This window comes from Quercus suber, unplaced genomic scaffold (assembly GCF_002906115.3).
Source record: "Quercus suber isolate HL8 unplaced genomic scaffold, Cork oak 2.0 scaffold_447, whole genome shotgun sequence".
In the NCBI taxonomy this organism is placed as follows: Eukaryota; Viridiplantae; Streptophyta; class Magnoliopsida; order Fagales; family Fagaceae; genus Quercus; species Quercus suber.
This window is the reverse complement of record NW_027069898.1, coordinates 184500-256588: the sequence shown is the minus strand read 5'-3', so window position 1 is coordinate 256588 and position 72089 is coordinate 184500. Positions and strand designations below refer to the sequence as shown.

The 72089-nt window shown below is 35.9% G+C and overlaps 1 protein-coding gene and 1 pseudogene across 1 annotated transcript; one reads left to right on the top strand and one right to left on the bottom strand.

Moving 5' to 3' along the window:
• The first annotated feature begins 19249 nt into the window (after positions 1–19249).
• Positions 19250–25685, top strand: LOC112015409 (E3 ubiquitin ligase BIG BROTHER-related). The gene is made up of 7 exons (XM_024047816.2): positions 19250–19732; positions 19921–20278; positions 20392–20441; positions 22897–22938; positions 23034–23158; positions 24066–24174; positions 25435–25685. The coding sequence occupies exons 1-7, from the start codon at positions 19472–19474 to the stop codon at positions 25480–25482; spliced, it is 993 nt and encodes a 330-aa protein (XP_023903584.1). The 5' UTR covers positions 19250–19471; the 3' UTR covers positions 25483–25685.
• An 11860-nt stretch (positions 25686–37545) lies between these two features.
• On the bottom strand, positions 37546–40926 carry LOC112015405 (putative pentatricopeptide repeat-containing protein At5g08310, mitochondrial; annotated as a pseudogene).
• Between the last annotated feature and the right edge of the window lie 31163 nt (positions 40927–72089).

Sequence of the window (72089 nt, the reverse complement as noted above, 5' to 3'; positions counted from 1 at the left end):
CTTATTAATAAATTATATCCCAAGACTTTATTGTACATGCAACCCCTTCATAAAATATTCGTAGTAACACAAAGTCATGAATGAAGACTGCCACTTTGTGAATTACTACATCTTAATCCTTGAGTATCCGGTTTAATCCTTTTAAGTTATTCATCATATATTTATGAAATCCAATTTCATAAATGTAAACTTTAGTCTTACTAAAGTGGTTAGGCCTAACTTTCTGAATAACAAAACCATTAAACTTATCTCAAGGGAATATTTTGTATCTCCGTTAAGAGACTATGAATTCCATCTTGAGAATACATGTTCCATCAACACTAAATGTGGCTGCCCAACATACTGAGGTTTTGACCATTACTTTAGATCTCACTCCTGATATATCAAAGCAACCTACACTTCATAATCAGGTCTATTATTCTCCCAGGATTAAGAGTTCATGCAAATGAAAGTCGTGAGATTTATTATTCAATTGACAGTCATCTATATATATATATATATATAAAACCGAAGCTTTTGAAGCTCCCACAGTTTTCCACATCAGCAATACTTAAATAAATAATAATTTTTTTTTTAAAGATTTCAGCCAATACTTAAATAAATAATAAATCTTTTATTTGTCCACCAAATACAAATTGCAAGCCGTAGGTAGGTTTCAGCCAATACTTAAATAAATAATAATAAATCTTTTATTTTTTCCACCAAATACAAATTACAAACCGTAGGTTTCAGCCACAGCTATCTCAAACCTATCTCTTAAACGCAAACTCAACCCTAGCAAAACCCTCAATCCAACTCTCTCTATTTCAAGCTCACTCCCATCTCCTTCTTCTTCTTTAACTCTCTCATTCAATGCAGCTCCCTCCTTTTCTCAGCCACAACTCCTCTGGCTGATGTCAATTTTGATTCATGGTTATTTTGTTCTTGAGTTTTTATCATCTGGGCATTGATTATTTTTTGGCCCCCTTTCTGGGCACTTGATTTTCAAGATTGAATTGAAGAATTTGGATCGTTTTCCGTTTCTGGTGTTGGACGAATTTGGATCCTTTTCTGTTTCTGATGTTGGACGATTTTTTAGGTATGAAGAATTTCAATCTGATCTTTTTCAAGTTTCAATTTTATTTGATTGATATGGGTTAAAATTCATATTGAGATTGGTTTAAATGGAACAGAGCCTCAAAGTTATGTTTTAATTATATGTCTTCAATTAGGTTTTCTATCGATTTAGGGATTTCAAATTCTACAGGTTTTGTAAGAAAATATTGTAAATATCGATGGGTTTCATAGTGGAGATAGTATCAATTTAATGGTTTTTTTTTTTTTTTGAAAGGCCTAAGAGTCGGCCTGATGATTAATTTATTTTGGCTGAAAAATTAATTCATATTGTTGTAGATTGTGGTTTCAAAATTTTCAATGATATGTATGGGCTGTGTGTTGCAGATATGGGCTGCTGCTGGGGTTTGTTTAATTAATTTATTTTGGGTTACTGCTGGGGTTTTTTTCAGTTTCGGGTTGCTGGATTATCGATTTAGGGATTTTAAATTCTACAGGTTTTGTAAGAAAATATTGTAAATATCGATGGGTTTCATAGTGGAGATAGTATCAATTTAATGGTTTTTTTTATTTTCTGTTTTTTTGAAAGGCCTAAGAGTCGGCCTAATGATTAATTTATTTTGGCTGAAAAATTAATTCATATTGTTGTAGATTGTGGTTTCAGTGTTTCAGAATTTTCAGTGATATGTATGGGCTATGTGTTGTAGATATGGGCTGCTGCTGGGGTTTGTTTAATTAATTTATTTTGGGTTACTGCTGAGGTTTGTTTCAGTTTCAGTTGCTGGAGTTTTTAATATTGTTTTTTATCTGAATTTGTTTTAATTTAGGCTTATGTTTGGATTTATAAAAAATTTAGGCTTATGTTTGGGCATGTGATTTTTTGGAAGAAAAATTCTTTTTGTTAACAGAGAATGTTCATAATATATGATTGTTTAAGGTCCTCAGATATTGTCAAGAACTATTTTTTTCTTTTTTGTTTCTCTAAAACTACACAGAAAATTAAAACATGCATTTCTCTTTACAAGAACAGTCCTATGGATAGTGAGATTGACATGTCTTTCCATTTGATTTTTGAATTTGATTGTGATTATCAATTTTTCATATACTTACTGATATATTTATTGTTTCTATGTCTTATTGTGGTACAAATCGAATACTTTAGTGGGGTTTTTCAAACTTGGGCTTCCTCCCAGTTAAGTGATGGTATTATGATTTCTTTTGATTACATTTTTGTTTATGGTATCTTAATTTCTAATGTTTTTTCCACTCTGCAATTTTTATTTCATGTTAAATTATGCTTGATATGACTTTTGATTTTAGTTCTAATATCACATTAGCTACTAAGCATGTGAATCTGTTTCCAACTTCTAAAGCTTAGAATGACCTGTTTTTGATGTTGTCTTCCAAATTTTCACATTTGTTTGCTGCCTCCTAAAGATTGCAATCTCTATAGTTCTGTACCTCTACAATCATAATGCACCTAAGCATGTGAATCAATTTCCGACTATTAAAGATTGCATAGCCAGTACCTCTTTTCTTTGAGAAATTGAACATTTTGGTACTACACAGAGATAGATATACATTGATCCATGATTATGTTTAGAAATATATTATGTTACTTTCTTTTTTGCGTGCTTGGAGTTGCAAAGGATGTAGGAGTTAATTCTCTCGTTGTCGTTTTTGCGAGTAGGTATTAACTTGATTTAGGTGGTCATTTATTGCACTATTATTGATCTTCGTTATTCTGTTTTTTACAAATTATTTTAATTAAAAAACTAAAACAAAATACTTATTTTGCAAGTTCTACATTCATTTTTGGATAAAAAGCTGCATACTTAACTGCATCAGCTCAAGGTTTGTTAACAATTTTTGTAAAAATTCTTTAAAAAAAAGTTCCTGTTGCATAAAAGTTATATATAAATAGTCAATATAAAACCATTTAGTAGATCATTTACTGCTTTGCTACTAATACATGTATTGCACTATTTGTTTGATGTAGATAGTTTTGTTTATGGAATCTATATTTGTTCATTATTCTGTTTACTTGCTAAATAAAAGAAAAAAGAGAAACAAAAAAAAAAATGACTCTTTTGTTTTAGACTATTTTCATTTTAAGATAATATACTCGATTTTTTTGTTCTTATTACAGAATCTGAATCTAAATTCCCAAATTTTTGAATGTTTACATAAATTTATGATCTTTTTCACTCATTTTTATTGTGTCCATGCTTTAATTTAAAAGATATTGCATTAAATGATGTCGTTGGGTTATTTTGGCATTTTAAAAGGTGCAGGAGTGGTGGAGAAAGTAGAAGTAGTGATGTAGATAAGGGAATATAAGTAAGAAGAATTAGTTAAAGTCCTTGAAAACTTTGAAAATAGGTATTATATATTTCTATTCTTTTTGTTTGTTTATCTAATTCTTTGACTGGATTGAAAAGAATTAGATTCCCATAGGTGTATAAAATTATTTAACCCTGACAAACTTTAGTAGTTTTGGAAATCCTTAAACATTTTTGGCAGTTATAAATAAATAGTTAAGTTCTTTCTCAATCTAACATTTTAATCTATTTAGATTTTTATAATTTTGGGTGTGTTATTGATGGTTGATATACGTGCCAATTTGTTTGGTCTGTTATCCGCTCATCCTGTAGTTCCCTTGATATCCTTACTCCAGGAGGTACAAAACAACGCAAGAAAGCTTGGCGAGCTAAAACTTTTAGAGTTACTTCCTTTAAAATCGAGTCTAAAATGTTAACAATTTATGATAGGTTTGTTAATTTTGCTTCGTTCTTGATATTTGGTTCTTCATTTTGTGAATTTAATTATTTTTATTTTACTTCATTCATCTCTTTTCAAATATTACGATTATTTGTTGGTGATATTTCGGCATTATGGTGTTTTTAAAATAAGGCTGCTTTTGAATCAATTTGTATCTATGCTAATGGTGTATATATTGGGAATTTTAATAATAAAGGCATGCAAGATTTTGATAAAATCATGAATCTTAACTTTTGTTGAAGGCTGCAAAAGTAGGAAATGAAAATTCTAGAATTTTGCTTTTGTCTGCACAGTTTTGCAAGGCAGGAATCTTATGATGGGGGAGCTTTAGTTGTAGAGCATAGAGAAGAATGAAGCAATCCAAGATAGACTCTTTGTGATACAGTGTAGAGTCAACAACAATATGCTTGCACCTGTTTTCTCATATTTAAAATGATAACTTAAACAAGTCTTATGGAGAAAATTATTTTTATTGATAAAATATAGATAGTGAAGCTACCCCCGGCAATTTAGTAAGATTTTGTTGTTGATTTACAAAACTCTTTGAATATTATGATCATTTGTTATAAGTGCATGTCATATATTTTACTTTCTATTAGTGTTTCTTTTAAATGTGATATGTAATCTTATGATTTGAAATTTTACCTTTTTTGTTGTGAAGGCAATAACTAGTGATAGAACATCATATTTTTTTTTCATCTACTCAAATTGTAAATCACAACAACAAAAAGTATGTAAGCTTCTGCCTAGAATGAACATGAAATTTGTATATTCCTTTTTGTGTGAGTTACTCCTTAAAATCCAAAGCGAAAATGTTCATTTAAGTTGACTAAATTTCTCTCAACCCGACAAAAAATGCATTTAATATTTAGCATTTCTAAGAGCTTTCCCGTGCATCGCACGGGTTAGCGACTAGTTAGGAGAATAATAAATCTCACAGCGGTCCAGTTCAATATGTTTTAACTCTTAAAACATATCAACATATCAACTAGAAGTCACCACTTCCATGATCAAGACAAATCATCTTAGTTGATATGTTATAGTCTTCGCAGATGAAACGTCCAATTTCATCACCAACTACGAACTAAATTCTGAGTTTACAAAGAACTTGTGATTTATATCTTCTGTGAAGATTTACATAAATCACATACTATGCATCTCATGGACTATATGATAATATCCAAATATTCATGTTACCAGTATTTCAGATAATAATAAAACAATTTTATTAATTACAATATTAAGTCATACATAGGTCATACATAATGTCATACATAATATCATACATAGCATCATACAATAAGATTCTAGGGCACTAATCCCAACAATCTCCCACTTGCCCTAAAGACTATTATGCATTAATCTAACTCTCATTCCCTCCAAATGCGACTCGAAGGTCCTTTGAGGCAAGGCTTTGGTAAAGGGATCTGCTAGATTATTTGCACTTTCAATCTTTGCTACCACCACATCTCCACGAGCAATAATATTTCTAATGATGTGAGACTTTCTCTCAATGTGCTTCTTGTGATTCCTTGGATCTTTTGATTGTGCAACTACACCACTATTGTCACAAAACAATGTGATGGGAGCTTGTTCCATTCTTATTACACCAAGGTCAAAAAGGAATTTCTTGAGCCATACAGCTTCCTTTGCTGCTTCACAAGTAGCAACATATTCTGCTTCCATAGTGGAGTCTGCAATACAAGATTGCTGGACACTCCTCCAAGTTATGGCTCCACCTCCCAAGATAAAAACACATCCTGATGTGGACTTTCTGAAATCTAGATCCGATTGAAAAATTTGAATCTGTATAGCCAATGGGAATCAAATCCTCACAATGGTAAACAAGCATATAATTTCTCATTCTCCGTAGATACTTGAGATATATGTTTTACAGTTTGCCAATGTTTTGGTCCTGGATTTGATTGATATCAACTGACCATGCCAACTAAATAACAAATATCTGGTCTAGTACAAAGCATGACATACATAAGACTTCCTACTGCAGAAGCATAAGGAACTTGTCTCATCATATCTACTTCCTCTTGAGTCTTAGGCCTTTGGTTATCAGACAGAGGAACTCCATGTCTGAAAGGAAGTAATCCTTTCTTGGAGTTTTGCATGCTAAACCGTTCTAGAACCTTATCTATATACCTAGCTTAAGATACGCCTAACATCTTATTCTTACGATCTCGCCAAAACTTAATCCGTAGAATAAAATTAGCCTCACCCAAGTCCTTCATATCAAATTGGCTTGACAACCAAACCTTTACAGATGACATTACCCCTACATCATTTCCAATGAGTAGAATATCATCAACATAAAGCACTAGGAACATTACTACTTTATCTTGATGTCTTTTGCACACACATGATTCATTAAGATTTTGTTAAAAAAAAAAAATGATTTGATTGTTTGATCAAATCTGATGTTCCATGACCTAGATACTTGCTTAAGTCCATAAATGGACCTTTTCAACTTGCATATCATATGCTCTTAGTTCTCTGCTATGAAACCTTCTGGTTGCATCATATAAATTTCCTCTTCAAGATTGCCATTAAGAAATGCAGTCTTGACATCCATTTGCTAAATCTCATAATCATAATGAGTAGCAATAGATAAGAGAATTCTGATAGATTTAAGCATCGCTACTGGTGAAAAGGTTTCTTCATAATCAATACATTCTTTTTGAGTATACCTTTTCGCCACTAGCCTTACTTTAAAGGTTTCAACCTTTCCATCTATCCCTCTCTTCCTCTTGTAAACCCATTTGCAACCAACAAGTTTAATGCCGTTAGGTGCCTTTACAAGATCCCAAACATGATTGGAATACATGGAATCTAACTCAGGTTTCATAGCTTTGACCCAATGATGTGCGTCTACATCATTCATTGCCTCTTCATAAGTGTAGGGATCCGATTTAGTCTCTTCAAAGATAGCTTCATAAGTTTCTCCCAAACCTATGAATCTTATAAGAGGCCGAACAATTCTCCCACTACAACGAGGCACCTGTGTACTAGATATCTCATAAGTAGTATCTTGTGGTGTATCTAATACAGCCACATCATCCCTAGTTTCAACTATTGGTTGTTCTTTTACAGGTTCATTCATTTCAGCCAACACAACTCTACTTCTAGGAGTAAAATTATTCATATAGTCATTTTCCAAGAATTTAGCATTTGTACTAACAAAAACTTTATTATCCTTACAACTATAGAATAAATAACCCCTAGTTTCTTTTGGATAACCTACAAGTAAACATACTTCTGATTTTGGTTCCAATTTATCAGACTTCCCTTTTAACACATGTGCTAGGCAACCCCAAATGTGGAGATATTTCATACTAGGCTTATGCCCACTCCACAATTTCATGGGTGTTTTGGGAACAGATTTTGATGGAACTAAATTCAAAAGATGTATTGCTGTATTTATGGCATAACCCCAAAAAGATATCGATAAAATTGAGTAACTCATCATGGACCTAACCATTTCTAAAAGAGTCCTATTCCTTCTTTCTGCTACACCATTCTGTTGGAGAGTTCCAAGTGCAGTCAATTGAGATAGAATCTCATTTTGTGTTAAGTAATCCTTAAAATCCCCAAGAAGGTATTCGCCACCACGATCAGATCGAATGGCTTTTATGCATTTACCTATTGATTCTCGACTTCAGCCCTAAACTCTTTGAATTTTTCAAAGGCTTCGGACTTTTGTCTCATTAGGTATACATAACCATATCTTGAATAATCATCAGTAAAAGTGATGAAGTACTCATAACCTCCTTTTGCTTGAGTTGACATAGGACCACATACATCCAAATGAACTAATTCAAGCAACTCTTGGGCTCTTCTACCTTTTGCATTAAAATGTCATTTGGTCATTTTGCCTTCCAAACAAGATTCACAAACTGGAAATTCATCAAAGTCCATGGGCTCCAAGAGTCCATCTTTGATTAGTTTTTGAATTCTGTTTGAATTAATATGACTCAAACACAAGTGCCAAAGATATGCATCATTAGTAGAAGGAAACTTTCTCTTTAATGATTTTACATAAGAGTCATTATCTAATTCAGAATTATATAATTCATACTTATCAAGAGTTAAAATATAAAGATCATCCACAATATTGCCAAAACAGATAAACACTTTACCCTTCTTTATTACAACATTGTCTTTAAGGATAACATAATATCCATGTTTACCTAAGTAAGTTGCAGAATTAAATTCCTACAAACATTAGGTACATATAGACAGTCTTCCAATATTAAAACTCTAGACTCAAAACATAAATTATAAACACCAACAGCTACAACCGAAATCCTGCTCCCATCAGCCAAAGTAAGAAACAATTCCCCTTCCTTAAGCTTTCTGGTCTCCTGGAACCCCTGCAAAGAATTGCAGATATGATTAGTACAACCTGAATCCACACACTAGGAATCTGTGGGATTCTGCACTAAACATATTTCAAGGAGAAATGAACTTTTCATACCTTTATTCTTGGCAGCTTTGAAAATTGGACAATTCCTCTTCTAATGTCCTTTCTCACCACAATGGAAATATTTTCCTTTGAGCTTCTTTCTTTTGTCAGCAACCCCTAAGGCAATTTGTTTACCCTCTTGCTTAGTGAAGTCCTTCTTCTTCTTCTTCTTACCCTTGCCTTTCGACTTAGGTTAAGAAGTAGAAGCTTCACTCACATTGGCTTCAACATTAGAAGTACCAAGGATGCCTTCCGCCACTACCAATTCATTCATTAATTTAGACAAAGAATAAATCTTTTTGTTCATATTATAATTAAGTCTGAATTCCTTGAATGATTCTGGTAGTGACTGGAGTATCATATCCACTTGGGATTCTCCATCAATGTTGGCACCTGAAACCTCTAATGTATTCAGATTAGAGATCATTGTAAGACAATGCTCCCTAACTAAACTACCTTCAACCATTTTGGTATTATAAATTTGCCTCATGGTTTCTTGCCTTGTAGAACGGCCTTGCTCACCAAATATCTCCTTTAGACTTAGTATTATGTCCGAAACTAGTTCTACATCTTGCATTTGATGCTGTAGAACATTTGAGATAGATGCTAGGATGAAGCACTTGGCCATTTCATTAGATTTCTGCCAATGATCATATCGTTGTTTTTCCTTATGAGGAGCATCTAATGAAGGAAAGCTAGGACATAGTTTAATAAGCACATATTTATGCTCTTCAGCTGTAAGAACTATGTCCAAATTTCTTCTCCAGTCAACATAATTGGATCCAGTCAGTTTGTTTTGATTAAGAATAGTAACAAGTGGGCTAAATGATGCCATGTTCAAATCTAAAATTAATAAACATGAATATAATAAGTAAACTGGACATTATCAATTTAGCATATAATCATATTGTATGGAACCTTAACAAAACCATAATATAATATATGCAACGACAACCCAATCCCACAATTAATATTTCCCGGAAGCGAGGTCATACCAATCACTATGATCAGGTGAGAATTATTCTCATTATTAATGCTATCATGGTAATTCTTACTAAACAAAAATAATTTGCCGTATTTCCTTTAGCCTCTAAGTAATAATGACATAGCTCCGAAGGGAGGTTAACATTATACTTAGTCTAGTGTACACCATTATCTAGAATCAATGTGAGTCACTAAGTAGCTCCACGGAAGCGTGGTCATTCTTAATGTAAAAACACATATCATCCATCATTAAGAAGTTTAATCTGTAGTTCCATGAATTAAACACCCTCCAACGGGAGCAAGGCATATACGCCAAGGCAAAGTATTTAATCACACTACTATAAACCGACAATGGAGGCTATGAGATCCAACCCTTGTATCTCTCTCCCACTCGATGTTTTAAAATAAAGGTTTTTAAATTATAAAACATGCATAATCTAATTACACATTGCCTTGCACTCTATACAAAAGAAAACATTAGAAAAAATTCAAAATTCCCTTCAGTGGCATTTTTGCGAGTATCTCGCGACTAAGCTCTTCTCGCAAAAATGAAATAGTGAAAACACAAAATTTAGACAGAAACTTTCGCTACTGTCTCGCGACTAAGATCTTCCTGCGAAATTGAGTTCAGGCAAAATAGTGAAAACTCAAAAAATCAGACAGAAACTTTCGCTACTGTCTCGCGACTGTTTCGCGAGTAAAGCTTACCTGCAAAACGTTTTGTGCTTCAGAAACATTTCTCGCGAGTAACTTCGTGGGAAGCTAACCTGCGAAAAACCCATGTTTTTCAGTTTTTGAAGGAAAAATCTGAACAGTTTTCTACAGTTTTCTATGAACAAACTATCACCATATGAACATGATTGATGGAGTTTGAAATCAAAACTAAAATTCATTGATGTTATAGCCTTAAAGTTCAATTTAACATACTTAAATTCAAATTTAAACAACAACATAACATCAATATCAGTTTTCAACAAATCATAGTTTCAACAAACATGCAGAAAATTAAATACAAATATAATCTTCTAACATTATGAAACTATTATCTCTAATTCCAAAACTCATAAAACATGCTAAACAGATTGGAAATTGAAGACTGCGCTCTGATACCATTTGATGGAAACAAGAGTCTATGCAGTAAAGAAATTAAATTAACGGATCTACTTTATTCACAATTGTCAACATGTGTCATATAAGTTTCAGAATTAGAGAGTAAGATTGTGTACCTTGAAGCAGTGAAATTCAAAATGGAAAATTCAGAAGTTCTTGAGAAGACTTTCAATCTTCACTCAAATTCCACTAACTCTCAAGATGTGTGGTCTCTCAATCAGATATATGAGTTTGTTCTAAAGAGAATTGAAGAGTGTCCAACACTCACATACATCCAAATTATTGTCTTATTATTATTCTTATTAAAATCTGTATGTTTCTCTCTATATATCTGATTATCTAATTGGGCTAGCCTTTTGGGCCTTCCCAATTAGGCTTTAGTATGTGGCTTGGAGTGGGACCAAAAGGAAACAAATAAGACTCTAGCTCCAATAAGCCTTGGGCTTTTCTGTCAACTCTTGACAAGTCCAAAGTTACCATTAATTATATTTAATACCACTATATAAATATAATTGCACTCTAGGCCTTATTAATAAATTATATCCCAAGACTTTATTGTACATGCAACCCCTTCATAAAATATTCGTAGTAACACAAAGTCATGAATGAAGATTGCCACTTTGTGAATTACTGCATCTTAATTCTCAAGTATCCGGTTTAATCCTTTTAAGTTATTCATCATATATTTATGAAATCCAATTTCATAAATATATACTTTAGTCTTACTAAAGTGGTTAGGCCTAACTCTCTGAATAACAAAACCATTAAACTTATCTCAAGGGAATATTTTGTATCTCCATTAAGAGACTATGAATTCCATCTTGAGAATATATGTTCCATCAATATTAAATGTAGCTGCCCAACATACTGAAGTTTTGACCGTTACTTTAGATCTCACTCCTGATATATCAAAGCAACCTACGCTTCATGATCAGGTCCATTATTCTCTCAAGATTAAGAGTTCATGCAAATGAAAGTCATGAGATTTATTATTCAATTGACAGTCATTAGGAGAATAATAAATCTCACAGCGGTCCAGTTCAATATGTTTTAACTCTTAAAACATATCAACATATCAACTAGAAGTCACCACTTCCATGATCAAGACAAATCATTTTAGTTGATATGTTATAGTCTTCGCAGATGAAATGCCCAATTTCATCACCAACTACTGAGTTTACAAAGAACTTATGATTTATATCTTCTGTGAAGATTCACATAAATCACATACTATGCATTTCATGGACTATATGATAATGTCCAAATATTCATGTTACCATTATTTCAGATAATAATAAAACAACTTTATTAATTACAATATTAAGTCATACATCATGTCATACATAATGTCATATATAATATCATACATAACATCATACAATAGGATTCTAGGGCAATCCCAATACCTGAAGTGCATGGACGACCAGTTCTATCAAGGAGGTCCATTCTTGCCTTCTTAACATGGACGACTCTCATGGACGAGCTTGGAGTTGGCTTAATTCTTAATTCACCATCAACTACCAATAGATGTGTTGTATGTGGATCCCTAAACCTTAGCACCTTAATATATTGTTATTTTCTCTCAATTTAAATTAACTTTACTAAACCATCAAAAATCTCTTCAATTAAACTTTATTATTTTAGTTTTATTTTGTTATGGTTTATTAATCAATTCCTTTTTCCCAGTGGATTTGACCTCAGACTTACTGAGTTATTATTTCGCGACAATCTTGCACTTTGGAGCATTACTTAAGTCGCAGCAGTGGGCCACCCTAAAGCTTATTAGTCCGACCTCTGTGGGTATCACTGCATCGTTTCCATATACTAACTTGAAAGGAATTTCTCCTACCGGAGTCCTTACTATTGTCATGTATGCCTAAAGGACTCTAGGTAGTTTGTCAAGCCATATCCCATATGACCCCTAAAACTAAGTCTTGATTATTTTAAGCAATGATTGGTTTGCAACTTCTACCTGCTCATTTGCCTGGGGATGGGAAGGTGAGGAGTAGTGATTCCTAATTCTAAGTTGTTCACAAAATTCTCTAAAGGGTGTGTTGTCAAAATGTCATCAATTGTTTAAGACGAGCACCCTAGGAATTCCAAAGTGGCAAATGATGTTCTTCCAAACAAAGCTTCTAACATTTTGTTCAATGATCTTTGCTAAAGGCTTTGCTTCCACCCATTTAGTGAAATAATCAATTCCTACCACTAAAAATTTCATTTGCCTAGTTCCCTTTGGAAAATGACGAAGGATGTCAAGTCCCCATTAGGCAAAGGGCCAAGGGGTTGTCATCGGGGTAAGATACTCCAATGGCCATCTAGGTATGTTACTAAAGCACTGACATTTGTCACAAGCCTTGGCATCTGCTTGCATTGATGGCCAATAGTAACCTGTGCAAACTATCTTGTAGACAAGGGACATTGCTCCTGAATGATTTCCACATACTCCTTCATGTAGGTCTCTTATGACATAGTAAGACTCGTCTAGAGTCAAGCATCTCAAGTAAGGTTGAGAAAAACCCCTTTTATACAATACCTCGTCCATGAGGACGAATTTCGCTGCTCTAACCCTTAGCTTCCTTGCTTCTTCTTTATCTTCAGAGAGAAGTCCATCTTTGAGATAGGACATGATTGGTGTAGTTTAGTTAGCTTCTCTATCTATCTAATGCACCTTGGGAACGTCTACAGTGGCTATTTTAGATAGACTATCTACTTCTGTGTTTTCTTCCCTTAGAATCTGATGGAACTTTATTGTTGTAAAGCCTTTGATGCAATTCTTGACTTTGCTCAAATATCTTTAATCTTTCTTCCTTTGCTTCACACATTCCATTCATCTGACCTATGGTTAGTTGTGAATCTCCTTGAACAACCACTGATTTGGCTCCTAATGACTTAGCCAAATCTAGGCCCTTAATAAGAGCTTCATACTCAACTTTATTGTTGGTTGTCAAGAACTGTAGACGAGCGACATACTCTAAACGATCCCCTTCAAGTGATTGCAATATTACTCCAACTCCTCTTACATGTTGAGTGGACAAACCATCCACATGGATGATTCATTCTTTTGCCCCCTGGTCTCTAGTCTACTAGTCATGGGCTAGAGTGAACTCTACAATGAAATCTACAAGTGCTTGGGCTTTTATTACTTCTTTTGGTTGATACCTTACGTCAAACTCACTAACTTCAACTACCCACTAGATCAGTCATCCAGCTGCTTCTAGCTTATTCATGGCCTTCTTGAATGGATAATCTGTCAGGATGTTAATGATATGAGCTTGGAAGTATGACCTAAGCTTCCTTACTGCTATCACCAACAAAAAGGAAAACTTCTCTATAAGGGTATCATCCTTCAACTCCTCTTAACGTCTTGCTGGTGTAGTAGACAGGCTTCTGTGCCTTTCCTTCTTCTTTAACTAAGGCTGAACTCACTACATAAGGAGAAACAGCAAAATAGTGGTGTAGTTCAGCACTTGGCTTGGACAAGCTCAACAAAGGAGTTCTTGTGAGACACGTCTTGAGTTCTTCGAATGCTTGCTAACACTCGTTCATCCATTCGAATGCTTTCCTTAACACCTTAAAGAATGGCAAACATTTGTTAGTAGCCTTTGAGACAAATCTGTTGAGAGCTGCTACTTGTCCATTGAGACTTTGCTCTTTTTTGACATTTTTTGGTGGCTCCATGCTTAGTATCGCTCAGATCTTATCAGGGTTTGCTGCAATTCCCCTCTATGAGACCATGCAACCGAGGAACTTTCCGAATGAAACTCCGAATGCACATTTGCTTGGGTTCAACTTCATGTTGTATCGTCTAAACATGTCAAAAGTCTCATGGAGTTCATCCAGGTGCTGTGTCTACTTCAACATTTCAACTAATTTGTGGATGAAACATGTGATTAACCAGCCTCTGATAAGTAGCCCTTGCATTTTTCAAACCAAAAGACATTACTTTGTAGCAAAACAAACCTTGGCTTGTAATGAAGGATGTTTTCTCTTGGTCTACCTCGTCCATCTTGATCTGGTTGTACCTTGAGAGTACATCCATGAAGCTTAGCAATTGGTGCCTAGCTGTTGAATCTACCAACTAAGTTAACGCGTGGGAGGGGATAACTATCCTTTGGGTATGCTTTGTTCAAATCTGTGAGTCCACACACATCCTCCATCTGCTTAATCATTTTTTACCATCACTACATTTGCTAGCCAATCAGGATAGTAGACTTCACGGACGAACTTCGTTGTTACCAACTTCTAGACTTCTTCTTTTATGGCATTATCTCATTCTAGGGCGAACACTCATCTCTTTTGACGGATGGGCTTATAGGACGAGGACATATATAAATAGTGAGTAATCACACTTGGGTTTATCCCAAACATGTCTTCACGGTTTCAAGCAAACACATCCTTACTTTTTTTTAAGGAATTAGATGAGATCTTGCTTCATCTTCTCCCCATGCTTGTTTCGATTCTAGTAAACTTCTTCGGGTCGCATTAGTCCAAGGGAATCTCTTCCAATACTTTAATTGGCTTGGCAACTATTTTTCTTTCTTCAATATTCATCGTTTGCGTCTGCTCGTCCATTGCTAACATAGCCAAGTAACATTCTCTAGTTGCCAATTAGTCTTTTGTACTTCTCCTATGCCATATTCCGTTGGAAATTTAATGAACAAGTGATAAGTAAATGTTGCAACTCTCCAACTATTCAAAGTTGGTCGTCCTATGATGGCATTGTATGAGGATAAGCAATCTACAATAAGGAAGTTCACTTCCTTATTGATCTGTCATGGGTAAGAACTGACCACGACTAGTAGGGAAATGGTGCCCACTGGTAGAACCTTCATTCCTCCAAACCTAATCCAAGGCACATTCACTAGCTGAAGTAATTTCTTGCTAATCCTCATCTACTGAAAGGCCGGATAGTAGAGGATATCTACAGAACTCCCATTATCTACTAACACTCTTCTTGTTGCATAATTTGCAATCTTCAAAGTAATAACGATCGCACCATCATAAGGATGATGTAATCTCCTCGCATCTTCATCTGTAAAAGTGATAGCTGGCTCATTTGCCTTGGACGTTCTTGGCGGTTAGCCAGTGAGTTGAACATTTTGAACCACCCATAAGTAAGTCTTTTTGGCTTTAGATGAACTTCTAGTTGATGTTCCTACCCACAATAACCATTATTTCTCTAAGTGGTTGTCACACTGGTTCTTCTGCTTTGCCCTTTAATGGTAGCCTTTCATCCTTGTGATCTCATCCAAGGAAATTCTTCAACTTTCCCTACTTGATAAGAACTTCAATTTTCTGTTTTAAGTCATAACACTTGTCCGTGTCGTGTCCATGATCTCGATGAAAACGATAGTACTTGCTCTTATTTCGCTTATTGCAATCCCTCTTCATCTTCTCTTGCCACTTCAAGGATAGGTCACCCTTAATCTGCATCAACACTTCGTCAAGTGGGGTTTTCAAGGGTATATAGCTCGGGTACCGTCCTAAGAATGATCCTACTTTCTTGCCATCTCTATCTCTCTTTTCTCCCATCTTGACTTTCTTTGGATGAGGGCTTTACTTTGGATGACATGCATACTCAACATTTGCTCGTTCAGCCTTTTTCTTTTGCTTAGCAATGATCACGTCTTCTGCATTCATGAAACTTTGGGCTGAATGAATCAGCTCGGCCATTGTCTATAGCTCTTGGTCATACATCTTGTGAATGAACAAATCTGAAGTGATTCCATTATGGAAGGTTGCCAACAAGATTTTGTCGTCCATCTCATCTACTAATAAGGCTTCTCTGTTAAAATGACTGATGAAATATCGCAGACTCTTGTTCTCCCCTTGCTCTATGTTCAGCAAACTGGACGAAGAGCATTTATGCCTTTGACCTCTGATGAAGTTGTTGATGAACAACTTACTTAACTCCTGGAAGGAAGTTATAGTATTTGGTGATACTTTACCGAACCATACCTGAGCTGGGCCTTTAAGTGTGGTAGGAAAAGCTTTGCACATTATCTCGTCTAGAACTCCTTGGAGATGCATAATTGTCTTGAATGTGGCAATGTGATCACATGGATCCCACATTCCATCATATGAGTCGAAGGTAGGCATTTTGAACTTGGATGGCAAGGGGTGACTGGTGATGGACGTGGTGAAGGGAGAGTTAGTTATGTGGACGAGATCATCCACATGGTTCATCCTTTTCATGGAGTCCCTCATCTCTTCCATGGCCTTCTTCATCTAATCTATCTCCTTCTCCAAATGTGGCACCCTACGTGTGACGATGCCTCTTAACTGATCTCTACCTTCAACATTATTCTCTACTTCTCTAGCCTCTGAGTTCTGCCCAAGGCCTTCAATATGATGCTGATGAAATTACTTATTTTTTTTTCACTTCTCGAGTTAACTCTTGGTTTTAGTGTGTTAAGTCTACCATGGCAACTGCCATCGATTGCAACTGTTGCTAGACGGATGCTAGTAGCGGAGCAAATGCTAGTGATGGTGCACGGTTGGGATGATTGGAAACGTTTCCATTCTCTTGGTGCTCTGGACTTATGGCCATTGAACTAGTCCGTACCATGCAACCTTTTGTCTTAGAAAACAAAGTGGTTAACACTTAGAAACTTCCCACAAACAGCACCAATTGATGATGCAAGTAAATTAGTAGGTTGAATGCTTAGGACTTTATTGACGATTAGGTGACCTGAGAAGGAAGAAAGTAACTATCGAAGGTGTTCGGGGTGAACTAGCTAAGGACTCTCCGACGGTTAAGTCAGTTTTCTCTTTAGAACATGAGGATATTGAGTGAATGAATAGTAAAAACGTACCTTGGTTGGTTGAGGCTCGGTCCTTTTATAGAGAGTTCAAAGTGGGTTTACTTGTTGGGTGCCACTAGCATCATGAGAGATGTATGAATTTAGTAGGGAGATTGAAGCGAACTTCAAGGAATTCACCCCACATTCCAAGATGTGTGTTAGTGGTCTAACCATTTGAGATTGTAGAAAACACACAAAAATTTACTAAATGTTTGTTGGTCGTTCATATTTGAATATGGTATGGACGACCATACCTTCTTTGGATGACCAGATCCTTACTGGACGACTGACGACCTGCTCGTAAGTCCACGTTTTTATATTTGTTGTGCATATTACTTCTTTCTCCTTTCTGGAGGTTATTTTGGACGTTTTTGGTTATGGATGACCAAAATGGACGAAGAACTAATTTTTTGATTTACCATCACATATGGTCACCCCACATCACATACAAACACACTCATTATCCATTTCATACTCATTTAAAATTTTCATTAAATCTAATATAAGTTTTAATAAACAAAAATATCTACCCATTACAAAAATATCAAACTAAACCATAAAAAAGACTCATGATCCATTACATACCCATGATAAAAACCTAACAATACTAAATATCTTAAATAATTTTTACTTTTTATAAAAACCTAGCAAATGTTTAACTTACACTAACAACTAAATAAATATACACAATATTTAGAATAATATCTTAAAAACCTCACTCGATAAATAAATGAAATTGTTAGAAGTTCTAAAGTGCAAATATATGAAACTCTTACCTAAAATGTGGATTCTGTGAGAGAGTGAGATTATGAGTTGTGAGAGACTGAGAGTGAGGGTGGGAATACAAGAGTGAAAAGTGTGAGAGTACAAGTGAAATAGGGACCACAAGAGTTCAAAAGGAGCTGGGGTCTGAAAAGTGTGTGAAATAGGGACCACCGAAAACCACGTGGTCCCTATTATACTCAAAATGTTAGTTTCTTAAATAGTTTGTTAACAAAATTGTTTGGAGCATGGCGTTATTTTCCAATTTTTTTCCCAAAAAAGAAAAAGAAAAAAGAAAGAATGTTATATCACATGAAAGAGTAAAACATATTGACATAGTTGTCAGTATCATATAATACACAATACATATCATACGATACGCAATACATATCGTATGATACGTATTGTATTGTGTACAAAAAGTTTCGTATCGTAAGGGCGTATCGTAAGTGCTCATGAATCGTCCGATATATAGGTACGTATCGTATGAATCGTATCATATCAATAAATCGTATGTATTGTACGCTATATAGACATGTGGGTTTAAAATGAGTTTTTTTGTTAAAATTTGTGATTTTATTTGATTTAAACAAGTTGTTAGACTTTGTTAACACAAAATTTTTGGGAAACTTAATTGAGTCTAATGAAATAGCAAGTCCATAAGTTTTTTCCTCCCTTCTCTTTCTCCAAAAAAATTTAGACTATACTCATAACACTTACTTTCATATGTGCAAATTTATTTTCTATACTATTAATAATGTATTAAATGAAAATATAACTATTTTTTATTTTGTTATTATTATTTTGAGTCTAAAAAGCTAGAATTTCAAGAAAAAATATAAAGAAAAAATTATTAGAATAAAAAAAACCAAAAAAAAAGTAAATGTTGATAATAATAAAGAAAATGTCTATGAAAAAATAATTTTACAATATGCTAAACATGATGATAACATTAACTTAGATAAAGTTAATTCGTCAAGATGATGAAAATATATTATTATTTTGGTTTATATATCATATATTACTTTTAAATTTAATTAATTTAAATTTGCATGTTATAAATATAAGATAATTTGATTTATTTAATTAATTTTATTAAATTTTATTATATAAATAATAATTAAATTGGTCATTAAATAAATATATTTTAAATTTGTAATAAATATATTTTTTTTTATGTACGTATATTTATAATTATTTTATAATTTCATTAAGTATTTGCGTACGATTCAGGAAAATAAAAAATTGACTCAATGTACGGTTTGACAACTATGGATATTGATATTACGCTCTTTCTCTTTCCCTTTGTCTTTCTCTTTCTATCGGCGCCTCCTCAGACAGATAGATTCTTGAATAATCCCTTAATATTCCATCCATTCCAAAAGATATCACTCACTCCTTTTCGTTATTTAGATCTCTCCTCCAAATTCCAATTCCTGTTTGTTTTCTTTTTGAATTCTCTCTTTGTGTATTTGCTTTCTATCTATCTATCTATCTATCTATGGAGGAGAATAAGGATTCCCTAGACAAATTAAATAATACCCAACAAGAACAAGAACAAGAACACAACCCTAATTCTTCTATCAATCTTGTTGTTGTTGTTGAGGAACAACAACAAGAAGAAAGAAATGGATCCGACGTGGACCAACCCCCTCAGTCGCCTCGTCAGCCCTCATCATCAACAACAACAACAAGAACTCCCTTTACTAATCTCAGTCAGGTCGATGCTGATCTCGCTCTTGCTCGTACCCTTCAGGAACAGGTCTCTCCCTCAATTGGGTTTTATTTTTTATTTTTCTTATACATATAAATGTTATTTCTGATGCTATTTGAATTTTGGACCCAACTTCTTGTACTATAAATGACTGCTAGTAGAGTAGAGTACAGTAGAGTAGTTATCTGTTCTGTTGTGGTTGTGGTTGAATTGGCCTTGATTGGTTTGTGGAGTAGGAAAGGGCATACATGATGCTCCGAATCAACAATGAAGGTAGTGATTATGGAAGTTGGGAGGCTGGAAGCTTTGTCCTTGATGATGATGATGACGACGAGGACGATGAGGATGAAGATTTTAATGATCCACATGATGAGACTGACGATGAGAGAATTGATGGTGCTGATGACGATGATGAAGATGCTTTTGATGTCCATGCTCATGGCAACAACGACTTAGCTGGAGAAGAAAATAACCCCGGTATTCAATTCGACCCTGCTGTCTTCTCTAGCGATGAGGCCTATGCAAGGGCCCTACAGGACGCTGAAGACAGAGATATGGCTGCTAGATTGTTGGCTCTTGCTGGGATAAATGATTGTGGGTGTTCCTTCCTCCTGTCTTACCTATTTTACTACTCTCTTGTCTTGTTATATTTTGCTCCTTTCACAATGACTACTAGAACTTCTAAGAACTGTTTGTTTGTGTTGTAGTGGAAGCTGATGAGGACCAGGACATAGAGGATCATGGTGCCAACTCTCAGGTATCTATCTCTATCACTGTGGAAGCTGAAACCATGGCTTTGATTCCGCATGCTCACCACATCTCAGCACTTTTAATCTAACCTATCTACATTTAAAAATTTTGCCTAGTATAGTGTAATGGTGGATCCTTTTTATTTTGTTCTTGGAATCATCATCTCTCAATCCATTGTAATTGGGTGGTTGGGGGGAGTAGATAGAAGTTATTAATAATGTAAGATAGGATACGAAATCTAATGCTTTAATCCAATGTCCTATTTCCTCATAATAGATTATTAGAGGTTGACAGAATCTACTCAATTATATGTATTGAAATGTATACAGGGTTAGCTTTTGCTAACATTTCAGAACTATTCTATAATAGGAATGTTGAGAACAAGGAAAAGAGGCGCTTTATGGAGTTGGAGTTATTTAAACAATAAAAAAAAAATGCTTTGCAGTTGAATAGAATTCCATATATATCATGGTGTTGAGGTACATGACTGAGATGGTTCAAGTCCTCACAATCAATAAATTGATACAACCCGTGGGTCAAGTGAATAATCAAAACATACGTGAGGTTTTAATATCAAGATTTGTAGCCCTCATCATCTTCTTCTCCATCATGAGGAGCATGTTGTGAACTAAAACTTGAACCTGGTGCTTGCCCTAGTGGCTCCATTCTTGATCTCAAGTTAAATCTTTCTTTGTCAACTCCAAAAGCTCAAGCAACACTACCTCATGTCAAAATATCATCATCGAACACAAGATCATCTTCAACAATTTCATCTATTTCATCTTCTTCTACTCTTCTAGTCAACCGCTCAATGCTATCATCTATTAGGTGTATGGTAGTACACCACACTATTAGTTTTTAAATATTAAATCAATGGCTTATATCAAACATATTTAGATCTAATGGCCAAAAATCAAATCAGGATTCTTTTCTTAAAAAATTACAAAAAGCTCAAAAAAGTGCACTTTGCGCTTAATAAAAAAGCTCAAAAAAGTGTGCCTAAAGTGCGCTTTTGTGAGGGCGCCTCACCTTAGAGGGAAAATGCCCCAAGGGCTGTGTGCTCTGCACTTTGCACTTAAGCGCGGTTTTAACAACACTGGGGTGAGAGCATGAGTTCAAGGCCAATTGACAAGATGTGCAATTACTAATTTCTAATAATAAAAAAATTGTTGGAACAGTTTTGGGTTTTAAATCTTTAGTTGCAGATATGTTTACTGAGTACATATTGAGAATGAGGTCTCAAACACGTTTTTGAAGAGTTGACCATTTGGATATGACTTGTGAGTATGGGTGTGCCTGCCTGAATGTTTGTCATCATGTTTTTCCTTGTATTTTTCTGAATTTTTATGTCGTGTGAGTGCAGGCCTACAAGCCTCTATGTTAATAATTATGGTTTCTCTAGTATTTCCTTGATTATTTTAAGGATGAGCTTGTAGTGACAATTGTAGCAGGTCCTACTGGCCATGAGAAACTTGAAGTTTCTGTTATGGCAATTAGCTGATGTATTTTTGCAGAATTTAGAGGTTAATGTAAAATTTTCTGCTAGGATTTGTTTTCCTGTTAATAATTTGTCTCCTAGGTTGGAAATAGATGGTTTATGGTTACAAAGATTTCTTCTGTATTTTCCTGAAGAAAATTCTTCTGTAACATAAACTAATTGATTCATATATTGCCTTCAGATTTTCATTTTCCCTTTGATATTTTTGGTAACTTTTTCAAGTTAGATGCTATTTACAAGCTTCTGGTGTGATTTCCCCCCATAAAAACAGCAAACAAAAAAGAAGGATTTTTTTCACTGTGTCAGTTCATATAGACTTAATTAAGCAAGTTATTTCATTTATTATCAGATCCTATTCAATTTGGAATTTATTATTTTTCTACACTACATAGAAAAATGGCATTTTCACCAAGGGTTGTGTTAATGTGATCTAATCAGGGTTCTAAGTCTCAGCTGGTAATACTGTTAGTTCTTGAATACTACATTACGTAGGAGTAGCTCTTATACACTCCTTGCTAATCGTGAATCATGGTTATTGTCACTCATTGTCATCTGAATCAATATTTTCATAAGATACTTTTGTGAGATGTGTGATGATTGTATGAAAAGCTTCTTCTTTGTTCTTGTGATTAGTCTAAACAGTTAGATTGCAACAGTGGATGTATTATGGAGTCCCTTTTTGGTTTCATTATTTACTGCTTGATCATCCCCATAGTATATCAAAGTTAAATTTTTTTACTTCCTGGTTTTGTGTGGCATCTAGCTTATGTTGGGTTCCACATCTTAGAAATGAGACTGGTTTTAAAGCTTGCCTTTTATAAAGCATAAGAGTACATTTGTATTATTTTATTCTTCCTTCTCTTCTTCTTGCTATCACTACTAGTGTGTTGGTCTTTTTTATTTATTTTTTGAGTTTTAGTTAAGTCTTCTTTCCACCTAATTCATCTTGTCTACTCTTTTGAAGGATACATGGGAGGAGCTTGATCCCGATGAACTATCCTATGAGGTAAACTGGGTTTTGGATCCAAGTGCCTTTGGTGGAGCTTTGTTTTTTCCTAGCCTTTTTTAACCCTTACCCTAAGGTTATGATTATTATTTCAGGAGTTGCTTGCATTGGGTGATGTAGTTGGAACAGAGAGCAGAGGGCTTTCAGCTGATATAATTGCTTCTTTGCCTTCAATAAATTACAAGTCAGGAAGCAGTCAGAATGGAAGCAGCAATGATTCGTATGCACACTAAACCTTTTTTTTTTTTTTTTGGATAAGTATGTAGTGATATTTTATTAAAAAATAGAATTACTTTATGTTCATGATGATGAACACAAAGATCCTTACAAATAATGATTCTGAGAAACTAAGAAAGTTATGAAACTTAAAACTATGTTGCGTGAATCCCCAAGCCCGTGCCTACTGAAACAGTACTTAGAAAGTAGGATTTCAAATGCTCTAGAGATTTCTCTATGTATTCAAATGTCCGAGAATTGTGCTCCTTCAATACTAGCCACATTAAACATGATGGCACCATATTCTATATTCCTGAAGATCTTTTTTACAAACCGGCTCCTCCAACCACAAAGAAGGGATGTCACTGTAGGAGGCATCACCCAATAAACCCCTAACATCCAGAATTCTTCACTCCACAATGCATAAGCAACCTCATAATGGAGTAGTAAGTGGTCCACTGTTTATCCGTTACAACAACATAAAGAACACCAGCCAACTAATGAAAAACCCCTCTTTTTGAGGATGAGCTTGTCAATAAAAAGAATTTACCCCGTGCTGCTGTCCACATAAAGAATGACACCCTCCTTGGAGACTCCTCCTTGTAGACTTATCCCACCATATGCTTTTCCATGGGAATTAATTTCCATTGGTACCCTGGATAGCTTTATAATCGGATCTAACATCAAAATTACCATTTCCATTCAATCACCATCTCATCCTATCAACCCCACCCCCCCTAGGCATTTGAGAGTAAATATGATCTAAGAAGGAATTCGCAGATTCCAATTCCCAATCATGAAAGTCTCTGTGGAAACAAACATTCCATCTCAGTAAATATGATCTAAACCTTTTTTTTTTAAAGGTTACATACCAGTTTCAGTACAACTAATTTTGTGTGCTCCTGTTTCAGCTGTGTTATTTGTCGGTTGGACTATGAGGATGGTGAAACCTTGACAGCGCTTTCTTGCAAACATTCTTACCATCCTGAGTGTATTAATAATTGGTTGAATATAAACAAGGTATGTGCATATGATTATTGTTCCCTGTGAATACATTAATCATAGTTCTGCATTGAATGTCTGGTTGATTTCTCATTTTCATCATTCTACTCTCTCAGCAAGTATGCCTGCAGATTTGCTATGGTATAAAGCTTGATGCATTCCTGTTTAATTGAAGTTCTGATACCACTGCTCTCCTTAACTGTGCTTTATATTTGCAGCCTTTTTTAGATCTGCGAGATTTTTTAGAGGTCTCTTTAAGTGTTATGTCATTCCTTAACAATCACCATTCTCTTTTTTTTTTTTTTTTTTAACAATCACCATTCAAAGTTATTGATTCCATGCAAGAATTTTTATTTCTCCTACTTCTACAGAGCCAGGTGAAATTTAAATATGCAGTTATTAGTTTTAGTAATTGAGAGAAAGAGAGATGGATATATGATTTTTTATGAGTGGTAAATTTCTTTTCTCCTCAAATGTTGTGATTAAGGATGGGTTTTGCAAAGAAAATATTTCTCTCCAAACTAGTTTGGAATAAACCTTTTCAAACTTGTTTTATATCTTTTTATTGTGTGTGAATTTTGAATTATTAACTGTTGGATTGCATGTTCTTTTTACATTCTCCATGCTTGTAAAATTTTTCAAGAATGTCAAAAATCAATAGCTATGTTATCAATCAAATGTTTAAATTTTGAGCTTTTGTGGTCTTAGATTATGTATAAAAAATAAGTTTATTAATCACATAGTAAATAAAATATGACTTGAATGAAATTTGATATGCATGATAAGAACATAAATAACATGTAATAGTAGTTATATTTTCAAAATTCACATATAATATAAAGATATAGGGCGAGTTTAAGTTTGGAGAGAAACCTTGTCCTTTTTGCAGAGAGGTGCCCCTTTTTTTGTGTTGACAAAGTACCGTTTGATATAAGAACACTTCTTTAGGACAATTCTTTTATGTTGGTACATGATGCTTCAAATGACCTGTTTTCTAGTTGCTAGAAAGATATGTATGTACTGTTTTAAATTTAGACAACTTTTATCTTTTGGGTTATTGTAATATCTCTCTCTCTCTCAAGACAGGTTCTATTCTCTTTGATTTTTGTACAATAACTCTGATATGTTAATGTTGTATCATGTATGGGTTTTAATACATTACTAATATGTGCTCTAAAGTGTATTAGGTGCTACAGCCGAATGACTGCTGCATTATGAATTGCTCTGTGAATTGGTTTTTTTTTTTTTTTTTTCAAATGACCTGCTCTGTGATTGCAGGTCTGCCCTGTTTGCAGTGCTGAGGTTTCCGTATGTGGCAACAGCTAGTACAATATATGGATCGTCTTCTTCTACAAATCAGAGACCATTTGCATAAGTTTGGATCCAATATAAGCGCTTTTTTTTTCTTATGCACACAATTTTATCAGCTAGTGTAACACATGCCTGGTTGTATCTATGTTTTGAAGTAAAATCCATAATTGGGACTAGTTTACTATATTATATTAGATATGGCCTTTCTCTTTATTGAATTGCCGAGCATAGTAGCAAAGTTTTTATTGGATCTTTGATGGTAACCCCCTTTATATATATATATATATATATATTGAAGATGGTTAGTTTTGCTAATGGATAAATAGTATATATTGCTTGTTGCCTTCTTTGCACTTTCGATTAATATTTATGATGCCCAACACCTTAGGTATTTATTTATTTATTTATTTGTTTTTATTTAGATACCATAGAAAACAGTTACAAGACACAAGTTACATTTGGAGAGATCCAATGGTAGTAGATCGGATTTTGAACAGCTAGAGAAGCTACATCCAACACATTACACAAGATAAGTTTTGGTACAAAAATGATGCAGAAAGTTAGACCCTGTTGAGTTAGAAAGCACAGGTCTGTCATCATAGGAATCCCCTGCCATCTTGGTTGACTCTTTTCATTTCAAACCTGGATAATTCTTTTGCAATTACTTAGGAACAAAATCCGTCTAAAGCCAAGATCTCTAGCTTTTATTGTTGCTTCCACGATAGCATCCTGAACTGCTATTGGAAAGGAATAAGAGGCTGCTGGCTCCCCAACTGAAAATTATCTTTCCTTTCAAGTCCTTTGCCTTGTAAGCATAGCCACTTCGTTTGCATTTCTTCTTCTTGCAACTAGCAGCTTTGATAATAAGCTACCAATTCCTGGTAACAGCATGAGTCTGAGCTGGTCTGTCATGGTCTTGATATTGGGATTGATCATTTCTAAAGGCCTCTTAGAACCTGCAAACAAGAGATTTGAGTAGTGAGAATGACATTCATTGGGTTTGGGTTGATCCCTTCATGAACCACTATATTTCTATTGTTCCAAAGGGACCTGAGAACACCTTAGGTTTTTAAGATAATAAGAACTTGGAAATTGGGTATGTTTTCTCATCCCTTTCTGGTACTAAGGAATGATGGGTCTTATATTGTTTTCTGTTTCATTTCATCCAAATTCTTTCTAACACATGGATTGTTAGAGCATTTACATCCGGTTTCTAAAAAAATCTCATTTTACTATCTCAAGAGTTACTTTATCATTTTTACCATATCATTTTACAATACACCTAACATCTCAAACTTTATTTTTTTCCCCAGTTTATTTAAATATTCTTCTTTTATACTATTTCTCTCTCTCTCTCTCTCTCTCTCTTCCTTTTCTTCTCTTTCTCCCTCTACCTCTAGGCACTGGCCACAAAAGAAAAAAAATAAATAAATAAAGCAACCACTCTACCACACCAGCCACAAACCCAAAGATTACAAGAAAGAAACACACACAACAACCACAATACATCAACCACCACATTCACAATAGCCGCCACCATGCCACCCACTAAAACCTATTAAAAAAAACTAACAATCAACCATAACAACACACTACCACCCCCACATATCCCAACACCACCCACCTATCCACCCAAAAATTTCCAATCACCACCCACTGATCCACCATCAACAACACCACCATCCATTAATCGACCATTAACAACACAACTATCACCCATCATCAACAGCACAACCAATAACCATAACATCACAGCGCCACCACCAGAAACACCAAGCAAACCCACTAGACCCACCACGCAAACCTACCAAACACCAGAGCATCTACCGAAACTCAGCCCTAAGCCCACTATGACCCACAGCCCACCAAACCAATCCACCATGATCCTCAGCCCTAGACACACTAAGAAAACCCACCAAACACCAAATCCACCACTGAAACTCAGCCCCAAACCCACAAACAAAACCGATTAGCAAACCTATCACCACCTATGGCCAAAATCGATTTGCAAACCTACAACCATGCCGATCTCGCCATCATGACAACCACCGGATGCTTGAGCACGCCGATCTCACCCAGAAAATCCAATTTGCAAACCCACACCATGGCCATGAGAGAGGGAATGATGAGAAAATGGGTAGAGAGACAGTGGCTAGTGAGAGGCATGGGGAGAGAAAGGGTCATTGGCAGAGGCATGGGAGAGAGAGAGCAAATGGTGGCCGGAGAGAGAGAGAGAGAGAGAGAGAGAGAGAGAGAGAGAGAGAGAGAGAGATGAGTTCTGAGAGGGAGAGAGAAAGAGAGAGAGAGAGAGAGAGAGAGAGGGAAAGATAGGAGTTGAAAGACAAAAGGGAGAGAAAACAAAAGGTGAAAAGGGAATAAAATAGAATATTTTGGTTTACAATTATGCTACAGCGTTATAATACATTTAGGATGGCACTATAGCACAATTGCAAATTTTTTTTGCAATTGCAAGACTTTGCAAGACTGGGTAATGGGTTATTTTTGTGCCTTGATGCTAAAATATACCAACATATGGCATATGGAAGACCGGGTGTGAATGCTTAAAACATTCACATCACTCTTTGAAAAATGTTAGTTCCTTTTTCTACTATATAAATCCACTTTTGTAATATATATACATTCCATTCTTCATTTTCCAAAATACTCTATTAAACTATTCTTTAATTCATTTTTTTTTTCAATTTTTAATTAATTTTTTATCACTTCACATCTAATCGGTTGTGCGCACACCCTAATTTCTTGCCAAAATCCAATGGCATTTAGTGCCTCAAGTTGGGCTCCTTCAACATGGCACTTTATATATATATATATATATACCTACAACTGTAACCTGTACTACATTTTATGTAATCAGATGGCCTCCCCCATCACCCTCTATACCTGTAACTTATCCCCCTTTTGGTATCAGAGCCAAGTTCAAGTTGGCCGGTAATAGTGTTGTAAGTTACATTTTCTTTTGAATTAATCAAGTTGGCAGTAGTGACGCCATAGTTACCCATTATTTTCGCATTATCATTATTTTGAATTATAATCATGTTATCTCCTGACAGTTTTATTATGTTTTACATCTATTTTCTGATAACTCTTCCTTTACCATTCATCATCTTTTACATGTATTATCTCTTCTTTTGTACTATTCTTTTGATGGTAGGCTGAGCCTCCTTCTTTATCTATCTGTTTATTATTCCGTGATTATTTGTCCATGTTACTCAGTTATATCCCAGCTATCTGCTTCTTCTTGTTTCTGTTTTTATCCCTCCATTTTGTTACAGATGTGTACTGTTGAGACACGTAAGACCAAAATCTGTGCCGTTGTCAACCCAGTAAGACCAGTATATCCCAGGCTGAGTGTGTGTCCCGTACCAAACAATAAGTCCCGACGGTAGGGCGTGAGTGAAAGGGAGTTATCTTAGAGTAAGGATTGTGGCGATAAGAGATTGAGTTGCACGAGATTAGGCAATTGTCTTGTTGTACCCTGTTTCAGATCTAAGATAGATCTAGAAGTTTGAGGTAAAGGTAATTAGGTGTTAATTGTTTAACTAGTTTTTATCCCGAACTATGATAGGTTGTTTAGAAGTAACTCTTCTACCAGCATTAGATCTTCCAGTACATCCCTCCCTGAGATCCCTCAAGAAGATGAAGGAGTTCTCAATTCGGACTCTTATGAGTTGTCAAATACAGATCTAAATTAGGAGATTGGAACATCCCTAAGGTACCTACCAACCAGATCTATAAGTCATCTTCATGGTCCTTGAAAAAGGCTTTCAAGACAGATTACCATGTTAGAACTATAGAACAGGTTTATAGCATCAACAAGGAGTATGAAACATGCTACTTGTTACTCCCTTTCCCAAGTCTAGAAGAGACTTAGGACTAGAGCTCCATGGTGTCCAAACCAGATCCCAGGTTAGCACACCTTGCTACACAGCCAAGCAAGACTCAATTTGATCACCAGCTCTTGTCATCAAAAAAGAGTTCACCCTAGATCTAGTTGCCCTAGGAAAAGAATTTGAGTCAGAAGAACACAAACTCAAAAGAGAAGCCTATAAAGCCAACCATACCTTAGATCAAAAGAAAGAAGTTCTTGAAAGTTGGAAAACATTCATGAAGGAGATATCCAGCGATGTCCCCTTCTTTGAATATTTTGAGAACCACTTTCAATGGCACAATAAGTCTTGTGTTCTCACCAAGACCAATTGGACCAAACTTCCCAGCAAGGAGGTTAGTGGAAATCCTGACCCACCAGAAGTTGTTAGATCACACCATCCACCCCAGGAAGCCATAGTCTTTAACCACCGTAGAAGTGATTTAGTTGCCTCTCCCTTCAAAACCCCTACCACCTAACAAGAACAAGTAGTCAAGAAGGTCATTGAGCAGAACAACTATACCAACCAATGTTTAGGTGTTATAGGAAAACAGCTTGATAGGATAGAGGATATGATTGACAACAAGGTTATCCTCCAGCCAGGAAACCCTAGCAAACCTGTCCAAACCCTAGAGAAACCTCTCGTCAAGCTTTCTACCACCAAGCAGCCCAGCATTAGATCTAAGGATAAAACAGCCTTAGAAATAGTCGACCAAAAGCTTGAAGAACTAGTGAAGAAGGAACCAGTCACCTCTTCCCCAGTTAGCACTTCAACTAGTATTGATCCCAGATTAGATAACCGTCTAGTTACCCTAAACGTCTACACAGCCTCTAGTAGTTCTAGCAGAACCTCCTCAGACAATGAAAAGGAGATAGAACACCTAGAAAACCAGTTCCGAGATTTAGACATTAAAAGACTTACCAATCAAAAGGTAACCCCCACTAGCCTAACCAAGAATTGGTATCCTAGACCTACACCTCCTGACCTCCAGTTCGAGGAAAGGAATGTTAGTAGCCAGTTCTTCATGTCTTCAGGAAAACTCTATGAGTGGAACATAGATGGCTTATCTGAATAGGAAATCCTAAACAAGATCCAGCATATGACCATGGTAGCCAACAACTACATCAGTGAAGGACATTCCCATACTGAGGTCATAGAACTCATGTCCCTAGGATTCACAGGTAAACTTCTACAATGGTGGAATAATTGCCTCATAGATGAGTCTAAAGAAGACATCAAATATGCTGTTCAGAAAGATAAGGAAGGAACCCCCATCTTTGATACAAACATAAGCCGTGGTTCCCAACGGAGTCAATACCCTGATCTATACGATCATGAAACACTTCGTAGGAAAACCTAACAACATCACATCTAGGATTTACGACCAGTTGAGTAACCTTAGATGTTAAACTCTTGGTGACTTTAGGTGGTATGAAGATGTGTTTACTACCAGAGTCATGCACAGAAGTGATTGTAACTCTCCGTTTTGGAAGGAGAAGTTCATCAATGGCTTACCTCCCCTTTTTGGAGAAAAGGTCAAGGAAACCCTTTGTAATCCTTTAGGTGTTATAGATTATGATAACCTAACCTATGGAGACATCTCTAGCACCATTCGAAGTAAAGGAATGAAGATGTGCAAAAACCTCAAAATCTAGAGCAAAGCCAGCAAAGACAAAGCCAAGTACGAAGTAGGAAACTTCTGTACACAATATAGCTTACCTTCAGTCATTCCCAAAAGGAAATCCAAATACAGAGGCAAGGGGAATCCTCTAAAGATTTCCATAGGAAGAAAACATCAGCCAAGTATTATAGAAAACAGAAGTACATCAAAGATGATTTCTATAAGAAAGGTAAATCCAAGTCCACAGGCAAGTTCATCCTAAAAGCATCAAGAAAATGCTTCAACTGTGGAAAGAAAGGTCATTTCAGAAAAGAGTGTAAAACTAAGGCCAAATCCCTTGTCAACACCCTTGTTAGTGACCAAACCAGCAAAGATGAGATCTTAAGCTCCTAGAACTTGATCACGTAGATAGTGAATCCTCTAGCAGTGAGATCCGACAGATCTACCACTCATCCTCTGAACCCTCTAGAGTTTCTTCTAGCACCTCTAGTAGACCAGATGAACCCATACCTTGCATGGATAGTTGTTGTAGGAACAAAACTATAAATGTCATTTCCAAGCAAGAAGAGCTCCTCTTAGATCTCATAGAACAGATCGAAAACTCAGTCATCAAAGCTCAAAATCTTAGCGAGCTTAGCGAATTTAAGAGAACCTTAGTTAGGGAAACCAGCAAACTCGAACCTAAGTTTCAGGAACCCAAAGTTGATTTGGAGAAAATCTACAATAGGTTTGCCAAATCCAAGAAGGAAGTAACTATTAGTGACCTTCAAAAGGAAATCAAGGAAACCAAATCTGAGATTAGAACCCTTAAGCAAGAGCTAACCATCCTTAGAGTTGATCACAATTTCCTTGATAAAAGACTCAAACATTTGGAAAACTCTTCTCATCAAGACAATGAGGAAGGACCCTTATTTCAAAACCCTTCTGATGATGAAGACAATGAAATAGTTAATCCCACTGCAGACATGGTTCAGGAACAAAATTTGGATCAAGATCCATCCAGTAAACTGTTCTTACAAGCAATCAGTAGGATTAACTTCCAGAAATGGCACTCCAAAGTCAGGATTGTCATCAGCAAAGATTTTGAATTCGAGGTCATAGCCTTAATGGATTCGGGTGCTGATCTCAATTGCATTCAAGAAGGAATCATTCCCTCTAAATACTTCAGAAAGACCAAAGAAAGGTTAACTTCTGCTAGTGGAGGTAAAATGCAGATTGAATTTAAAATTCCAAAAGCTCATGCGTGTCAAGACAACACATGCTTCAAAACCACATTTGTCCTAGTCAAGAATATGATAGATAGAGTGATCTTAGGAAATCCCCTTAGGAAATCCCTTTATGTGTCTGTTGTATCCTTTCACCACGGATAGTAAATGAATCACTACCCATCCCTTTGGTCAGCCAGTTAAGTTTAAGTTTCTTAGAAGCCCTGAACCTCGAAATATTAATAGTCTCCAGGACGTTTCTGTCTCTAAGACCCTTAACCTTATTCAAGCAAAAACTCAGCATCTTAAGTATCTCCAAGATGATATGAAACACAAGAAAATTGAGGAACAATTAGCTTGTAAAACCATCCAAAGGAAAATCATAAAGTTTGAAGAAAAACTTAGACAAGAAGTCTATTATGATCTTCCCACAACCTTCTGGCATAGGAAGTGACATGAGATTGCTCTTCCTTATGTCAAAGATTTCCAAGAAAAGGATATCCCAACCAAAGCTCGACCTATCCAAATGAACCAAGAACTCATGGATACTTGTAGAGCAGAAATTGAGGATCTCCTTAAAAAGGGAATTATCAGAAAATCTAGGTCCCCCTGGTCTTGTTCAGCCTTTTATGTCCAAAAAAAAGCTGATATTGAGAGAGGTGTCCCTAGGTTAGTAATCGACTACAAGCCCCTCAACAAAGTCTTAGAATAGGTAAGATATCCAACTCCCAACAAGAAAGACTTAGTCAACAGGCTTTGTAAAGCAAAGGTTTTCAGTAAGTTTGACATGAAGAGTGGTTTTTGGCAGATCAAAATCAAAGAGTCTGATAGATACAAGACAACCTTCACCACACCCTTTGGCCATTATAAATGGAATGTAATGCCTTTTGGTCTCAAAAATGCACATTCTGAATTCCAAAACGTCATGAATGAGATCTCCAATCCATTCTCTAGTCATATAATTGTGTACATTGATGATGTACTCATTTTTTCAGAATCCCTACACCAACATTGGAAACACCTAAGAGCATTCCTGTCTACCATCAAGATCAATGGTCTAGTTGTTTCTGCCCCAAAAATCAAGCTTTTCCAAACTAAAGTTTGATTCTTAGGCTTTGATATTCATCATGGAGTCATCAAACCCATAGATAGAACTATCCAGTTTGTAGATAAGTTTCCAAATGAAATCCTAGACAAAGCCCAGCTCCAAAGGTTTCTAGGATCCCTGAATTACATAACTGACTTCTATCAAAATTTCAGGCAACAAGGCAAACCCCTTTTTGATAGACTTCGAACTAATCCCCCTCCTTGGCCCCCAGCACATACCACTGTTGTCCAAAACATCAAAAAATATGTCAAGGCACTCCCATGCCTAGGAATCCCCTCAATTGATTCCTTCAAGATTGTCCAGACAGATGCCTCTAACATTGGTTATGTTTGTATTCTTCTCCAGCGTGTTAGTCCCACTTCCCCTAAACAGATTGTCTGTTTCCATTCAAGAATTTGGACTCCCACTCAGATTAATTATAGTACTATTAAGAAAGAAATTCTATCTATAGTGCTATGCATTTCAAAATTTCAAAGTGGTCTTTTAAATCAAAAGTTTTTATTAAGAATTGATTGTAAATCTGCAAAGCATGTTTTAGAAAAAGATGTTCAAAACATTGCATCAAAACAGATTTTTGCAAGATGGTAAACCATTATTTCAGTTTTTGACTTTGACATTGAATTCATAGAAGGAACTCAAAACAGTATCCCTGACTTCCTAACCTGTGAATTTTTGTAGAGTCCAAACCAGAATGTCCGGGAAAAAACTCGTACAACCCCAACCCCCCAAACTACCTAAACAGTAAACTACCAGTAGCACCAGTTAGGCAAAGAACCCTCTTGGTCAGCTAGTTTCTCTTTCTCCCTTAACCATTGCCAACAGATATATAGTCTCCACCATCCCCAGACCAAATTACTAGAGACCACCTTATAGCTCCGCTTTAGCAGCCCCTCCTCCTAAAGCAATCACCCCAATATTGTCGAAGAACCTTTTGGCCCCATAGTACCCCAAAAGCGTTCTTCCTATCCATCCTGAAAAGGAAAGTCTTCTTATGTTAAGAAACCTTTCGTCCAACACATCTCTTATATTGAACCACACCTTGTTCATATAACAGATCCCTTAGCATTGGCCATGGAAGTTTTACCTTTAGGTTGACACTTCCTCCCAAAACACCTAGAGAAAAATATCAGATTCTATAAGAGCATCCTCCTCCAAGAAAAGTCTACTCGGATAGAAAACATCATGAACAAAACAAACCCTGCTGAAGTCCTCTACCATAAGTTCATCTTTACAGGTTTTGTAAGTTGCAAAGAATGGGGACAACACCCCTCTCGTCTCAAAGTTCTCAAAGAATCAGGCCTCCATTACAGTTACTATGATTATATAGATGCCTTTGAAAAAGTTCTCTTCTACTAGAACAAGAGCTTCGACCATTCATGGTTTTTAATGTTTGACAAGCCGTTCTCCGGTCCAATACCTTCATGGTTCCTAAAGTGGTGGGAAATGTTTGGCCCAGTTTCCCAGATTCTCCTAGAACCTTTACAGGAAGCATTCAGGTATTTCAGTTCCAGGTTCCAACCTTCAAGCCATGGTTCCCAGTTTCCAGCCATCCTACATATGACAATCAAGTACAGGATCCATTGGATTAGCATGTGGAACTACCAAATCAATTCCAATCTATTGGATAGGGAATTCTCTGTAAAATGGTGGGATAGCTTTAGAATCATTGATGTCATCAATAAGATCAACAAGGATTTTCCCCCTCCAATCCAGAAAGCAATTGCCCATAATACAAGATCACAACCCAGCCTAGACTCCGTCCAGATCGTCGGAAAATCTAGCAAAAAGTTAAAGGATCTTGCCCAGCAGTTGCTCCTCCAGTCAAAAAAGCTAGAGTCAGAAGAAAGGAATTCTCCTGCCTCATCTGAAGCTTCAGTCAATCAAAATCCAATTGACCCATTCTAGGACTCCCAAGATCCGTATGATGGTTAAAACTTGGATGATGATTATATTCTCCAGATAGCACCAGTCACTATTTGGAACAGTTTTCAGTCCCGGTTACTATTCAAGATTCCTTACATGAACAGTACCCGCACTCTCCAGACAATTCACTATTCCTCCAATAGTATCGATGAACAGTGAACCAGAAAAGCAAGAGGACAAAGTACTATTCATGTACAGTGACCGTTACTGTTCACTCTACAGTACCTGACAAAAATCCTGAAGTTACTGTTTACTTTCGGCTGAAATGATTTTTCACCCGTAGTAAAAGCACTTTACCTTCCGGATTTTCAACAATCTTCAGCAGGATCCAAGGCTCCCTTCAGCTATAAAAGGCAGCTCCTTCTCCAGTTTGAAGCAGGCATAATTTTTAGGTCTCACTGAAGCCTAGTTTTAGTCTTCACAATTCTCCCTTCTCATTACAACATTGTAATCTTGTAATCAGATGGCAACCCTAGTTTCTGCTCCAGTTTACACTTGTACCTACAACTGTAACCTGTACTACATTTTATGTAATCAGATGGCCTCCCCCCATCACCCTCTGTACCTGTAACTTACCCCCCTTTTGGTATCAGAGCCAAGTTCAAGTTGGCCAGTAATAGTGTTGTAAGTTACGCTACCCCCTGTCTTAAGAATCTCAAGAACTTGGGTTCAACAAAAATAGAGTATTGCTACGTCCATAATATTTCACAACAAATCTTAGATGGTAAGTTGTTACTAATTTTAAATTGTGTCTACCACTAACTTTACTTTTTTATCAATCAATAACAACTTTTCACCTAGGGAAGTTGTGAAAATGTTGTAAACGTAACATTTTTCACAAAAATACTCTTGGCCCTCCAAACATAATCCTTAGCCCCTTAAACAAAAATTAAAAGCCCCTAATCATTCAAATTCATAACTTATTCAACCCATTCTATAAAAAATAATCTCTAATTTCATTTTTCCTATAAAAAAATATGCACCAAGAGAGATATTATGAGTGTGAGTTCTCCTCGATGTCATCAATAGCTTTACTTACCTTGGCTTTGTAGTTGAAGCAACTCTATTCTTCTCGGCAGCTCGACTCACAATTGTAACAAGTATTCATTGCTCTCTCTCTCTCTCTCTCTCTCTCTCTCTCTCTCTCTCATCATTTCAGACTGTCTCCCACTTTATTACTCTCACCCAGTACTCTCAATTCTTACTTTATCTCTCATTAGTCTCTTTTTGCTTTTCCATTTTGTTAATAGAAGGAAACTTATTTATTTTTATTTTTATTTTTTAACGATATTGATATATTCAAGTTTTTATTATTATTAGATTTTGTAAAATTTAAGTTTCTAAATGACTACTCTAGAAAAATTCTTAGAGCTGCCACAACTTGCAGTTATAAATATATATATATATATATATATATAATTTCTTCCCTTATTTCAATTTGATTTTTTTTTTTTTTGGGAGAAAATGTTAGAAATATTATTTATTTACTTTATTTTTGCGAGTGCAGCAGTAAAACTCGGAGGTAAATCGTCCACCCAAACGTTCACGGTCAGTACTCAGTACAAGTCCTAGCATAGAAGCTAAAGCACCTTAATGATGGATTTACATGCAAAAACATTTTGAGAAGAACCACTGACCAGTATGCTATATTAGAACCAACAAATGCCCATAAGTAGCAGATTGACACTGTCCCTTTTGCTACAGATTCCTCGTCAATCATAAATATCAATCAATCCCAAGCAAAATTTCAAGGCCATCAACCACACCAAACACATAAGAATCAAAACCGCAACTCAAAAGAGGCAGCCTTTCAGCTTTTAGTAGCAAGAACCATACCTTCTGCATCTTGAATAACAAAACCAAAGCCAATGAAGAAACACACAACAGAGCCTAGGTTAGCTTGCGTTTTACCTTGAGTCCTCGAGGTAGAGGACACCAACGATTTCCCTCAACAGACAATGAGTGTTCATCTAGAATAGATCTCATGCATGGAGGTGAAATATTGCTGCTTTATAATCTTGCCAAAGCTTCAAACTGGACTCAACCAGGGATAAATGACTCTGAATATCACCGCCATTGACAAAGTAATTACATCGAACCAAATCTTCCATGCAATGATCGCACTCATCACCTTCTGGTTGGATTATACGTGGTAGGAAGTGTATTATTTTATCCATTGGAAAATCTAAACTTTTTTTGGGCACCTTCAAAGACCGAAGCATCTTTCATAGGCAATCCATGATTGCGCTGGGCAGCAGTTGGGATTCACCCTATAGATCATGCTGTTTCTATAAGGTAGAGAGAAGATTCATAAAAAAGTTTTGCATCCAACTAATGGATTGAATTTGATTGAAAACATCTTCAGTTTACATAGAACAATAAATGATCCATGTCTAATATTTACATCCACTTGTAGAACTGTTTTCATTCAAATTCTATCTGACTAAAGGATTGATAAATTAAGGATTCTAAATTATTTCATATTCAGTGTTCTTTATATAATTCAAAATAATGAAAAAGAATGACAGGATTTTCCCAAGACAAACATGAGTCACTTGGTGATGTCAGAGTCATAAACCCCAAAGGTAGGTTGATTATACAGAGCCTTCCCTGCCGAAAATAATCCACCATCCAAATTTAAGCTGAGGACATATTGCTTTCTTTAACCTGAGCACCCCAGTTCTATCCTAAAAATTTCCTTGAGCATATCTGTGCTATCTTAGTGACTCCTAATCAATCAATAAGTTCATGTCAACCTTCATCTTTGATGTCTGAACAGCATATTTTAGGAATTCTACCCTCTGCAATAAGATTTCTAACTCTTGAAGAAGTCCTGGCATCTTCCGACAACTTAGGTACTGCATCTCTAACAATAAGACAGTTCTTATCCAGCGGATCTGGAAAGTTCCCTTTCCCAGCCATCTCCTTTAAAATTTCAAAAGCCAAGGGTAGGTTAAGATTAATAGAAAACTACTCATTAGCGCTACATAGACAAAGGTGTCAGGTTCCATTTCCTTCTCTTGCATTTGGTGAAGATATACAAGTGCCGTGTCGGGCCTACCACACTTACAAAGACCATGAATGAAGGCCATGAGAGCAATATTGTTTGGAGAACACCCTTCTCTACCCATTTCATTCCAAAGTACCAGTGCATCATCAGGTCTTCCAGCATTGCATAACCCATTCATCAAAGTAGTGTAAGTAGTTACATTAGGCTTTCTATCTTCCACAAAATTCTGGGAAAGGAACAGCATGGCCTGATCAACATCACCATTTTTGCACTATCCATCTACAAGCAGATTGTAGGTAATGACTGAGGGGACAAGCCCCTTGACCTCCATCTCATGCAGAATATCTTCGTCTTCAGAAACTCTCTTTGCCTTATAGAGCACACTTATCAATATGTTGTATGCAGCCACATCAGGACAATAGCCACGAGAACAAATGTCCGGGAATAACTCCAAAGCTCGATCCACTTCTTGAGTTTTGATTAAACCATCTATGGCTGCAGAATAGGGAATTATATCAAGGAGGAAACCTTCTTGAACCATGCTAGCAAGAAATTTGCAAGCTTCTACTGCTCTCCCATGTTTGCATAGCCCTTTACAAGCAAGGTAGAATGTTTTGTATAAGGTTCATATCCATAAACACGCATCTCTTTCACCAGATCAAGAGCTGTGACAACATCTTCCCTTCTACATAGGCACCCAAATATAGAGTTGTAGGTAAAACGGGTTGGTTCAAATCTTGACAGCTTCATCTCGCTGAAAAGCTCATAACTTTCTTCCAATCTAATTGAATTGCACAGACCATCAATTAAATTTTTATAAATCATTATATTTGGTGCCCAACCAATTTGCTTCATATGCTGGAAAATGTTAAGTGCTGAGTCCAACTTACCAGTCCTGAGTAGACCATCAATAACTATACTAAAAGAAGTGGTATCAGGGAGAATGGCTTTCTTAACCCTTAGGAGTTTATGTTCCACAACATCAGCATCAGATTGATCCCCCATCATTGCCCTGAGCAAGAGAAAAGCTTTATCGATTGAGTTGTTATTAACAAGAGCGTTCAGAACAGAATTGTAAAGCAAAATCATAGCTTCCTCATCAATATCTTCTTGCATTTCCTTGAGTAATTGGATAATTTTGTTCTCTTCAGAGAAAGATGTCATAAGCTTTGTAAATATTTGAATATTGGGATGAATTCCCAACTGCTTCAATTCTGAAAACAAATGTAAGGCTTTATCCAGCTCCTTAATTTTACAGAGTCCTCCTATGAGCACATCATATAGTGAAACATCAGGATAGTAAGCTGATTGCTGCATTTTATCAAACAATTTAAGGGCCTTATCCACTTTGGACTCCTTTACAAACCCATGAATCAGAACGCGAAAAGTATTCTCATTCAACGTAATATTATGGTCTTCCATTCTCTCAATCAATTCAAAGGCCTTATCTACCTCACCCCACTTGCTAAAAGACAAAACTAAGATAGAGAATACGTGCATATCGACCCACTCCCGCTCATTCATATCATTGAAAATGCTCAGAGCTTTTTCAAACTTGCCAGCATTGCAATAAACTTGTAACAACGGGGTCAACGTGTAGTTACCGAATTTCCAACCATAATCGCGCATCTTTTTCATTCTCATTTCAATTAAATCAACTGAATTAACAAAGCCTCTAACAAGCAATTATAGCTATAGTCATTGGGAACGCAAAGGCCCATCATTCTAGCTTGATCAAACAATACGTTACTTTATCAAACAGTCCTACACTACCCAAACACCTTACTAGATATCCCAGAGCTCCTGGAGACATGGAACAACCCAAATTTACAATATCCATGGCCATGGCTCTCAGTGGGGCAATTTGTCGAGCACGTGATAGGATTAAGGCCATGGCATTATAAGTGTAACAATTGTGCTTTTAACCACATTGATTTGAGGCCCAAGTAAAGAACATGTGAGCTATTTTCCAACTCTTGAGGCAATTTAGCTCACTTTCAACGACTTGGGTGGTGAGTCTTGGTGAAAGGCTATTGAGTTCTGGATTGTGTGGGGAAAATGGTTTCTTGGTCAAGATGGAAATGAAGCCATTTGTAATGCTGGTGAGGTCAGAATGAAAAGATGAGTCATAAATATTAGTATGAGTTTTGGTGCAAATGGGTCTGTGATTGTGAGAGAGGAGAGGTGAAGAGAAGTGAAAGCAGAGCACAAGGTTTGATGGATTTACGAAGATTATTACATGCTTCTATGATTTTTGGTAGTGCCATTGCTTTTCTAAACTCTCGGGCCATAGCTTTTCACGTTTGGACAGCCTCCTCCTCCTAATCCTGTAGAGGAGATATAATAAGGTGCAGTCACGCTGTTACCTTTTTTTTTCTTTTTTCCTTAAATTGTATACTTGTAAAAACTAAAAATGGGATCTGGACCCTGTCCATGCATCTAAAATAAATCAAGAGTGTAAAAAAGTGTCACGTTAATTAAAATCTAAAGCACTTGACAATGGAAAAACTCAACTATTGTTAAACATTGAGTTAACTAAGCAAACCTGTCTTATTTGAATATTTCAAAATCTCAATCTCTCTCCTCCATCGCCATGCTTTGCTCTCTCTCAACCCTGCCGTCGCCACTGCCACAATCACCAACGTGCCAAGCCACAGTTGTTTCGTTAGCCACGACTCACACTAGCCCAAAATCACCAAACCCATTGCCCAGTAAGTTTTCTCTCTCTGATTTCTTATTTATAAGCTCCATTTGGTTGCTTGGAAAACAAAGGAAAATAAATTAGTATACTGCTATTTTTTTATTATTGATTTTGTCATGTTGAGTTTGGTTTCTATTCTGTGTGGGTTGAGCTTTGGGATAAAACAAAACAGTTGGTGGGTGTTTTGATCTGAATCTGTTCCAAAAGGTATGAGATTTTTGGGTTGTTTTGATACCATGCCCAAGTTTCTTGAGACTAAGATGAAAATTTTGAAAAAGGAAAACAATAAGCAAAGCTAATACTGGAAGGGCGTGAGAAGAAATAGAATTAATCATTGGAAAATGGAAAAATCTTTATAATTTGCAAAAGTTGAAGAAAAAAGACATGTAAATGATAACATATAAGAAAAGCATGAGTTATTTTTTGTAAGCTAGGGCAAACTCTCTTCCCTTTGTTGTACCTCATCTTCTAATTTATTAAATTATCTTAAATTTTTGGTTAGTTGTTTGCAAACTTTCAATATGATTTTTTTACTATTCTTTTAGGGAGGACTTAGGGGAAAATTTTTGACAATTTTTATTTGGTAAACATGCATGAGTGCACTAATTCACCTTATAAAAAGCTTGCAGCCCTATTTGTTATTGTAAGGTCAATCACATTGGCTTGAGGATGCATAGGCTAAATGTATGATACTGTGAATGTTCAATTTTGGCTTTTAATCAGTTGTTAATTATTTTTATTCTTCTTTCCCCTCTCCCCCAATCCCAAGAAAAACATAATATTGGTTGCGAGGATTCATTAAAATACAAGCTTAGTGTTTTACTTAAATCATAATAGTTAAACCTATTTGAAAATAGAGAAGTTTACAATATAAATGATTGGCATTTATTGGATATTGCTTGTAGGTTTCATCAATCCCTGCTTGGTATACTTTCCTGCATTATTTTAAATCATCGGTAACTTGAGGGGAAAGACTCTCAAAGTGCAAGGTACTCTAAGTGATTGCATTTCATATGTCGAGAAACCTGGGATTCTAGAGCTCTGGTACAAAAAACTTAATAATGAAGAGACTTCATACTAGGGCAAGCTGTATAACACAAGACAAGTTAAAGTGATCAAGCTAAGATTGAAAATTGCAGACTGTGGAGGGAATGTATGGTCAAGCGGCAAGAGACACGCCGAGTGTGGAAGTGGCTAACATTGTTATCAAAGTGTTTATTTCAATAGAACTCTTGTTATTATGGCCTTTGTAATCAAAATGTACATTTTAATAAAATTTGTTCTTTTTTGGATTAAATTTTGATTGTAACGGACCATCAATTATTCAACTTGAACATTCTCAAAAAAAAATTATTCAACTTGAAGCAATTTACTTTATTTTTAATGATGCCTTATGAATTCATAGTGATGTGAACGTTACATATTCCTTTGGTTTATTATTTATTTAAAACAACACAAATATAGGAAAATATGTTATACACAAGTACGCACCAGTTGCAATGATTTAAGAGCTTTGAATATTAAATGTAAGGCAAATTATTAGGTACTCTCAGAGTACCATAAATGCGTACTTCTCTCTCTCACATAAATGGTGGGTTCCACCATGAATTTAATTAGTGAGACCCACCATTCATGTGAAAGAAGGGAGTACGTATTTATGGTACTCCAAGAGTACACAATAATTTCCCTTAATGTAAAAGGGTGATTTAATAGTTTTGAATGTTAATGTAAAAGTGCATCAGCACTGTTATACACAAGTAAGTACTGCTAAAAACATTACATATGAAAACCAGCATATTTGAGTATCTTCAAAAGCTAACTACAAAAACTATCCAAAAACTTGATACAAAATGTGTAAATAATAGTCCAAGACTCCAAGTTGTCCTACAAGCTAGAATATATCAAATGTGAATCTTTACTAAAATTGAATTTTAAAGTTGCTCAGTTCAAGATACATTGTCTTCAATGAGGCATGGAATACTTAAAAACCTTTCAAAACCTTTTCTTGATAACGAGAAAATTTTGGTACATGAAACTTTGCATAACAAAGCTTGCACTTGACTTCATGAATAACACTTATACCCTTCTCTTCAAACCTTTTTACAGTTGGGCTGCTAGGCTGCTTCAAGTCTTCAACTCATTTTTTATAAAAATAAAAATCATATGCATTATGTACATCAAAAAAAGAAAAAGAAAAACAATAAAATTCCTTAATAATCCATACCATCAATTTAAAAGTTTTACACATATTGCGAATACACCATGACAAACTGAAAGTGGTCCAAATACTCAGCCATGAAAATGGACCAAAGTAAGAACAAAAGTTCTATCTCCTTTTAAATATACCTTCTAGCGGAAAGAAAACTAGGTAAGAAGCAAAACAAAATTCCAAACACTTTTGTTTTATAAGAACATGAATTCAAAGAGAGAATAGAATAATGTTCATCCACTCATTAGGCTCCAAAGCAAGACAAGTAACTGCATTCAAAAGCCATTTAATAATAGATATTTTGATGATAAATATTTATGCTTTTAGATGCAGTAAGCCAAATGTTCAATGCTTTAAACCCCTTCACACAAGCATTTTGACATATCAACCCAAAGGCCATTTAAAATTCAAGAACTAGTTAGCTAGGGGATATGATACAATGTAAATGTATGATTCAAGCATGCCAAGATGCCAAACCAACAAATAAAAAAAAAACAACATATATTATGGAGATTCATAGGCCTGTTGTCCACTTTAATAAATTCTCTAAAATAATCACATCCTTTAGTTAAATTAGTTTTCCTGATAAAGAATAAAAAATGGTTTAGAATGTATTTTACTATGTTCCCAATTAACTCACAAATACAGCTTCTCACCAAGATTCAATCAACCACTTTCTTTTCATTTGTATGCCACTTCATTTCTCCTAGCTCTTCCCTTTCAATTAGACAATTTCTTACAAATTTCAATCAATCCCCAAGCTCAAAACCAACCAAAAAAAAAAAAAACACAGAAAAGAGATCAAAATCAGCATGAAGAAATCAATAAAAAATAGTCGTATAATAATTTATTTTCCTTCTTTTTCCAAGCAACTAAACAGAGCTTATCAATTAGAAATAAGAGACAGAGAGAGAAAACTAGCTAGGCAGTGGGTTCGGCAATGTTGGGCTGGTGTGAGACGTGGCCAGCGTAATAACGATGGCTTGGCACATTGGTTATTGTGGCAACGGCGACGGCAAAGTTGTGAGAGAGAGAGAGGTAATGGAGAAGAGAGAGAAATTGAGATTTTGAAATATTAAGATAAGATAGGTTTGCTGAGGGTTAACTGAACAATTAACCACAATTAAGTTTTCTAGAGTCAAGTGTTATAGATTTTAATTGACATGGCACATCTTACACCATTGATTTATTTCAAATACATCATGTCCATGAAATGGATACTCTCCATTTCAAAAAGAAATGGAGAGGATCCAAATCCCTAAAAATGAGGGTGTATACAAATGGGCTTGTAAGATTTGTACTTTTTTTTAATTTAATTTTTATTTTTTTACAAATGAGGGTGTCCTCAACTATTCTCTCGAGTCGGGTGTATGTAATGTGCGTTTGGCTCTAAATTAAAAAGCCAGCTTATTTTACTATTCAGCTTAATTTTACTACTATTCATGGGCTTTATTGCACTTTTTGATACTATTTATAGGTTCCACTGTACTATTTCAGCTAACTTTTATCTTTATCTACAGTACTTTTAACAAAAAGTTTTCATTTCAGCAAAATAAGCAGATTCCAAACAGACCCGTAGTCTCCCCATCCCGCATGCACCAAATTATTACGAGAAGGAATTAAGAACCACTAAGCCAACCCCTTGAGGTTTTAGATTTATATTACTAATACAGTGTAAACCTATAATTACCTTTTCTTTTTTTTTTTTTTTTTACTAACAATATTTGCTAAAAAATATTTTAAAAATATAATAATGTTTAAATGAGATTACACTTATATTATGTCTAATATTCCACTAACCTATTATTTCAATTATGGCTTTATGTCTAATTTTTTTTTTTTTTGAAAAAATGGTACAAGCCAAAAAGTCTTAATAACTCCATCCATCCATGATTTAAACCCCCTTTCCTAAGAGAATTATCCAAAAAGAAAGAAAGAAAAAAAAAAAAAAAAAGAGACAAAATAAAGTTAATTGGACTTTCCTCCAAAAGTCATTAGGACTGTCACAACCATAGCAAGAGAGTCAATTTCGTACTGGTTGTCATTTCGGTTTGGTTAGTGGAACGAAATATTTCGGTACCGGTTGATACCGGTGTACCGTTCGGGATTACCGCAATTTAAAATTTATATTTATATATTAATGAATTTAAATGTGTGTGTATATATATATATATATTATTTTCATGTAATATATGGAGTACTTAATTATTTGGTAAAAGTCATCTAATTTGTTATGAATTTTTACTTTTAATAATGATAAAAAAAAAAAATAAGGAAAAAATTTAATGAGAACATTCAATTTTAGATGGGGGCGTGGGGTTTTGGTGAAAGCATTAAATGGTTTGGTAAAAACTCCTTAAAGAATTTTAAAGCATTAACAATTTAACTCTTGAAAACTATCAGGTGATAAAACCAAAAAAATACCATTTTTCATGTGTTCCAAGTTCCAACATGCTTTTCTAGCTTTTCCACTCTCACACGTTAAGTTATTTGGGTTTCACGCCTCCTCCGTCCTTCCTATGGATTTTAGATCTCAGAAAACTCTCTCTCTCTTGCAAAGCTTTCAGCCTCTTCTCACAGTCTCAACAAAGCTCTGGTGTCGCTGCATATCAGAAGTTAGAACGTAGGATGATCCTGATGAGATAGAGGAAGTTTGACTGTCATGAGGAGGTGTTTTTGGTCACTGGTTAGTACCAGCCTGGTATCCACTAACCGGCCGAAATCCGGTATTTATCCCGGTACGGCCGAAACAACTCCGGTATGGCCGGAATATAAACCGATACGAAATTAAAGTGTTTTGCTACTAGACTAGCTACCGGAATGGTAAAATTCTGCGATACCGACGAGTACGGTACGAAATTGTCTTCCTTGAACCATAGTTGGTAAAAACGCGTATGTTGCTTGAACAATACACGTAAGTCCATAACATTTAAAAAGACTCCACCGTCTAGTGTTCACCTTTTATATGTACGGATACATACGCGTTTTTATCAAACAAAAAGTAAAGTTCACGTTATGATAACTTTTTTTTTTTTTTTGGAGGAGATGTTGAACCATAGGAGGATCAATCCTCTTCCAAACTTGATGATAAGGGTAATTCTGAAAGTTTGATAAACTCATTCACATAAGGCAAAATTTACAGTCCTAATGAACCCGTAGACCTTGCTTGTGCATTCATTGACATAAACAACGATATCATAAAGCCGACGGTTCCACCTCAAGGCCAACGGCTGCGCCTCGAGATCAACGACACTTGAATAAGACGACTAGAATGCATAGACAAGATAAGAAGCTGATGGAAGAAAGCTGAAGGGGATAAGTAAACCTTTGACAAGTCTGACATGGCCTTACTTGGCCTCCACGCATGAGTATATAAGGAAACATCTTATGCTACACGACTAACCCTAATCAAGGAGATTCCTACAAGAAAAGGATACCGCAAGATACGCATATTAATGAAGATCTTCCCTACAAGGAAAGACGCTCTATGCCAAGGAATGGATGTCAATCCTATGCTATTATAAAAACCCTAAAACCCTCACAAACCAAGGCATGCATAATTTCCCCCAGTTCTGGCACTCTAGAGTAGTGAAAGTTCTCTAACTTGACATTCGGAGGGTATTTGGCTGGTACCACACCGGTACTCTCTACAAGGTCTTCTTTGTTTTTATTTCATAGGTGTTGTCTCGAGCACGTGAGGATTGTGTGACTTACTGACAATTTTTGGCATCATCACTTGATATGTACCATTACATCTAGCATAACTGGCTAGTTCATGAGCTACCTTGTTGTATCCCCTTTTCAAATGCTGAATTTTCCAACAACTGAAGGTCTCAAGGATGCTATTAATCCCTTGATGTAAATGGCCAAGACTACCATTTGTATTCCCAGCTTGAATATCTTGGACAACCATAAGAGCATCTAATTCAATATAAACCTATGACAACTCTGGCTCCTTAGCCAAGAGCACTCCATTCTCAATCGCTAATATTTTCGTCTCTTCGCTGGAATATTGGCCAGGGAGAGTCTTGCACAATGTTGCTATGGTGTCGCCCTTGCTATCCCTTATGACTACCCCACTACTAGACAATCTGCCACCATCTACATTTATTTTGAACACACCTGGAGGTGGGGCTTTCCACCCTAAAATCACTGGCTGCTAGTTTTGACAGTAGATATCATTATCAACGCAACAAATTTGTGCCTCAAAACACTTCCTAATGCCTCAACAATAGTCACTCAAGTTCATAACTCTAGCTACTAATTCTCCTAAAAAAAAAGATTATAACTTTACTCTTTATCTATTATTATAGTTACCTAACATTAGAGGTCATATTTTTTATGTATTGGCTTATTTTTTTGACAAAATGTACCTTACTTATAATTGGGTAAATCTAAGTTGGGTTTAATGTATCAAGAAGTGTATAAAGTTTACATTACAAATGGTATCATTAAAGTCATGAAGGTTGAACTAAGAAATAAGTGAAGAAAAACTGATTTAGTGAAGTCCGACACTAGTTTCGACACTAGCTCGATACGAGTATCTATCGAGACTTAATGAAAGGTTCTTGACACAAGATCAACACCTTTCAATCTATCAAGCTCTGTGATTTTAGAATTCTTAGATCTGAATTCCAGCTTATAATGACTTGGATTGCTAGGGTTTCATTTACTAAACCTCTAGACCATATAAAAGCTTTATTTTAAAGTCATCAAAGATATAGAGACTCAATTAATGAATCATACACTTTGTGAGAAGCTACTGCGTTCTTGTGTGTCTTAAAGTTTTGTAATTAAGTGCTTTTAGATCTTTAACGTGATTTCAAATGAAGAATTTTGCATCCAACAACAATTAATCAGTTGCTAGGAAGTTAGACACGTATTGAGATCCGTGCATACAGGAAGAAGTCACCTGGTGGGGGTTTTTGCCTTGTGAGAGGTTTTCTTCACTTGTCAACAAATTATCGTGTCTATCTATTTTTCACTACACTTAGTTTTTTTTGGTGATTTATTGATGCCTTCATGATTTGCATGTAAATTTGACCTAATCAATCAACTTGAGTAATTGAATTAATTAATTGTGGTCAATCTATAACCCAACACCTCTTATATGTTTCCTCCTCTTATGAACTAATATTATATTCTATTGAATATTTAGTTTAATATAACATATTTTTGGTAGTAGTAAAAAATATTTAAAGGTTTCAAACCATACACTAATTGGAATAGTAAAAAACTTCAAACCTGTTATATTATGGATAAATACGGGCCCAAAAAAAGTAGACAAGTTTATTATATTATGTTATATACTGATTTAATAAATATACTTTTTCATATTCGTAGTTTAGTTATAATATGAATATGTTCAATGAAAATGGAATAAAATCATATGAAATTAGTTTATATATGATTCTAATATTCTATAAAAAAAAATATTATATTATATTATATTATATTAATTATCAATGTTATGTTATTTGCAAATGAATCTGTATCTTTAATCGTGAAAATTTTAAAAATAGACGTATTATATACATATGTCATTCTTTTTCTGTTTCTGTATTTTTATGCCATATTTTTGAAACGTACTTTTCTTGAAAGATACCGAACTATATGCATCTGTATGTTTATCATACTATATATGAAACATATTTTACTAACTATGATTACGACATTATTTTTGTTAATTTTTTTATGACGTCTCCAATTTTTTAAATCTTGAATAAAAGCTCTACATAAACTATAATAATTTCGTTTCTAAAAAAAAAAAAAACTATAATAATTTCACTAAAAATATTGATTTAGTTATTAAAACAATCAACTAATCTATTTCACTGGAAAATACAATATAATAACAGTTGGTTCCGAAAACAAAAGGCTACTGTCTTCTCAAAAAAAAAAAAAAAAACTAAAAGCTGTGGTCGTTTCAAGTGTCTATTCTACCTAATTATATACTATGTGTATTGTTTTGCATTTTATATGATCTCTTTCCCCCCCCCCCCTTTTTTTTTTTTTTCGTTTATGAATATCAGCAATTTTTATTTGTTTTTATCAATCTTTTTTGCATTTATGAATTATCAATAGTTCATATAGTTTCTCAAGTAAATTATATATTTTTAACAAAGAATAAGCATAACCACAAACTTTGCATCGAGAATGACAAGAGGAAAAAACTTGTGTTATATGCTTAATGGTGGAGCCAAGATTTCAATTTAGGGGAGCAAGACTGAAAGTGAAATTAATCTAAAAAATATTAATTGATATTAATAATAAAATAAAAGCAATGATTATATATTTATGGAATTATTATATTTCTCCATAATCTCAATTGACTATAAGTATATATTTCATATCATTAAAATAAAATAAAACAAAATAATCAATTCATTATTAAATAACAATCAAACTAATAGATTAAATATAAATACATAAATTTTAAATAAGTAATTTGATTTAAAAAAATAAATTAATGTAAAAGTGTTAAAAATATAAAAATGCACTTGGAAAGTTGTATCTTCACCACCTTGAATGCTCTTAAAAATAATGTAGAATTCAACATTTCTTTTTCAATTTTTTTTTTTTAAAAGAAGTTAGAATTTGGTTCTATAGCAAAAACATTGAGTTTGAGGTAGGAAAAAAAAATTTTAAACCAATAGAAAAGATGAAGGAATGGAGGCTAGGGTTGTTGTTTCATATAAAAGGACATAAGAAGTAGGTTATATATTTAGATATATATATATACACACACACACACACACATATACTCACCCTACTTTTTAGGGGCTTCTCCTATTTGGGTTCCTCAGTTTTGATGCCTAAAATACTCTCATCATACTCACTTATAAGTTTTTAACTAACGGGGATAAATATATAAATTAAAACTTCTATACTTTAAGACCCACAAACTCACATACACTTTGCCAATTTCTCTCATTCTTCTTCAAATTGAAGACATTCAGTTTAGTTCTACATCATCTTCTTTCTTCTTCTTCTACTTTCAGATTTGGCTTTTAAATAATTTAAACAGACTTTGTCAGAGGCTCCAACGGCTTTTCAGGTTCTATCTTTTGCAAGTTTCTCTTTCTTTTCTTTTCTTTTGTTTATCATTGACTTTCTTTGAGTTCTTACCTGCCAAGGCTGCCAAGTATTCATAGTTTGAGGAGTACTTACTTTTGGGTGAATGTGATTAGGGATTCAAGGGTGTTTGACGGTTGCTAATTACCTGTGACTAACTTAGAAATTTAAAAAAGGAGGGTTTGTGCTTGAACTAGCTACTTGAGAATGGATATTGGTGAATACTCTTTCTTTTTGTTTTGGCCTGCAATCAAACACAAACCTTTTTTTTGGTTTTTTTTATTTAGAATATACACTACTTTTCTTTTTCTTTTTCTTTTTCTTTAATAACATGCACGCTAGCTTTGGTTTGTTGATTAAAGTTTCTTTTTTTTTTTAAAAAAAAATGCTTGATTTAACCCTAATTCTTTTATCTCTCTTAGGTTCATGTACACACAAATTTTTTAGATTACATTGAGGAGGCATTGGAATGGAATATTAGATAAGTTTGGGTGAGAGACTTTACAAGAATTATTGTATGATTCAAACCTCACATGAAGTGGTTGTTAACTAAGGAATTGTTGTAAAAAAATTTCTTTTGTAATAGTAACTATATTTATCATTTGTATAATTCTATGTAAAATTCAATTTACATTTTTTTTTTATAAGTATTAATTTACTATGCCATTAAAAATGTTACATACCTTTTCTCGGTTTTGAAGGTAGTTGATAATGTAAAGTTGTGATTTACAACTATGTTTTATATTGGCTTTATTCCATGACAAAATGTGTTGTAATTACTTTAAATCATTTCCTTGTATTTTGTGGGATTTAATTGTATTGGGTTTAGTATCAAGTTGGTGAAGACTCAAGCTTTATTGAAGATCAGTGGATCTCGCGGGTGTGTCGCTGGAAGCTAACCCACGAAAGAGCCATGTGAGAAGCATATGACTGGAAGCTAAAGAGTCGTGCCAGGCTGTCGTTTTTGCGAGTGTCTCGCGGGTAAGACCTTCCTGCAAGATAGTCGCGAAACATTCTGCCTGGAGGATTTTAATGAGTGACTTTCTTACCCTTCACCCATACTATATATATCATCATTACCCACAAATGTTAGAGAGGCTATTTCAGAGAGAAAAACCCTAGAGAGGTTTTTTAAACCACACACACCCATCTTTTGAGAGAGAGCTACTCATCCTTAGTGAGAAATCACTGTAGCCTCTTTTCCATCCCTCTCCCATTATCATACCTTGAGAGGAGATTTGTACCCAAACACAACCCACACCTATTCAGTGTGTAGAGAGTGTTTTGGAGCTGCTGGGAAGTATTGGAAGAAGCCAATGATGGTAGATGCAACATGGAGCTTGTTGCGGGATTCGGAGAAATAAGACAAGACACGGTTCCGAGAAGTCTTGTTGGAGTAGGAGCTTGGAGGGCTTAGGTACATCGAGTAGATTAGGCTTGGAGGGTCTCTTGCTAACCCATGTATCCCAACTGATTGTCTAGTGGATCGATTTCCGCTTGGAGGTCGACGGAGAGGTTTTTCGCCACGTTCTTCGGTTTCCTCTTCGAAAACACGTCTCGGTGTTTTCTGTGTTTGCATCCTTCTTCCATACTCTTTTATATTCCATTATACTACTGTGTTACTTAGTTTATGGATTAGAGTAGCTTATTTGTTCATTTGCTCACATTTGCACTATTCTGCACTTAGTATTAAGTTAGTGAAAAATCTATTGAGCCGTAATTTTAATTGGGGGTCTAAATTGCTCTTGTGTTTTCAACACATTTTCGAGCTTTCAATTGGTATCAGAGTGGGTGCACTTGCTGTGGTTTTAATACCTAAGTGTGATCCTTGACCCCTCGTGTGTTTTGCCATGGATAATGCTTTGTATGCTTCTATGGATGTTGTTGATTGTGACATGCCATGTGTTTGTGAAAATCTCTCTATGAGTGATAATCCTCATGATTGTGATGCTATGTTATATGAATCCTTGGGTGTTGTTGATATTCCTAACATTAAAGTCTTGAAGAAAAATGCTAAGAAGTTTCAAAAGAATATAAGCAAGTTATTTTGTGAAAATGATGATTTGATTGCTAAGCTCAATGAATCCATCAAATTGGTTGAAAAATATAAGAAACTTGCTGAAAATTCTCTTAAAAAGCTGAAAGAGTTTGAAAGTTTGAATACGGACTTGGATGCTAAACTTGTTTTGTCTAACAAACCTGTTGATGATCTTAAATATGAAAATAAATCTCTTAAGATGCATGCCAAGTGTTTGATTGCTGAACTTATTGTTAAAAAGGATGAAAATATATGTTGCAATCATGTTGTGGTACCCGATTTTGTGTCTAATGTGTGTTCTGCCTTAAAGGACAAATCGGTGTACATTCCTCCACATAAAAGAGATCAAAAAGTGGAGAGAAAGACTATTAAATCAAAGCCTCTGTTTAGGTCAAATCCTAGGGAATTGAGTGGATCTAAGTTTGTTCCTAATTACCACCATTGTGGCATGATCGGTCACATAAGACCTCAATGCCCCAAGTTAAAGAGAAAACAAACTCATGTTGCTAGATCCATTCCTAAAAGGCCTAGTGGACCTAAATACATTGTTTGTCACAATTGTGGTGCCCTTGGTCATCTTAGACCTCATTGCTCTCAGTTTCAAGCTCTTAAAAGAATCAAAAGAAAAGAGAAACTTAAGCTTCTTGGAAGTTGTGCTAAAAATGATAAACCGGATTTGAGTAAAAATAGCATGTTGTTAAAGAAAGTGTTTAATACTCTTAACTCCTTGACTATGTGCATCTCCGGTTCTCATTCTTCCAACCCTTGTCTCACTTCTCATGAGATACTCATTCCAAACAATCATTCTGTTTGGATGAGGAAAGGTTCCTATGGTTGAGCTTTTGCTCCTTTGGTCTTTGATCTAATTCTTTCGATCTTTGTAGGACCCTTCATGCATTGAATGTCATATCTTTGTGCATTTGTGCATCTTGCATTTATTTGTATGCATTGCTTTTTTTTTTTTTTTTTTTAATCTTACTTTTATGTCTTTGTTTTGTGTGTGTAAAAAATCCAAAACCACATAAAAAGTGAAAAATTCAAAAAGTTTGATCGTATATGTTTAAGCACATTTCATATGTGAGTTTGGCCTAGTACCTTCGTACTAATGGTGTAGTGCATTTATGAGCTTAGCTTGTTTTTTATGCACATTTATCTTTGTGGAAGAAATCTTGAAAACTATATGTGATTGTTGTAAATAGATTTTCAAGCTTGTCATGAATGATTGGTCAATAGTCTTGATGGTCTTGATACTTGCATAGACTTGTGTCTATATCTCTTCCCACTTTATTTTTATATTTTTGCAAAAATAGCTCACCAAATGTAAATCTCTAAATGAAAAGAGATATTGAACTGCAAAAGCCTGTCGCACATACTAGTATTTGACTAGGAAAAAGGGAAAGCGACTCTTTTAATGTAATTTGTACGGTGCTCAAAAAGCCAAAGGCTAAGTCTAAATGTTGAAATATCAAAAATTTCAAGCACTAATCTCAAAAATGAGATATATTATCCAAAAAGGATCAAATGTCATGATTTATGCAGAAGCCAAATGAAAAGCTTCTAAGTTTTGTAATCATTCTCTTGTGGGAGGTCATATATGCTCATTTCTGTAATTGAGGATAGTGTCTTAGTGCTAGTTGTGTATGACTTGATTGAATTGATCATTGAAGCTTCACTCTAGTCTAAGGACTATTCCACACTTGATCCTCACACACAACACACAAGATTTTTGTTCAATGAATGTCTATTTCATTTGTGTGATTGTACATGTTCAAATGTGATGTGTGTGTGCTCAACCATATATGGATCAAACCAAAAATATTTTTGCTATTTTTGTTTGCCTTTGGAAGTGATTTGTATCACCCATATTTTTCAAAGTTTTCAAATTGTTTTTGTGTGAAAAACATGTTTTTTGGGTGTTTTTGTGACATATTTCATGTTTAAGTTCAGTCACGAATGAAAAGGTCCAATTCTCAAGTTTTCCAGTTTTGGACAGAGAGTTTCGCGGCTGTTTCACAGTTGTTTCACGAGTAAAGCTTACCTGCGAGACACCAATGAAATTTTTGCGGGATTCTAAGTAGCGAGCTACCAGCGAAAATTTCCAGATCAGCTTTTTAAAGGGCATTTCGTGAGTCATTTGTTTTAAACGTCTCACATCCTCCCCCAAAACCCTGGTTTAATGTTTCTACATCAAAACCCAACTAAATTCAAGTATTTTTCATTTCATAAACATCTCTAAGGTAATCTTTAACTCTTTTCATTGATTTTGATCCTTAGATTACGTTTTTTGGGGTTTTATGTTAATAGTTGGGATTTTCTCAAATGGGAGTTGGAAAACTTATTTTCTATCAATCTTTTTGATTGGGCTTTGTTTTGAATGATGATTTGCTTTGGATTTTGGCCCCTTGTGGCAAAAATAACATGTATTTAGGCAAGATTTTCATATGTTCTTGCATTGTTTATCATACATGTGTAGTGTGTGCACTCTAAGTGTTTGATAAAATACTCAAATGGCATTTTCTCGTTGTTTTGAACTCCGATGAGTCCCACACTTTGGGGATCACCATAATTATTCATGTTTATCATGTTTTGATCTTTGGTGGTGTGTTTTGTATACTTTGCCCCTTGAGTGCCTTGCTCATGCATTGGTCATGCATCTCACATGCACACTAGATGCACAGTAGCTGCACCTTGCTGCACACACTCTTAACACTTGACATGTTTTTGCTTTCACTCATGCTAGTTAAGTTCTTTTAGACCTTTTAACACATATAACATGTTCTTGTGTTCATGTCATGTCTAGGTTTACATCATGTTCCATCATCCTTAGCATGTCATATTCTTTATGCTTTGTAGCATTGTTTTAAAATGTTTATCTTATGTTTGAGTTTCATTTTCTCATTCATCTTACACCCCTCATGCATCATCTTTTACCTTTGTTCATATCTTCTTTTCTTTCCCTCCTTCCTCTTGATTAATTTGTCTATTCGTGACAAAAAGGGGGAGAGTATCGTCATTTCTATATAACTCATGTGCACACTCTTAGGGGGAGAAATTATACCTTGTGCACATTCGTAAGGGGAGAAAGCCATAGGGGAGATGCATATACCAAGGGGGAGAAGACATTGTTTTTGAGAAAATCTTGATTTACTTTATGCTTGTTTTCTCGTTGCTTTATGATGCTTTGTGTTGCTTTTAGTATCTATGTTTTGCATCATGTTCAAGTGATGAATACTCATGTACCCATGTTGCTTTTGTAAGCTTTAAGGGTTTGTTTCATTGTATGTTTGTAGGCATTTATGGTTTATACCATGCATATGCAGTACCTTGTTTATGCAGCCTTTATGCTTGTGTTCTTGAAGCTTAATGCCATACATTTTACTTCAGTACATCACTCTTGTACCATTGTAGGATTTTTCCTAGATGCATATACGTTCTATGCATTGGTTGAGTGATGAACACTCTTGTGCCCTTGTAAGATTGTTTCTAGATGCATATACGTTCTATGCAATGGTTGAGTGATGAACACTCTTGTGCCCATGTAGGATTGTTCCTAGATGCAAATACTTCGTGTATTTTGCATTGGTTGAGTGTTGGATTTGCAAATGATACTCTTCAAATGAGCTTATCATCTTGCATGTCCGGATGTTCATTTTTTATGTGAATAAGCATAGTGATCACTTTTGTATAGTGATTGCCTGTTTGGTCAAGCCATGATCTACTGCTTTATTCCATTTTGCTTGATCGCATTTTACTTGTTGCATTATACTTGTCTTTTTATCACCTGATTTACCTTGAGAGTCTAATGTGTTTTGTGCAAGTGTTTCAGGTTATAGGTATACATGTTCCAAGTTCATCACAGCTTCTAGATTTAGGTGTGAGTGAGTTTTGCCATTGTTCCCAAACTCATGTTTAAGTCTAGAGTCTGTTATACGGTGTTTTGTCATGGAATAGCCAAAGGGGGAGATTGTAAAGTTGTGATTTACAACTATGTTTTTTATCGGCTTTATTCCATGACAGAATGTGTTGTAATTACTTTAATTCATTTTCTTGTATTTTGTGGGATTTAATTGTATTGGGTTTAGTATCAAGTTGGTAAAGACTCAAGCTTTATTGAAGATCAGTGGATCTCGCGGGTGTGTCGCTGGAAGCTAACCCGCGAAAGAGCCATGTAAGAAGCACATGACCAGAAGCTGAAGAGTCGTGCCAGGCTGTCGTTTTCGCGAGTATCTCGCGGGTAAGGCCTTCCCGCGAGATAGCCGCGAAACATTCTGCCTGAAGGATTTTAATGAGTGACTTTCTTACCCTTCACCCATACTATATCTACCCTCATTACCCACAAATGTTGGAGAGGCTATTTCAGAGAGAAAAACCCTAGAGAGGTTTTCTAAACCACACACACCCATCTTTTGAGAGAGAACTACTCATCCGTAGTGAGAAATCACTGTAGCCTCTTTTCCATCCCTCTCACATTATCATACCTTGAGAGGAGATTTATACCCAAACACAACCCACACCTATTCAATGTGTAGAGAGTGTTTTGGAGCTGCTGGGAAGCATTGGAAGAAGCCAATGATGGTAGATGCAACATGGAGCTTGTTGCGGGATCTGGAGAAATAAGACAAGACACAGTTCCGAGAAGCCTTGTTGGAGTAGGAGCTTGGAGGGCTTAGGTATATCGGGTAGATTAGGCTTGGAGGGTATCTTGCTAACCCATGTATCCCAACTAATTGTCTAGTGAATCGATTTCCGCTTGGAGGGCGGCGGAGAGGTTTTTCGCCGAGTTCTTCGATTTCCTCTTCGAAAACACGTCTCGGTGTTTTCTGTGTTTGCATCCTTCTTCCCTACTCTTTTATATTCCATTATACTACTGTGTTGCTTAGTTTATGGATTAGAGTAGCTTATTTGTTCATCCGCTCACATTTACACTATTCCGCACTTAGTATTAAATTAGTGTAAATCTATTGAGCCGTAATTTTAATTGGGGGTCTAAATTGTTCTTGTGTTTTCAACACATTTTTGAGCTTTCAGATAAATTTTAAATTTAAGTTTTTTTTAGCTTTTGTTATGAATATGTAGTAAGTGGCTAACTTTTAGGGCTAAAAATCTAAAAGTTTGGATTAAACAAAAATTGATAACTGTAATTAATTTTTTTTTTTAAAAAGAACAAAAACACCAAAAAACGTGGATCTTGCTATACACAAAATTTAAATTTAAGTTTTTATTTACTTCTGTTATGGATGTGTAGTAAGTGGCTAAATTTTAGGATTAAAAAACTACATTTTAGGATTAAAAAAATTGATAATTTCCACACATAAAATTTGTAAAAAAAAACAACAACAACAACAACACCCAAAAAAAAAAAAAAAAAAAAACATGGACATGGACATGCTGGAACCTTTGCTTTGACCAAAAAAAAAAAACCAACAGCAACAAAAATTTGAGCCTTTTACCGTAAAAGAAATAAAAAAAAAAGGTAGTTGCTAAAATTTAAATTTAAGCTCTTTTTAACTTTTTGTTATGGCTAAATTTTAGAATTAAAAAACTACATTTTAGGATTAAACAAAACTTGATAACTGTCATACATGAAATTTTTTAAAAAGAACAACAACAACAACAACAACAACAACAACCCAAAAAAAAAGAAAAAAGAAAACAACAACAAAATTTGAGCCTTTTACCATAAAAAAAAAAAAAAAAAGGTAGTTGCTAAATTTTAAATTTAAGCTCTTTTTAACTTTTTGTTATGGGTGTGTAGTACATGGCAAAAGTTTAAGATTAAAACACTACATTTTAGGATTAAACAAAACTTGATAACTGTCATAAATAAAATTAAAAAAAAAAAAATCAACAACAACAACAACAACAACAATAACAACAACAAAAATGTTAGCCTTTTACTATAAAAAAGAAAAAGAAAAAAAAAAGGGTAGTTGTTTGTGGACACCGCATTTTGTACCCCTTACGACTCGGACCCCTGTTCCCAATGATGATGAAATTCCAAGACCCAAGGTTGGTTTAGGGTTTAATCAGATGTTAAATTGACTTGAGAAATGTTGAAATGAAAAATATAACTTTTAATGAGCAAATAAATCTTTTTGGAAAAATAAGGTCAAGGAAGCCCAGGCATGCACACGTAGGAATTAAACTGCGTAGACAGCCATGGTGCATACGCAAGCAAGCACGATCTTGTGCGCATATGTAGGGTTCTAGAAATTATGAAAGATAAGTTTTTTACGTTAAAGACTAAGGTTTGGAATGAATCCCACATCGTTTGAGAGCTATTTCAAACCCCTATTTTCACAATATAAATAGCCATACATGGTACCTTTTCAAAATGACATAGAAATCCTATGGGAAAACACTAAAAGTCACTAGAAATAGTGAATCAAAGAGGGAGTTTTTCACAAAACATCCTCAAGTCAATTTTCTTTTGATTGGGGCCTTTTCTAGCATTAATCTTTGAGTTTAAGATTACTAATCTTTATTCATTGTGAGTAGATTTGATCGAGAGGAACAGTAAAAAATCAAGCCTAGGAGTTTTTGTTTTTGAGGTATTAGTTTGGACTTTCTTTTTCTTTTCTTTTCTATTTTTTGTACATTAATCTTTCTATTTGCTTTAGTTTTTGTTATATTATGTTTTAATACGCTTATATAGTTTAGGTTCTTGTAGTATTTATTTTTGAAAGCATGTTAAGATGTTAGACTTATCATTTTGAAGTTCTGTTATATCTGCTATGTTGCTAGGGTTTCTAGGCTAAGTCCCATGTGCGCATAATCCTAGCTTCGTGCGCAATTGGATTATATGCACGTAGGCTTGTTCATGTGTGCGCATGATTCTACCCAGAAACCCTAATCTTATTTTATCTATTTTTGTTTCTTATTTCACATGTAATTCTTCTGTTTTAGACCCTTTTCATGTATTCATGATTTTAAGCTTCTGTTTCACATATTGGATTGTTTATTTGTCTTCCACATGTTAGAATTAGGGTTTATCTTGTGTTTTCCTTATTCCAATGCCATGAACACACATTCACATGTCCATGCATGAATACCATAGGTACTGAGCTACAACAAGATAAGTGAGGTAAGTCATGCATGCACATGTACATGCATTTTGTTTGCAATCTCATTTAGGGTTGATGAACATGATGTGGTGGTTTGAATAAGCATGTTGTGTTCTTAATGTTCTCCATGATCTCTTGATAATACCATGATCACACGCTACCTATTTTTTGCTTTGATATTGTTGTTTACATGTTTCTGCCTTGAATGTGATTTGATGACATGATGATAGATATATGCTAGGGTTTATGCCATATCACACTAGATGAATGCTAGGTTAGTTTGACATGTATGCTAGATGAATGTTAGGGTATGCCATGATAGATGAATGTTAGGCTTTGGTTGATTGCCATGATAGTTGATTAGGTCTTTTTGGGATGTTTGATGCCATGTTTATTGTTAGATGAATATTAGTGTGTGTGTGTGTGTGTGTGTGTGTGTATGTGTGTGTGTGCGTGTGTGTGTGCGTGTGTGAGAGAGAGAGAGAGAGAGAGAGAGTTTAGAATAACAGTATTAAGTGTGCCTTTAATAAGATTAAGACATAAGACACTATGAGAGGAAGCCAGCCTTAGGGTTAGGCAGTTTTGGGTGCCTAACACATTCTCAGGACCATGCCTTAACTCCGAACCCATATTTCTGGTAGTAAGATCAATGGTCCTTCCTTGAGAGGACGCTATATATATGGTTCCTTGATCATTGCAAAACTAGGTGGCGACTCCTAAACACCTCATTGTGTCGACATTGTTAAATTTTAAATTTAAGCTATTTTTTACTTTTTTGTTATAGATGTGTAGTACATGGCTAAATTTTAGGATTAAAACAATACATTTTAAATGAAATAAAATTAAAAAATAAACAACACCCAAACAAAAACAAACGTAGATCTTTGATGCTTTTCATTTAACAAAAAGAAAAATACAAAAAAAAATCCTAACACAAAAAAATTCCAGCCTTTTACCGTAACAAAAATAATTAAAAACTATTAAAACTTTGTACTCTATTTTGTTATGGATGTGTACTAAGTGGCTACATTTTAGGACTATCATAAACATATTGTGTGTGCCTTTAATAGGGTTAAGACATAAGACACAACGAAAGGATGCCAACCTTAGAGTTGGGCGGTTTTGGGTGCCTAACACTTTCCCAAGATTGTACTCCGAATCCATATCTCTGGTAGTAAGTGTCGATGCTCGGCCCCGATCGGAGTGAGAAACCGCCGTCGTGGGCCTTCGTTCGACCACCTACCGTGGTGACGCTCCCATGCGCGCGGGGCCCATTGGTATATCCCTTTCGATGATTTATGTGGTTTGCATGGAGCTTCGGGTACTCTCTCTCCCTCTCTTTCGGTGGAGGAAGGTAGGTCTACCTTTGGAGGTGTGGCAGGAATCTTAGCCAAATTTTAAGGGAATTACCAAAGGTAAGTGAAGCCGCCACCAATCATTGGGTTTTTCTAAGGTGTGATTGGTTACCTGTTTCTAGCTGATTTTATTACCAATCCTAGGCTAAGAAAAATGACATTTTTCCTAATCTAATGTGGATGGCAAAAAAATCTTGATTCTTGAGTCCGAAAGTTTGGTTACATGTGGGGAAGGTATTAGGCACCCCACAGTGCCTGTCTAAGGACAGTCCTTTGTTTTGATAAATCCTTAATTTTCAGAGATTGGCAGTAAAAACATGATTTTAGCATTGGCTTTTGGGGCTTTGCATGCATGGGGGCTTTGAGGTTTGGCTTTTGAATGGGTGTGGTTCCAATCTATGCTTTCTTAAGGCATTCAGGTAAAGGACTAGATTTTCACAATGAAAATCCAGTGACACGTCACCTCACTTTCACGATGGAAATTAGGCATCGTTTTGTCTTAGGTGACATGGACTGTGACAATCACATTGGGAAGGGCGAGCAAGTATATATATACATACATCATGCACAATACAAGCACACAGAGCAAGAAAGTAAATGCCTACATCCCTAGAGCATGGCCAAAAATATAGGTGCAAGAAAATCAATAGGGGTCGCCATACTCTAGAGATGAGGACGAATGGTACATGACATGATATACCTAATACAACCTATATAAGAGAGGCACGGCAACTAAGCATGATAGACATGGCAGGTAAAGAAACAAGAAAATAAGCAAACAAGTGAGAAGGCAAACAAGCAGGAAAGCAAACAAAAGGTGGTGTTTGTGAGGGACAAATATAGGTTTGGATTAGATGTCCATGACTTCATTATGTTGAAGATGGATGATAAACTAGCAAGCAAGACTTATGCATGAACATGTGAGCAAGCGTATAAAGATGTATAGAAAGCCAACAAGTGGCACAAACAAGCATGGCAAGCATATCATCGTACGGAGCAAAAAAGGGGAAAGGTATGCATGAAGCAATCGACATCATGGTGATGCATCCCAAGTGGTTACATCCAAACAAGGCCTCATGGGCATCAGATGTAACCACATAACCATAAACCTACTAAGGGCGTCAAGCATGGAAAAGCATAGAATAGGAGAGGCTAGCACAAGCATAAAGCATAGAAGCAAGCAAGCATAGACATGCAAATAGGATTATCTAAACCCTTTGATGTAGGCCTTGGTGTATGGACGATGAAAAAGACCATAGGATCTAGATCAGGTCCTAAACATTAGGCCAAAACACAAGAAAATGTGATAAAAAGAACAAAGGGCTACAATAGCACATGGCATGGCAAACAAGGTCTAGGCCTAAGCACATAAACAAGGTGTGAAGCACGCAAGCACATAGATGATGGCATAAAGCATATAGAGAACATCGATCTAAGCATGTAAACACACTGATCTACACATATAAGCATGGAAATATGCATGTAGGCATGTAAAAGAACATCTAAGCATGTGGATGTAAGCATAAAAGCATGGAAGAACAGAAATTGAAGCATACAAGCATGTGAAGGCATAGAACATGCATACAAACATGTAGATCTAAACAAGGCATGGCCAGAGACATAATATCAAGCATGTGAGCATGTAGAGCCAAACATCAACACATGGGAAAGAAAAGATCTAAGCATCTAAAGCATCTAAAGCATGACATAAAGCATAAAACATGTAGATCAAGACAAAAAAAAACATGTATACAAGCATGGAAAAACATGGATCTAAACTAAGAACATGCTAGGAGCAAGATAAAGCAAGAAACATGCTAAGAAAAGCAATAAATCATGTTATTAAGGCCTAAAAGAGCAAGATAAATTCTAGAAAAAGATTTAGAAAGTTAGGGGTGTGTATAGTAGCTAAAAAGCTACATCCACACCGCTAAACCCCCCAAATCCAAGATGTAGGACCAAGGAAAAGAAGATTGGGTATAAGAACAATACCTTGTATTTTTGGTAAAGAGAAGAATCAAGAGACTTTGATGTGTTTTTTGTGTTTGGAAGAAGGGAGAAAGGTGTAGAAAACGTCCAGGCAGAGAGCAGGACCCTAGGAGTCTCTCTCTTTTTTTTTTTTTTTTTTTTGGTCTGGAGGGTGTTTGGGGCCTTTTATAGCTCTGACACACTCTACGAGGTAGCAGCCCTTGTAGGGCCGCCGCCTTTCAGAGAGCAGGACCCTAGGAGTCTCTCTCTTTTTTTTTTTTTTTTTTTGGTCTGGAGGGTGTTTGGGGCCTTTTATAGCTCTGACACACTCTACGAGGTAGCAGCCCTTGTAGGGCCGCCGCCTTCAAAAGGTCTTGCATTGGGTTGATCTTGACACCCCTAGAAAGATATTAGATTCCCGCTTTTGAAAAGGTATGGAACTTGAAAATCCAACGGTCGGATCAAAAGTTATGGCTCTCGGAAGTTAGCGGTGCATCAATCGGTGCGTTTCCCAGTTTTTGTGATATCTTAACTGTTCTAACTCCGATTTTGACCCATCAATAGTCGTTGGATTGAGAATTTAATAATCTTTGCAATGACATTGGTTTCAACCTGTTCTGATAGCCAGATCAAAATTAGGGTTTCTAGGGCCCGCCAAGAGTCAACTCTGGGTCAACTTGGTCAAACTTGCCAAAAATCTCCAAAAAGCTTGGGTTTGATGTAAAACTATGAAAAATGTTGCTTTGTGAGGATTTTGAACTTGTTTGGCCTTCATTCAACCTAGGGTTGACTAAGGCATTTTGGCTGAAAAAGGCACTTTGAATGCTCCGATGTCCAAACGGGTTGCGCCATATCATTCTAGATGTTATCGCGGCCCCATGGAGAGAAAATAATATCTTTGGATTTTTCGGGGTCCAGCATGCAAATCGAGGGTAGACAAAATACGATATCAATAATAAGATCAATGGTCTTTCCACAAGAGGACGCTATATATATGGTTCCTAGATCATTACAAAAACTAGGTGGCGACTCCTAAACACCCAATTGTGTCCATAGTGGCGATTCCGCTGGAGATTGTGAGTTTAATTCCTATGTGTCCTATGTCTTAACCTTAATAAAGGCTCATTCAATACTTGTTTGCACACATATTCACTTGGTTTTATTATCCTTTTACCTTGGTTGGTGATGAATGGGAATATGGAAAGCTCCCACTAACTCACAATTGGTGCCTTTGCCTATGGTGGGCTTTGAGTACAATAAAGGTTTACCACCAATCCACAAAGGTCCACTTAGGTCCTCGATTGGAATTGTGACCCACCTAGTTGTGAGTGATCTACTTATCTTTCTCTTAACCTTAAGGAGCTTTCCCACACTTAGAGAGATCCTAGATCCTATCGAAAGAGGACACCCTTTTTATATATCTCTTGTTTGTTCAACCATATATCTTGTGATCACCTAATTCTAAAGGACAAATATAAGATGTAAAAAATGGAAGGATGACCATAAAGTTATGGCATACCCTAAGACAATTGGGATAAAAGAAAAGAAATTTTCACATATAAGAGGCTTGTCCCTAAATCCAAGGGTATATCTTAACTTGAAAGGTTCATAAGACCATAACCTAATTGCTATCATAAGCCCAAATCAAAAAGCCTTTTGAAAAAGAGGACTTTGGGCCTAAGATAACAAGTATGCTATGGACTTAGCATCCAAAATCCTACAAAGTCAATATGAATTTCCCTAATCTTGGGCCTTTTTTGTCGTTTGCCTAGGCACAAAATGATGAGAACTGCATGGACCTTAAGGGAAGGCTACAATATATTCTAGCTAAAAGGCTACTTTAAAAAAAAAAAAAAAAAAAAGAATGATAATAATGAAAAAAAGAAAGGCCCAAAGGTGATGACTATATTGTAAGCCCATGTTTGAGACAAAGGGTTGAGAAACTCTAAGCACATTCTAATGAAAGCCCATGAGAGTAAGATGAAAGCATTATTGTAAATGGACCAAAGCCCAATGAAACAAGGAACCTTTTAAATGGGACATGGACTTAATGAAAATGAAACTTCTTTTCAGGCACCATTGTACCACCAAGGTCAAAATTAAGTCCCCACTCCAATTCAAGTCCAAGAGAAGAATGGAAGGTGAGACATTCCACGAGGAAACCCTTCAAGAAGAAAAGATGAATGCTTCAAGTGAAGCAATGCTCGTGCAAAAGTTACTTGAGAGTGTGGAGGCACAAGGTGAAGTCCTTGAGAAGATAATAAGCCGCCTCTCCAAGATAGAAGAAGATGAACTAAAGGAAGGAGAAGAATGGGATGAAGAGGACAAGGATGGTTATGAAAGAAGCAAGCTAACTCAAGAAGACATCAACCGAATGATGATAGAAGGAAAGGTTTGCCTACTTCTACCCGAATTCATGCCTCAATTAAGGAGTGCTCCCGAACCATGGACTTTCAAGAGAGCCCACATTAATAACCCTTCTGTAGGGAGATGTGGGATCTTGGGAGGACCATGACTGGCCAGAATGGACCTTGACGATAGGGGCAACTCAAGTAAACCCGGCTCGCTTTATACTTGAACGAGACATGGATCCTTCTTCAGACGACAATCAATACCTCATGTTGACTCTAGATGAAGAATAAGAGGAAGGAGATAATGGAGTGATTAGCTATTGGAGTGAAGATGACAATGATTGGTTTTTTTTCAAGATGGAAGGAGATTTTCCCAATGAGGGTAAGGTTCTGTTCGACATAATTGAGGCTATGTGCATATGGGAACCTATAAAGGATGAAGACTAATCCACTAAGCTGAAGACTTTGTTCAAAGAGGAGGAGGAGAAGAAGAGCGACATGCCCTAAAGAAGAAAGAAGACGAAATTCATCGTGCCTGCTATGGGGCAACTTAATAATTGAACTTGGGTTGGGTTTTCTGAAAATGGGGGAAAGAAAGTTTGTAATGCAAGTCCCAATGTACTTTTCAAAATTTTTAATAGGATGAATTTTGATTTGGCTTATTTTGATGTGTCCTATAATATTGAAATTCTGCACTTAAATGATTTTAATGAATTTGAAAATGAAATTAATAAACAATTGGAAAAGAAAATTGAACCTATGGAATCAACTTTTGAAACTCTTAATTTGAGCAATGATGCGAATCCAAGTTTAATTAAAATTGGCTTAACCTTAAAAGAAAAAGAAAGAAAAGATCTCAAAGAGTTGGTCACGGAATTTCAAGAAGTGTTTGTATGGTCTTATGAAGATATGTTTGGTATTGATCCCGAGATAGCTCTACACCACATTGATACTCATGCTTACACGGTACCAGTCAAGCAAAGGTTGAGATGTATGAGAACTGAATGACGTCTAAAGATCAAAGAAGAGGTCACCAAGCAATTGTTGGTAGGGTTCATCAAGCTCATGCTCCAAGCTGAATGGATAGCCAATGTTGTGCCCATACCTAAGAAAGATGGGAAGGTAAGGATGTGCATGGATTTTATGGATTTGAACAAAGCTTGCCCTAAGGATGATTTCCCTTTTCTATGCATAGATGTTTTAGTGGATAACACTGCTGGTAATGCCTTGATGTCTTTCATGGATGGTTCTTGGGATATAACCAAATCAAGATGGCTCTTAGGGATATGACGAAGACTACCTCCACATAATGGGGAATTTATTGTTACACCATAATGTCATTTGGGCTCAAGAATGCGGGTGCAACTTATCAAAGAATGACCACAGCCTTATTACATGATATGATGCACAATGTGGTAGAAGTGTATGTTGATGATATGATTGTGAAATCCAAGGAAAGAGAGGGTCACATCATTAACTTGAGAAAGTTCTTTAAGAGGATCAAAGAGTATAGATTGAGATTGAACTTGCAGAAATGCACCTTTAGAGTAACTGTGGGGAAGTTGTTGGGCTTCTTGGTGAGTGATAGAGGGATAGAAGTTGACCCATCAAAGATCAAAGCCATATTAGAAATGCTTCCACCCAAGAACGAGAAAGAGATAAGGGGATTCTTAGGTCGATTACAATACATCAGCCGATTCATTGCCAAACTCACTTCCACTTGTGAGCCTATCTTTAAGCTCCTAATAAAGAATGAACCTCATGAATGGAAAGATGAATGTCATAAGGCTTTTGAGCTCATTAATGAATATCTCCTCATCCACATATCTTGGTACTCCCGATGCACGGAAAACTATTACTCCTTTATCTCTCTATCATAGAAGATGCGATCGGGAGTATGCTTACACAAGAAGACGATGATAAGGATGAAAGAGCCGTACACGATTTGAGCAAATGGTTCCATGATTATGAGACTAGACACACACCCATAGAAAAAACATGCTTTGTTCTCGTATGGGCCATATAGAAGTTGAGACACATTATCCTACCTTTCCAAATATGGGTAGCAGTTAGGATGGATCCATTGAAGTACCTGTTTGAAAAGCCCACTTTGAGTGGAAGATTGTCAAGGTGGTTGATCCTATTAGCAGAATGGGATTTGAAGTATGTGGCAAGGAAAACTATCAAAGGGAGTATCGTATCAAATTTTTGTGCCAAGAACCCTATGGAAGGAGAGGATGGCAGATAAGATTTTCTAGATGAGGATATTTTGGACATTGAGCTAGGGGCATGGAAGATGTATTTCAATGAAGTCGTGAACCAATATGGAAATGGGAGAGGAGTACCCTTGAAGGATCTTACATACCTTCGGTAGTTAAGTTGAACTTCGAGGCAATCAATAACGTAGCAAAATATAAGGCTTGTATCGCCGAAATGGAAGCTCTCTAGGAATTAGGGGTGAAAGAGGCTAAGGTTTTTGGAGATTCAACTTTGGTTATACCTCAAGCACAGAGGTTGTGGAAAGTGAAGGAAGAGCACTTAAAGCCCTATCAGTAATATTTAGAGGGTTTGACCAAAACCTTTGACAAGATTGAATATACAGCCATCCTTAGAGCTTTAATGGTTGAAATACCCGAAGAAGTATGGACACGACCCTTAGAGATTGAACAAAGTTATGGGATGGTACACAAAGAGAAGGCCAAAGCTTCAATCTTAGTTATAGAAGAGGAAGGAGTTCCTTGGTATTATGACATCATGAAATTTTTGGAGTTGGGGGTATATCTGGATGGTGCCAACAAGAAAGAGCAATGCAATACATCTTATGTGGAGTTCAGCTCTATAGGAGATCCTGTGATGGTACACATCTTCACTATCTAAAGAAAGAAGAAGCTGAGAAAGTTTGGAAGAAATTCATCAAGCGATTTGTGATCCTCACATGAATGGGAGAATGTTAGCCAAGAAAATGTTGAGGATAGTGTACTATTGGAACACGATTGAGACCAATTGTGTAGACTTAGTGAAGAGTTGCCACGATTGCCAAACACATGCAAATTTGAATCACGTGCCACCTAGTGAGCTATATAGCATGACCTCTCCATGGCCTTTCTAAGCTAGGGCATAGATGTGATTGGAAGAATAGTCCCTAAGGCCTCTAATGGACACAAATACATCATAATGGCAATTGACTACTTCACCAAATGGGTGGAAGCGGCCTCCTACTCCACGTTAAAGCCAAGCATATGGCTCAATTCATAGAAAATAAAATCATTTGTTGGTATGGGGTACCCCAAGGGATTATCTCTGATAATGGTTCTCACTTTGAGGGAGAGGTTGGAATTGTACAACACTGAGCATCACAAGTCTTCATCATATCGACCACAGAACAGTAGGGATGTAGAAGCAGCCAATAAGAACATCAAGAACATCCTAACCAAGATGGTAGTGACATACAAGGATTGGACCGAGAAGCTCCCATTTGCCTTATGGGTTATAGAACTTCTATCCGTGCATTAATTGGGGCAACCCCTTACTCTTTGGTCTATGGTAGTGAAGCGGTACTTCCCATTTAGATGGAGATGATATCTTTGATAGTGTTAGCAGAAACCAAGGTCCAAGACGAAGATTGGGTGAAACAAAGATATGAGCAATAGATGAGAAGAGAGCTATGGCACAATACCATGCACAAGGATACCAAAAGAGGATTGCTAGAGCATTTAACAAAAAAGGTGAGACCTAGAAACCTTAAGGAAGGGGACTTGGTCCTAAAAGTGCTTAGAGATGAAACTTTTGATCCAAGAGGAAAGATGAAGCCAAGATGGTATGGGCCTTTTATTATTAAGAATGTATTGACCCCTTGTGATGAATTAACCAATTAATTTAATTAGCATGCAATAAGCGTGGTAGCACAAACAAATCACCAACTAAGTTAAAGTGCAATGGGTAATAAATTGACATGGTGATTTGTTTATGAATGGGGAAAACCTACACGGTAAAAACCCCGCCGGGTGATTTTAAAGTCACCACTCTTGAGAATTTACTATTATCACAATAAGTGGTTACAAGTAAAGGAATCCTAGTACCTTATACCAACCTATAGTTGAACCCTTACCCCAATACCTAATTGGACTTGTTCTATAGTGACAATCTCTCATTTTTAATGCACGTTTCCTAGTACGTGACTAACCAATTCGATGTGCAGATCCCAGTACGCGGCTTACTCACCAACTTGAGAAAGATATTGGCTGCAAAGTTCTTTAGCTTATTAACACGATGAAGATCACAAAGCTCCTTGGTTACAAAACCCTATGACGTACAAAACATAGCAGCTTCTTGAATAGAAAGATGAACTAGGGCATATGTCTCCAGTTCACAATAAGCTTGTGAAAAACTTTTGCATTGAGTTGCATCAACTGTGATAGCCCTTAAAATAATCCTCATATATGTTTAAGGTTGTAAAAAAAGAAAGCATAAACATCTATTTTCGGATTGGAGTGAAATCAGATCTGAAAAACTAAATTTCATAAACCTTGACAGATGCCCTATCTATTGAGAAGCTGTCAAGCATCGAGCTTAAACAGCCTTTTAAACCTCGATAGATACTAGCTATCGAGTTTTAAAATCCGGCACTTCTTTACTTGATTCTTGGATAAACTTGCATGGCTTTAACACTTGAACTTGAAATCTTGTTTCTTGAAGTATTAAACACATCCTAAATTTGCCCAATTACAAATAAAGTGCATTTTGTCAAAGAATTAGCCAATTCTATATTGACATATATTCCTAATATGATTCATATATGTCTTAACAAATTAGAGCACTAGTAGTAAGGCTAGCCTAACACAAGTGTTTCATTTGAATGTTACTAATGTACAAAGAATGCAAATGATGACTGATTGAAGAGGAATGAGAGAAGCAAGAACACATACCACAGCAATAAGGGAAGGCATAAGGCGATTCCCACTAAACTCATCATAGTCTAGCTCAGCCATGACTCACTCAGTGAAAGGGATGCCCAACCCCTGTAGGTCGTACTCCACATTTGTCTTGAAGTAAGGGGCAAGCATAGGATCCATGGGACCTGGGGTGCATCCTCACTTACCTACTGGCAGCACACCCTTTCCATAAAATAGATCACCCTCAACCTACCACCCTTAAGGGGTTGGGAGAGACTGGAAGTAATGATAGAAGTTGCCTCCAAGTTTGGGTCCACAGGATCAGCACCAGCCCAAGGACTCCACATAATTTGTGACAGCACATGAGATTAGAAAGAGAATCCTAAGAAGCATGCAAACAAGGGAAAACAATATATTCCTAACTTACATCATCAAAAGAGAGCTTGTTGAGGTGGGCTCGAATCGAGGTGACACTTTTCAAGTCCACCTAAGTCCCCTGAGCAATGAGACTGTACTCTATGGCCCAACACTGAAAAGGCATGACAGTTTACAAGAGAATATGGTACCGTTTGCAAGATGATAGTTTGCAAGATTCAGATAAGACAGTTTGTAAGATGACAGTTTATAAGATGTTATGGTATAGTTTGCAAGATGACAGTTTGCAAGATTCAAATATGACAGTTAACAAGATGACAGTGTGCAAGATGTTATGGTACAATTTGCAAGGCATAGTTGCAAGGCATAGATATGATAGTTTGCAAGATGACAATTGGCAAGATATGGGTACGAATGCAATCGGCAAGAATATGGTACATAGTCTTAACCTAAGTAGCATATGGACATATGACCATAAGAGTGAGAATGCATGAGCTACAAGAAAAATGGGAAAGAAACCAACCTTGAGGAGCTTCCAAGGCCACATTAGCTAGCACAAAATCCCCCTGCTGAGTATGTCCAAGGAAGAGTAAAAGTAGGCCAAGCATGCCTGCCCCCAGTTGGCAATTCGAGCCCTGTCACAGTCCTAGAAAAAAGCCAGCCAACTCAAGGACATTGTCCATTAGCGAATAGGTACACCCCCAATAGATACAGCAAAAAGACCCTAGCCATCCAGGTACACTTCTCAGCTGTCCCCTATGGATGATGCTTGAACTCTGCCTCGAGATTGGTGTAGCTGATCGTCTCCATAGCATACGTCTTCCCAAGCAGCTTTGTACCCGGCTGACTACTCGACTCGTCCTCTAGACTTATCGGGACTCCATTGAACCACAGGCCAGTCATGTGGTGGAAGTCGTAGGGAGTGATAGTTGTTGAGGAAAAAAATTTTACACCACGCGGCTTCATTTCAATGGTGACCCACATCACGTCAACACTATCATGGATTTTGGAAAAATCTCTTCTAAAGCCCAAAAGAGACCATATTTACACAAAAAAAGGCATCAAAGCCTATGGTTCAAGCTCATAGCACATCATCTCATTTTTGGCTCATGATCCAAGCTCATGAGTCTCATCGGGAGAATTTTAGGAGTCGTGGTTTGGAGGACCAAGAAGTGTGTTCGGTGAAACTCTAGTTGTTCAAAGTTATTAAAGGAAAGCATGTTTCTTGGCATGTCTTTCCTAATTCTCTGAACTCTGACGAGTCAGTGTGCAATAGGTAACATTTGGTAAGTCTTTCATATCACATAACACTTAAAATGATAAAACTCCCCATGCTCTTTACAAAATTAATGTCCATCATATAATATAAGTTTTAAAATATAATTATATCATTCCATATTAATTCTATTATTATTTTCATATAAATCAATTCCAAGCACATGGCTAAATATATATTAGTATCTCATATCTAGCATTAAATGCTCTCTTTTCTCTCCAAGATTTAATTAAAATACAAAAAGACCATAATTACATCTTTAAAACTTCATCAAAAATCAACCAACTAGTATATTACTTACCAAAATTATATATGGACTAAACATATAATTTTTCCTAAGAGAAAACTTAGCTAAAAATACCAACAGCAGCTCCAGCAGAAGCTGTTTTGCAGAAACAGCTCCAACAGAAACTGCAAACAGCTCCAGCAGAAGTAGCCATAGCTCCAGTTGCGAAACAGCTCCAACAGAAACTGCAAACAGCTCCAGCAAAAGCAGCCATAGCTCCAGTTGCGAAACAGCTCCAACAGAAACTGTAAACAGCTCCAGCAAAAGCAGCAATAGCTC

Excerpts from the sequence above, each read along its gene's own strand:
- LOC112015409 (XM_024047816.2), top strand. The coding sequence starts at position 19,472 with ATGGAGGAGAATAAGGATTCCCTAGACAAATTAAATAATACCCAACAA. Across the intron at positions 19,733-19,920 it reads CTCGTACCCTTCAGGAACAG|GAAAGGGCATACATGATGCT; the intron begins GTCTCTCCCTCA and ends TTTGTGGAGTAG. Across the intron at positions 22,939-23,033 it reads CCGATGAACTATCCTATGAG|GAGTTGCTTGCATTGGGTGA; the intron begins GTAAACTGGGTT and ends TTATTATTTCAG.